The sequence below is a fragment of the Nelumbo lutea genome, chromosome 4 (assembly GCF_056320005.1).
Source record: "Nelumbo lutea isolate HS-2025 chromosome 4, American lotus-T2T, whole genome shotgun sequence".
NCBI lineage: Eukaryota > Viridiplantae > Streptophyta > Magnoliopsida > Proteales > Nelumbonaceae > Nelumbo > Nelumbo lutea.
The window spans coordinates 46902242-46963189 of NC_142687.1; the positions used below are offsets into that span (position 1 = coordinate 46902242).

Sequence of the window (60948 nt, forward strand, 5' to 3'; positions counted from 1 at the left end):
TTTGAGAGCTTCTTCTTGTACCTTTGTTTTGACATGACTGATGTGAAATTGATCTGGCAGCGCATCTTACAAGTCCTATAAAATAGTTATGAAAACTGTAGGTTGTGCAGCCTACTTACAAGTCCTATTATATAGGCTCTGCAGCCTGGGGTGATCCGGTGATGAGAGATGATGACGTTGTTAGGGTTAGCCTGGGGTAGAGTTATAACATTATGATCAGCCTGGCCTGGCCCGGAAATTCCCGGCTTGTGCCTAGGTTTTATGTTCAGGCCCAGGCCCACATCAGGCCCACAAATTTTAGGGCTGGGCTTGGACTTAAGTAGCTGCATAATTTAAAATTACATATTTTGTATATAATGTATACATGTTATTTTAACCAGTGTTTGGTGTGAATGGGCCGAAATGGAACTGAGACAAAAGAACTTTAAAGGGACATTAGAGTTAATGAAGCGTGCCACTGCAGAACCCACAATTGAGGTCAAACGGAGAGGTATGGTGGTAAACTGTTGTTCTTTTTCCTTTGTACGAGTCAAATTCAATACTTATTGGTAGGTAGTACTTGTGTTGTTGCAAGCGTTCTTCGGTTAAATCTGAGTACTCTGTTAGGTTTCCACAAACGCTGTATAACTTGGACGAGAGATACACTCCATTGCTTGTTGCTGAAGTGAAACAACAGCTGCAAGTGGAGGTGTCCATTAGGTTACCAAAACATATTTCAGGTTGCTAAGTGCTCATCCTTACCTACTTCCTCATCTTTGCTATACGTGATTTGAGAAACCATGTGTAGTTGTATTTTCCACTCATAGAAACAAGAATTGGGCCCAATATTGGTTCAGCAACTTCAATAGCATCAGCAAGAGCCTAACATTTGCAGCATCCATCTATAAACAAAAATAAATTAGATCCAAAAAATAATAAGAGCATATCCAAAAACAGTGCTGTACTATTACTTAAATTATAACAAATAGCATTTCTTTTAATTAGAGCTTTCTTTTTCTATAAATATTCATTTTAGATGGATATAAAAACAAGAATGTGTCAACAAGAAATTAGTTGTTTTTGGAGTTGGAGGTTGATGGATATTCACCAATTTGACACTAGAGGTTTTGTCTGTGACTCTGTGTAAAAAAGACAGATTGTCATATGTTAATAGTTAAAATAGAAAAGTCACATGAAGTATTTTAGTGGTAATAACAAAGCTGAGTACCAATCATTTAGTATTTCACTTGCTATTGGAGGTTAGTATATTTTTCTTCTTACTATGTTGTTAAGGCTTAGTTTGGGAAGAGTGCAAATACAAATATGTACAATGCAGAATGGCAGAACAGATAGAGAATTGAGAGAGCTGAGAAAAAAAAAAAGAATGATTGCACAAGTATAAGTAGATCCTAATTTTGTTCATATCGCTCTTTATTTTTTAACCAATGTAAACTCTTAATGCTATTCCACCATTTTTTCTTAAAAAAAAAATGAATTTAGAAAGTTTGTTGTTGAATAGTTTTAACTTGACATCATAGACTGACCCATTTAACTTGACAGTTGAACTACTAACTTGCCACTCAGATGGAAGAAAGGTCTAATTTTCAGGTTTGATTTAAACACATAGGTTTTGCATCGTTAAAATTATTGGAAATAAGTTAATTTGTAGAATGATTCCACTGCCTTTAGACTGTAAAGGAAGAACAAAAAAATGATGCAATCCCACTCCTTCGGAAAATGGATCCTGCCTGAACCCCAAAAAAAACTTTGAGAATAATTACAATATTTTACATTAATGGCTCACAGACTTCCCTCGTAGACTATTATATTCGGAGAGGACTCCCTGAGAAGGCAAGGGATATTTTCGAGGGAATGATGACTGTGGTCACTGTGAGATTGGAGGAGGTTTGTCATAGAATTTGGTTAAAAGAGTTATGGAAGGCTGTTTTTGAAAGTTTTTTAAGCACAATTTGGAAAGAGTGCAAATACAAATATATACAGTACAAATATATACAAAATAATACAAAATACAAGGTTTTACACTCTAATATTTGTATTTGTACTCCTTTCAAACTGAGCCTTATGGGCACATTTCTTCAAGAGAAAAGATTTACAAAATAAGCACTTTTAGTTTGCAATTTGCCTTGTGGGTAGCAGCAAAACTTGGAGGAAGAATATGTTTCTAATAGAAGAGTTGGTTAAACATTCAAAATGGCTCATTGGGAAAGGCAGAATCAGTTTTTGGCTGGATCAGTGGTTGGAGGAGGGTCCTTTGATTGACCATGCTCTCACTTTTGAAGGTCTGGATATTGATAAAGAGGTCTGCGGTGCTGTTAATTCAGAGGGTCAGTGGAATCTTTCAGATGTGGTGGGTTTTCTCCCTCAAAATATAATTCATATTATTAGAACCTCTGAAATTGTGCTTACTAATCGACAAGACAAAGTTGTTTGGATGCTGAATTCAGATGGTAAATTCACGGTGAAATCTGCCTGAGTTTGCGATCATAATTTAAGTTCTCAACAAGTATGGAGCGGTTGGATTTGGAACAAGTATCTACCCAGTACCCACCAAAATTCCTTTCTTTAATTGACGATTAATGTGGAATAGGCTGCCCGGTGAATGAGGGAATTAAAGCTTTGGGGGGTCTAAGTGTGTATAAATCATCTATTTACTTATGGGGTTTTAGCAAGGAAAATCTGGAATTTTTTTGGTAAAGTTTTTGGGGTGGATTTGCTGTCTACGGAGCCCACTAGGGTGAGGTTGCAAAGGATTGTTTCGGAGGTGAAACATTATAACAATCAAAGGAGTTTCCTAGCTTCATCCGCTATTTGCTTCATAACTTGGGAGATTTGGAAGGAGAGAAATCGTCAGAAAATGGAAAATCAGTATTGCTGTTCCTCTCTTGTTATTGGAAGAATTTTTCATTGGCTTCAGGAGATGGACATTCCTCCCTATTTTAAGAATAGGATTAAGGCCTCGCAGAGGTTATCTTTGGAGATTTTGGGTGTTAAGGAAATTGGCATAAAAAATCAGAACATCCGTTTAGTTTCTCCTGTGCCTCCGCAAGTGGGTTACTTTAAGGCTTTGTTCACTTTTCGGTAAATTATTTATTCGGGTAAATGTAGTTATTTGGGTAAATTTTTTCTAAGAAACATTTACCCTGATAAATGCATTTACCCGTGTTCTTTTATTTCTCATGTAAATAAGGTAATGACCATTTTAGCCATAAAAATGTATTATTAAAAAATGTATTTTTGTTCCATTCAAGTGTTGGCAACTTTTCTTTTAGGTGGAAAAGTTATTTATCCACCTAAGAGATGAGTATCACTTATCCAGTTAAGTGATACTCAAGGAAAATAAACTTTATCTAATCCCCATATAAATCTGAAAAAAATAAAAAACATGAGATTCTTGATCAATGAAAACTAAAATCCCATTGACCAACTTTCCCCCATCTCAAAATTTGAAAAAAAAACACCCCCTAAACTTCATACAAATAAGGTGTCTAAGGGAAGAGGGGTAATAAGAGATGGAAGAAATAAGATGATAGCTGCATTTTCTTCTTTTTATGGAATTGAAACTAACTTATTGGCTGAAGCTAAGGCTCTTCTGGAGGGCGTTCTGCTGGCTTTTTCTTTGGGGATTCGGATACTTGATGTGGTTCTGGACTCTCAGGTTCTATGTGATATTATGCTGAATTAGGTTGGGCTTTCCTGGAGTCTTTGGTACTGGCGGCAAAAGATGAACAATTTTTTGAACTAGATGGACTTAAATTTTGAACACTCAGAGAAGTTAATAAGGTGGCTGATAACATGGAAAATCTAGCATGTACAGCCAAATGGATCAGATTTTTGACAATGTGAGTTAGTTATCTCAGGAAACTTAGGTTTGCCTTCATTCTCATGGGATTGGTTTACTTTATATGGTTAGGATAAATTTGATTTTTTTTTTTTTGGGGGGGGGGGGTTTAGAGATCTGTCCTTTATCCTTTTTTCATTTGTTTATAGTATAGATGGGCTGGATCTCTATGTATATAAATTTTATAGGGGGATTAGGTATTTATGTTCTATTTTGAGATCTATTAATAAAACTTTCGTGGCCACCCCTCCACTAGAATAAATTTAGGGGTTTAAAAAACAGACATGCAATGCTCTTTATCCATTAAAAATGGTCATTTACTAAAACTGCAAAACAGTCCCTGCTAAAGTTTCACATAATGAATAAGACCAACCATATGGTTTGCATATTTTGAAAATGCCCCTTTTACCTTGCAACCGCTTTACTTCCCTTAGGGTCGTCTATTTATATTTTCATTTGGGATTTGTTTTTTATTCCAAAAATATCAGTAATAAGTGTCATATCACCCTTTTGAAAACAAAATCGCCCCCCTCCCCCCATTATTTTATTTGAACATAAAGCAAAAATTAATAGGAAAAAAAAAAGTAAAATAGACAATAATAGGAAAATGTTTGTGTCTGTTTTATTTTATTGTTAGTTTCCATTGTCTTCCTTTATTTATTATTTTATGTTATTTTTTATTATTGTCTATTTTTTTAATTTTTTTATTATTTCAATTATTCATTTTCTTTTAATTATTTTGGTTGAACCAATGAGAAGTTCAAAATGTCAATTTTGCACTTCCTTCTAAGAGAACCCACAATACAAAAAGTGATTGCAAAGTAGAGGGGGTATCTTTAGTAATACACAAACAATAGAGTGGGTCTTAGCATGGTTTTAAAAATTGGATCAGACTGGAAAAACCGGGAATTGGTCAGGTGACCGGTTCTGTTTTACCCCAAAACCGTTAATTTGCTCAAAAACATTGAATTGATTAACAAACTGTTGATTCGGGAAGTCGAACCATTCAAACCTTTCAGCGGTTTTAGCCATTTTTATTTTATTTTTGTCAGAACAAGTCATCCGTTCAGTTCGAACAATCGGATTGGTTGACCCAAAAATCAGACCTTGACCGATTCAATGTCCAATTCAGTTTTAAAAACATTGGTTCTTGGAATATGAAACTATAGGGGATGTCATAATAAATGATCCTTTAAAAAACAAAAAAAAGAAGAATACAATGTTTTTTATTATGTGGTTTTGGGACCCTCATAATGCTCCTCATCGAGACACTCCCAAGAACACTAGGATTTTTAAAGGAAAATTATTAATATGTTGACTTCTAAATTTCACTTTTGGGGACAAATAGAGCGATTCATTCAGGTAAACTTACATCATATTATAATCCAAAAGAAGGCATTCAAGAAGCCATCCTATCAATATAATATGAGAAGAAAGCAATACCCCAGATGTGCCAACAAATCTCGCCACTTACGGTCAATATGGTTATGAGTACTAATGGATTCAAAATGCCTCATTAACCCCAAATATCTTTCAAAACAATCAAAAGTCACGAACAACACTAAGGGTGTATGGTTCCAGGATCATAGTATCATTGGTGATCTCTCTCTCGATGATCCATGTTATCTTGTTTTTCCTTGCTCCATTACCTCAATCTTGTATTTCCTTGACTCTCTTTCCTCTCCCTCTTCCCACTACTCCCAAGTTGTCATCTCAGCACTCTCTTTTTTTCGAGTCCGGATCACCTGCCCATGAGAACTCTGCCCACGCCTATCCACAATACACTACCCCCCGTGAATTGGGAACATTTCCCCTGCATAATACTATGCAGAGAATGAGATGTTCTGCATATATGGCTTCGATAAATGTGGGCAGAGTTCTCGTGGGAAGGAGATCCGTACTCCTTTTTTTCATTCTTCTCCCTTCCCATTGGGTTCTCCCTCTGCCCCCATAACTCACTCTCTCACTTTCAATAACAACATGCTAACTTCTCTTCTTAATTAGCTCAATATATGTTTTATCTTCTCCTTCACTTCTATATCTAATTCCCCTCTATTCTCCCCACTTTCCCATAAAAATAGGGCCATAAGTTATTAAGATTTGGTTCTCCCAATCAAACAATATGTATATCTATAAATGTGATTTCAAGCAAAGAGAAGGGAATTTGATTTTTCCTATATATTCACGACATCTTCCATTATTGTTAAACAAACCATTCTTAAATAATAATCTATTGTTATAATCCATTAGTAATGAAAATTATTAAAAATTTCTGGAAAATATTCTACCAAAAATTAAAAAACTTTCCATTATTTAATAATTTTTTTGTTATTAATAAATATTCAAAATTTCAAAATTTAGCGTAATTTACACTAATCATTGTAATTTAATAAATTTTAATTAATTTTTTACAATAATAATTTATTGATAAAAGATATTACTAATTAGCATAATTTTCTAATTTCTATAAAATCAATAATTATAGTTAAAAATTATCAAATAATTTAGGGAAACTTTTTAACTAATAATCCATAATTATTTTTTAAATAAGTAATTAAAAAAATGTAATTAATATATGAAAAAATATTCTCCAAAACTATTTAAATAAATTTAGGAAATTAATTTATCAAAAATTGTTTCATAATTATTTAAATAACTATCCATTATTATTATTTCAATAAATAATTGTTAAATAACTTAGAAAAATTATTAAGTCTATCCACATCGATCTAGACAACTTGGTCGACTTCGACCATACTGGGTTTTACATTAATTAACAACAAATGTTTACTTTCAATTAAAAATAATGTAATTTATCATAATTACATTAATTTACTATAATTACATTTACTTTGTTTAATAGTAAATAATTTAGGCTTCAAAAGTAAATAACTTACATCAATTTATTGTTATTATAAAATATTACAATTTATTATTATTTAATTTACTATTAGTTAATTAGTTATTGAAAATTATTCGAATTGTAGGGATGGTAATTTTCTCTAAAAAATTGGGGTCCCACCCTACCCCACCCCAAACAGGGCAAGTTTTCTTAAATCTTAAATGGAGGTGGGGCAGAGATAGGGTGGGGATAGAAAAAATATTTTTGCCCGAAATCAGGGATGGGGTTTGCATATAATTCCTTGAACCCAATGGTAAATTAGTAAAATATCCATAGATTTAATATTGATTTTTAAAATATCTCTAAGTTTTCCTCATATTCTTATAATCCTAGGATCACATAATTTCATTTATAAAATACCCCCAAATTGTCATAATCCAATTCCTAAAATACCCATAAATTCCCATAATCCTATTTGTAAAATATCCATAAATTAGATTTTTTTAGGTGGTTGCCTCAGAGTGGAGAAAATTTGGGGATTCCCCTAATGGGGAATGGGTGCCTTGCAACCCACCCCCGCCATTAGTATTGGGAGCAAGGGACAATGAGGGATGCCCCATCCCATGCATTGCAGGGCCCCCTGCTAGTGTATTGTCTAATTCTCTATATATCCCTACTTTCAAAATCCTCTACCAATGAGCATCAAACAATAAAAGCTTTGGATTTGAGAAGCTAGCCATTTGGATCTCTATCATGTAGAGGGGAAATACTACTATCTTGAATATGAAAGGTTGCATTACAATTACACTTCAGTGAACCAATAAGGAAAGGTTGCATTGCAATTACACTTCAATGAACCAATAGGTAGGGAGAGGGGTCCCAGACTTGATCAAATGATCTACAGACTCAATACTCAGATGGAAGATCAAATCAGGTGGAAAAGAGATCCTGCCACATATATTGGTATAGCCTAAAGCAAAACCTGGTATGGGTTTATCTCTCCCCCATTGAAAGCTTGACTATTTCTAGATTTCCATAGCTCCGAACAAATCAGAGACAATAAGGCTTGCCATTTCTCCTCTCCATCTGCTAGCCAACACCCTTACTGGAACCAACCACAAATATAGACACTCAAAGAATCCTCTTCCCCATCTGGCCCGCCAAATAGCCTAAGCAAAGGAACTTTGAGGGGGCGTTCTTTTTTCTGATTTTGAGAGGGGGGAAGTTGGTCAATGGGATTTTTGTTCCCATTGACTAAGAATCCCATGTTCTTTTTCCAGATTTATGTGGGGACTAGGGGGAAAGTTGTCAACACTTGAATGGGACAAAAATGCCCCTTTTAATAATGGATTTTTATGATTAAAGTGGTCATTACTTTATTTACATGAGAAGTAAAAGAACATGGGTAAATGCACTTACATGGGTAAATGTTTCCCAGGAAAAATTACCCAAGTAACTGCATTTACCTAGGTAGGTAATTTACCGAAAAGCTAACGAGGCCTGAAGAAGAAGATGAATTATATCTCAAGAAGGGATTCATAGTGACTTAGTGAGGGCAATCAGGGGACTTAATTAGGAATGTGCTTTCCAAAGAGTCTCTAGCCAAAACAATGGCGTTGTGACTTGTGAGAAATTCTCTACATGAAAATTTTAAGTTTTTAAACCTTTGGGTGAATTTTAAGTAGGGATGGCAATTTTCCTGTCCCCGATGGGTAATCGGGCTCCCCTACCTGGTGGGGTCAGGTATGGGGAGTGCTTTGGCGGGGTTGAGGTCGAGGATGGGGTTAACATTGAATTCCCGATCGGGGATGGGGATGGGGGTGGGGAATGCAATTCCCACCCCGCCGCAGCCCCGACCCCCATTAATTTAATATATTATATCATTTATATTATATATTATTTGATTAACAAATAACAATTTCAACTAACAATTAATTAAACATTACACAAATTACAAAAACTCAATAAAGAGTAAAAAAGTAAAAGATTAAAAAGACAAAACTTAAAACTCTCGAGAAATTCTTCTACTACCACTCGATAGACGAAGAAGAAAGAAAAGATGCGGCGGCTGAAAGCCTGAAACTTAAAACTCTCTCTCTCTCTCTCTCTCTCTCTCTCTCTCTCTCTCTCTCTCTCTCTCGGGTGAGGCAATGCCGCAACTTAAAGCCCATAATGGTCCTTTCTCTCAATGCTTTTGATTTCTGATTTTTGAAATCTCAAACAGATTAGAGAGAGAGAGAGAGAGATTTTTGAAATCTCAATCCGAAATCCACCATGTCTGATTTGGATGGTATTCGAACTAAATAAGAATCCAATTTATTGCATTTAAAATAAAGGAAAAGTTAAAATATTAAAATTATGTACTTTTTAAATTATATATAATAAATTTATATAAATATAAAAAGAAAAAATCTATGATGCCAGAAAGACATGATACTAGAATAGCTTTGACTGATCAAAGCCCACCTGTGAATTTGATAAATACCACCTACTTGGTAACACATTTATGATACCATTGATTGGTCACAAGTTTTTTTGGATATCATGTCTTTTCACTACCATAGTCAAAACCATATAAAAATTATTGATTATATATTCTATTGTATTTAATTTCTCAAAAAAAATTCAAATTTTAATGGGATCAAATGGGCTTAAGTAATTCATTTTAATTCTTGTAGGCAAAGCAAACTTGTCATCCACAAGACAGATGGCCTATATGACTTCCAAGTTCCAAGATGATCTACGGTCACACATCTAAGTCTAGGGAAAGAACATGACAAAGCATATATTGCAGATGTATGAGCTGCACGATCACAAGATCTTAGAACAAAAGAAATTGATAAACCAAGGTGATGCAACAAAATACTCCTCCAACTAGAAATGAGCGTAAGAATGCTCAAAGGAGGGTGAGAAGAATCCTCCAAAAAGAGTTTAACAATAATTTTTGGATCACCTTCAAACACAACAATTGAGAGATTAAGGCCATGTTTGGGAGTGCTTATTCAAAATAAGTGTTTATTAGGATTGGAGCCACCACACCATTAAGCAATTATTGGTGTTTGGGAAATAGGTCTGAAATAAGTGCTTATTTTAAAAATAAGGGTTTATTTTTTAGGGGTTTTTACCGTTCAGTCCACATCTGAAATCCTATCTCCACTGTACAGTTGGGGGTAGGTGCCAGTTAGAATTGATGCCAATTCATAGGTGGGTATGGGTGTTATAGGTGGAGGTGTTCATAAATTTGAATTGTTGTAGGTCTATGGCTCAAATCTGAATTCTTAGGTGGAGTGCAGTCTAAAAATCCCTATTTTTTAAACCCAAATTTCCAACTTTTTAAGTGCTTATACATATTCAATTTTTTCTTCCAAAATGATCCATAGTTGAATTTTGTAAAAGTACTTTTGTAATATTGCTACGTAAAAGTACTTTTTATAAAAGTACTTTCATAAAAGTGCTTTCATAAAAGTACTTGTATATAAATACTTCCGTAAAAGTGCTTATAAAAATACTTTCATAAATGTGCTTTTATAAAGGTGTCTTCACAAAAGTGCTTTATAAAAGTGCTTTCAAAAGAAAATAAAAGACAAAATAGTTACAAATGTTTATTTAAGTGTTTAGTGTTTTCCCATTTTTTTATTGCTGCTAATAATATTATAATAATTGGTGGAATTTGACTATCATATTCATACTACAATACTATTTAACTAGGGGTTTGTAAGAAAAACCGAAAAACCAAACCAAATGAAGCTGAACTGTTTCGGTTCAGTACATTTAAAAAACCAAAGGTATTGGTATGGTTTTGATTAACCAATATAGAAAACCGGTAATTAACCAAACCAAACAGTTTATATATATTTCTATATATTTTTTATATTTTCTATATATTATGAATTAATAAATATACATTATATATAAATATATATTTATAATTTAAAATTTCATATTTATATATTTTTCTAGTTTTTTACTATATTTATATATATTTTTATAACATATTACAAATATAAAAAACTGACAATCCAAACTGACGATTAACCAAACCAATCAACTAATTAATTGATCGACTTTGGTTCGATTTCGATTATCAATTTTTAAAAGATCAATAATATCGATTCGATTTTAAAAATAGACCCACAATTTGATTAACCGAACCATGAGCACCCCTACACTTAACAAATCAAATATAATTTGGATATGATGATTTAATTCAATTAATCTTCGAATTCGACCAATTATATATATATATATATATATAATATAATATAAGTAATGTATATATAACATTTAAGTTATATAGATAATTTATATTATTATATAATATTATAATATATTAAAACTTAAAAAAATAATTGATTGAATTCGAATTGAATCAAATATTTAGTCGAATAATATTGATTTTTAATATTCGTAACTTAAATGGCAAAATTTTTAAACAAATTCGAAACGAAGTATATTGTTTGATTTGTTTCGAATTGGATCCTTTTATATATAACTAATCACAGTGGAAATCAATGACAAAACTTTGACGGCAAGGATCCAATTGTGTGTTGCGTGAGCACACCACGTTCCAATGTGAAATCACGGATTATAACGCGCCACGTGGCAATTCAAATACAAAAGAGCATCAAAACCTACGCTGATATCTGTACCAACAAAATCGAACCACGGGCCTATGGCCTGTAACTGTACTTTCAGTACCGAAATTATCCTCGTTGTTGTTCCAACGAAATAGAAAAATAGGAGGCCGTTTCAGTCATTTCGGAAACTTCACAAACCCGGACGGCTGGACCGATCAGCAGTCACAGAACCGCCATTATTAATAATAAAATAGGCTTCCAAGTTCCAACATCTCTGAGTTTCCTTCTCAATCATCTTCCTCTCTGTCAGTTTATTCAGTACTTCTGTTCTGTGTTGGTCCTCATCAGCAGCCATGGCGACCGGTCTCTTCCGCAGAGCTGTTTCTAGGGTTTCGACTCCAGCATCGAAGCTAATTAGGTCCCGAGCGCACGCCTCCGAAGCTCAAGCCCAACAAGTCGAAGCTAAAGCGAAGGATCAATCCAAAATGAAGACTTTCTCCATCTACCGCTGGAACCCAGACAACCCTACCAAGCCTCAGCTCCAGGACTACGAGATCGATCTCAAGGACTGTGGTCCAATGGTCCTCGACGCCCTTATCAAGATCAAGAATGAAATGGATCCGACGCTCACCTTTCGCCGATCATGCCGTGAGGGCATCTGTGGTTCCTGCGCCATGAATATTGACGGCTGCAATGGCCTCGCCTGCCTCACTAAGATCCCGTCTGGAGCTTCGACCACAATTACACCCTTGCCTCACATGTTCGTGATCAAGGACCTCGTCGTCGACATGACCAATTTCTATAACCAGTATAAGAGCATTGAGCCTTGGTTGAAGAGAAAGACCCCACCGCCGGTTCCCGGGAAGGAGATACCTCAGAGCAAGAAGGATCGTGCAAAGCTTGACGGGATGTATGAGTGTATTTTGTGTGCTTGTTGCAGCACTTCTTGCCCGAGTTATTGGTGGAACCCCGAGTCGTATCTCGGACCTGCAGCGCTGCTCCATGCTCACAGGTAAAGTATCTGTTTTCCCCCGGTAGAGTTGAATGTTATGCTAGTGTGCTGTAGTTTATGATTTCTGATAACTTTCTGTTGATTAGTTTCTTAGATTGGTTAAAAGGTTCGATAACTCCTCGCACTCCCTATCCCCAGGAATAAAAAAAGAAGACTGAATTTTTTGCATATTGGTTGTATAGCGTTTCTTTAATTCTAAATTATTTTGCTGAAGATTTAATTGTAGTTTTTTTTTTTCTGGTTTTGGAATATCATTAACTCTGTTACATTGGGATGAGTTTACATGTTCATTTCTCGAAACATCTGCAGAAGTTCGGCTTTTCTTTTTACAGAATTTGGTTTTAAAACCTGATAAGTGCAATCATTGATCCCTATGATCTTCAACTTTTGAGTATACATCTATTTAATTTGGCTCTTCTTTATACATGAAGAAGGTTGCATCACACAGATTTTTTAGGTCATGTAGTTTCCTTGTAATTGCCTTATTTCTTATATATATGATAATTGTTTTTGTTTAAGTTTGCTAATTTTGTTTCTGTTGGATAATCGAGGTGGTATTTGGTGACTTTCTACCAGTATTTTTATGTTGTTCTGGAAACAGAAACAGAAAAAACAATTAGTCGATGCTTCTTGGAATAAGAAAAAAGTTTGTGGTTACCAAATGCCAAAGTTTGAGGAAATCTGTTTGATTCTCTTTTGGTTGCCCTTGTAATTATTATTAACATTGTTTATTTTTTGGCTAATATCATATTTTGTGCATGCTTTTCCTCTGATGGCTTGATGGGGTCATGTTTATTGCAAAGGATCGAATTACAAGATTTTTTGTTTGAGGGGATGTGCCTCTGATGTAGAACAATGATAAATTGAAATCTCTTCAGTTCACTTTAGACAATTTGAACAGCAAGCTAAGTAAATGGAGTACTCACTCCTTCCAGGCGGGTAGGTAGGTTTTGGTTAAATCAAGTCTTCAGGCCTCTCCAAATTACTGTATGTCAATGGTACAATTCCCAATGAAAGTTTGTGATAAGATTGATAACATTCGAAAAATGATTTTGGTGGGCTAAGAAATCTGAGAATAAAAGGAGGTTAAGATGTTGTTCTTGAGGTGCAACTTGTTCTCCTAAATATCAGGGGGGACTGGGTCTAAGGAAGGCAATGGATTAATAGTTGTAATAATATTCACTGCATTTTTTTAATGTGTAACTGGAAACTTTTATTAACTATGAGAAAGAATGATTTACGAAAGAGTGTGTGCTTAGCACTCTACAATATTCCACCTCAACCCAAACATCTAAACCTTAGGGATTAATATCTAGGGATGTTTCTCTAGTATACCTCTTCCCTTTGTGCTCCTTTTTATGGCTAACTTGTCTGTTAATGTGTTTGTCAATCTCCATCAGAATTGAGAGAGGCTGGCCCCCTTTGAGTTCCTTGCTAAGAGTTTACAGGAGAAAGCTTTATCGTATGAGACCAATAGGAGCTGGCAATGGTGGGAAAGCTACTTTTTTTTTTATAGGCAAGAGGAGAACCACTCAAAGCATAGGAGTCCCCTCTTACAAGATAGAGATTGATGAGCCAAGGGGGATTCAAAGGAAAAGAAACAAAAGATCTACTACATCTAGCTTTTTCAGCTAAGTTATATGCTACTATGTCTTCTTTCCTATATATATATATATATTAATTTATACTAACAAAAACAGATATCAGGTTCTTAATGTGATCAGAGAGCTACTCTTGAAACTAGAACAACTAGTCAGGAAGATGCAGTAGATGTGCCTATTCATTAGTGAGGTGAGCAAAGTCAGAAGCAAAGTGAATATAAATGATTTGTCAGGAGGGAAGTACAGATTTGGAAGAAGTTGGGTGCCTTTTATTTGGGTGGTGAAGAAGCAGCAAGGAGAATTTTTGAAAGCCTAGAGGAGGAAGAAAGATTTGCTCTCAACAAACGCTTCCAACAAGCCATTACAGCTGAAAACAGCTCCCTATGAATGATAAGGGAGATGTTCCCAACATGCAGTTGTAGTGGCTTGCAGATCTGAACTCAAAAACAAAGGCCATTTCCCAATGTTGATCCCGGATTTCTGGAGTCTTGGGAGGGGTAGACTGGACATGGAGTTGGGAGAAGTGTTGGGTTGGGGGCCTGAAGACTACTTCAAAGGGGAAAAAGGAATTGGGTATAAGATTGGGAGTAGGACAGTCGGGGGGTGATAACTCAAATCAATGAAAGGTTTTAAGTTGGGATACAAGAGGGTTGATCAGAGGCCAATCATTTGAGAAGGCATTGTATTTGCACGATACAAAAAGTCCCTTCCAAAACCAGATTTAGCTAATCTGGTTTTCCCCAAGCTTCCTCCCAAATGAAAAACGAGACTCTAGGGGGAACTGAAGAGAGAAAAATCCTGTTTACCCGAAAAGGTGAAGAGGTGTAGGATGTAAGTTTGGAAGAAAGACCTGTTGGTAAAGAAGCCATTAGGGGTATGGGACCAGACTAGTTTATTTGAAGTAGAGTGAGATATATAAACCTCTGAAAGCAGGGAGATCAAGGAGACATAAACAATTTAAAAATTATATTTTTAGGATCTTCTGAAGTTAAACTTAAAATTCTAAGACTTTGGTTTTCAAAAAAATAAATAAATAAAAAGGATTGTAGAATAGACAAGTGCCTGTTTGTCTTGGGCTAACCTGAACAGGGATGGAAAAGCTTTGAAAGTTGGGGCTTTCTGTTGGGGGGCTTTCGATGAGAAAATTAACACTTGTGACTAGGGGTGTCCATGAAAAACCAAAAAACTGAACCGCAAAATGCCGTTAACCGAATCGGTCGGTTCGGTTTCGGTTTGGAATTTTTTAAAAACCGAAGGACCGGTTCGATTTTCGGTTAACCTATAAAAAAACTGACGGCTAACCGAACCGACCGGTATATATATTTATATGTATATTTTATAAATATTTTTAATATATGTCACATATTTTCTATGTATTTTATATAAATATATACTTATATTATATTTATAATAATCTATTTACAAATATATTATATATTTAAAAAATATTTATAATATATTATATATCATTTATTATTTATAATATAATATTATACATATATTTATATAATATATTATAAATATAAAAAACTGAAGAACCGAACCGGTCAAAACTGAAACCAGTGGACCGGTTAACCAGTGGTACCGGTTCGGTTTCGGTTTGGCGAAATGAAAAAACCGGTACCACCGGTTCGGTTTACAAAAAAGGGCCATGGTTCGGTTAACCGAACCGTGGACACCCCTACTTGTGGCCTTCTACAGAAGAGGAGACCTTACCGTTTCCTTTCTCCTTCCTGGTGTTTACTTTGCAAAGCTAATGGTGAGACATGCTATCACTTGTTAATCTGCTGGCCTTTTATTTCTCGCAGTTGGGATTGGTTTCTGCCTCTATTTGGTTGCAAGTGGTCGAATCCTCCCAGCATGTCAAATCTATTTGCACCTTCTGTTTTCAGGTGGCCAAAGAAGAGGGGGAGGATTTTGTGGAAATGTACTAGAGCAGCAATACTTTGGACAGTTTGGGAGGAAAGGAATAACTGAACTTTAAAAGAAAAAGGAAAGAGCTCTAGAAGCAATAATAGAGTGTATCATTATTAGAGAGGGGTGGTGGGCACATCTACACAAAAGAATCTAACATGCAAACTCTGGGCTCCCCAACTGAAGGCTTCATCAAACTCAATTTTGATGGCAGAAGTAGGGGGAATCCAGGACCTTCAGGGATTTGAGGCATTTTTATGGATGAGAGAGGGAGTATAGTGGCACTATTTTCAGCTCCTATTGGAGTTGGTGATTCCTTAAGATCAGAGGTCATGGCTGTTACGGGAGGAGTACAAAGAGCAAGAATGATGAATGTAAATAAACTAATTATTGAGGGAGATTCTAAATTGGTGGTGGAGTGGTTGAAGAGCGGGAAAGCAGCACTATGGCAGTATAGAAATGAGCTAAGAAAGTTCTTATGGAAGACTACAGAGATAGAAGTGAGATTTCAGTAGGTTCAAAGGACAGCCAACCGAATGGCTGATGAACTAGCCAAACAAGGGATGGAGAGGGACCAAATCTTTTGGGCACAATTGTAAGGAAGTTCTAGGGGGAGATAAAAACTTGCTATCTCTCTCATTAATGCTTGTAATATGTACTTTTTATCAACATTTATAAAATGCTCACTTATTGATAAAATAAAAGCTTCTTTGAGAGATTTTGGACCTCACCAGAGATCTAATTTGGTTACCGTTTCCTAGATTGAATCTGAAAAAGGGAGAGGAGTCAAAGGTTTGAGCAATACCTTTCCAGGGATTTGCAGCTGAGAAATCAGGAAGAGGCTAGGTTCTGCCCCCCTCTTCCAGTGCTTTGTCAACCATGAAGCTTGGAAATGTAATAAGGGGTTATATAGTGAGGACTATCCTAACATAAACCCACACATATTGTACATAACAGTTCTAAAGAAGTCAATAAAAATTTTCTGTTACCAATAAAAAAAAGATCTCAACAAGAAAGATCTTGAGGTGAATCTGTGGATTTCTTTGGAAAACATGGAAGCAAACTCAGATCTTTAATGTTCTATTTTGATATATATTTTGTTCTTTCTCTTGGATTGCTTCTCTTGCTTTTGATGGCAGGTGAAAACTCTTCACTGGTGCTTGTAATCCTTTTTACTTTAATGGAACCTTGTACTTTGTTATAAAAAAACAAAAAAATAAAAAGAAGAAAAAAAGATTTTGCTGATCTTGGAACCCATATTGCTCCTATTTGTCTTTCCAATTTCCTTATTTTCCTAAATGTATGGGTGTATTGGTAAGGCTCTTTATTGTTGTTTTGGATCCACCCTATACAATCTTGCAGTCACCTTCTATCACCAAATTGTTATAGTGAAGGGAGCAGCCTAGCTGTAATCCCTGATAAAAGCTCTAGCCGTACAGGATCCTACCACTGTCAACCCTACCCTAGAAATGTTCCTCAATGCAGAATGGAGCAAAGTTCTCTGAACCTTTCATCCAGTGGGCCACCTTTATACACATGTTCTATATCAGAGATTCTAGAATTTTTTTGTGTCATTGCATGGTACAACGGTTAAAATACTGGGATGACAAGCTTGAGAACATGGGTTCGAGTCTAAAGTGGGCACTTCGTGCAAAAAATGCTGGATGACTGGATGTTAGGTCCATATCCAGTATGCTTCTCCCAAGACCCTGGATAACCAAGATAAGCATTGGGTAAACCTTTATTTTTTAGGTATTTGTTACTTTGGTTTATCTATTTATGTTTTGACATTTGTTGTAATCTGGTTATTCTGTTAGTAGATTGCAAAGCAAAAATGTTGAAAACTATTTAATGAACTCTGCTAATATTATCCATGAAGACTTCTTGGTGCATGGGTTGTTGATCCAAAATAAAAGAATCTTGGTGCATCATTATTGTTCTTGACAATGATGTTAAAATCTCACTGAATCAACAGAGTAAATACTGAATTTAAATTGGCCCATAAATCTAAGAAATACTATGAATTCGTGATCTCTCTTAATATCTATATCAATTTCAAGAACCAGTAATGTATTTCTTTTTTTTTTGGAATTTCAAATAGTATAACATTCTAATCTAATATTGAATTTGCTCTGGTAGGTATAATATCATGTCACCATCCATCACTCTGCAAGGTGAGGGAGTGAAAGATTCTGAAGGAAACGAGAGGATAGGGGGGGATTATATGGGGAACTGTCCAAAGATTGACATTTTGTTGAAGTTGTAATAGATTAACTCGGCAGGGATTTGGGGAAGAAGAGAAAAGATTTAAGCATGAAAGGAGTGGAGCAAGGGGTTCATGTTGGTTCATGTAATGGCCAGTTGAAGTCAAAATTTAAAGAGACCTAATAATGGTCAGTTGGTTCATGTAATAAAGGTTTTGCTGAAAGAGGGTCTCTTTGTAGCAGGTCCTTGTGACAAATTCAAGAGGAGGTATAGGATGAAGGTAAAGATAGAATTAATATATTGGGGAGGATGAAAGGTTTAACATCAAAGCAGGATCAAGATCCTTTTTATCCTAATGAAATACATCAGGAGGATAAGAACTAGATCAAAATAAGACTGGCTCAGAATCGGAGGAGGAAGGGTTGGAGGTAGGATGATGATGAACAGATTATGGATCAAATAAGAGCAGTTGAGAAGAAAATTTGGTTGGAAGAAGTGGTGGATGTGGAAATTCAAGATAACGAGTCTTTTCTTTCTGGGTGGGGAAGAAGAGTTCACAAGAAACGCTTTCATGGATTTTGAGTAGGGAGGGAAAAATAAGGTTAGTGAAGTTGGAGGTTGAAGTGAAGGGGAAGGAATTAGGGTTGCCTCTTTTAAATGGGATAGATGGTTGATGTTTGGATAGGATTTCTATATTTTCTGGATTGGGTAATGTTGTCACTGGGGTGGATCTATGTGTTGGTGTAAAGGGTTTTGGATGTTGATTAGTTTTGTTGTGTTCTATTTTATTGGGTGATATCTCATCACCTGGTGATGTACTCTTTTTTTATTCAATGAATTTTCTTCTTTATTACCTTCAGAAAAACATTACATGATACTTTTAACATACTCTGATTTAACATTAAGGGTGCTAAGGCAACTATGGGCATTATATAGTAATAGATATATAACTGTAATATTTTATGTCATATGATATTATTAATATATAGTAGATACAAATGCATTGTGAGCTGGTCCTAAGGTGTTGGTCTTGGACCCAGGCCCAAGCCCATAAATTTCTGGGCTGGGCTAGAAATGTTCACCCCTAAGTTGAGGAGATCTCCAGAATTCCTACATAAAAACCTATACAATGCAATCTTTTCCACTATAAGTTGTAATAGTCTGCCAAAGAATTAGCAGATCTTGTCATCCACCTGAATGAGGTATTCTAGCAGGTTGCTGTGGTCTTAGCCTCTCTAATAAAGAAATGAAAGTTCTAAGGAGCCTTTTCACTAAACATACAGCTCAGGACAACCTGAGAATGACCTTCAACCGACCCTCTGCTCCAACCACAAGCGAAGGCTAATTTTAACCCTTGAAGGAGACCTAGCAGTTCTGCCCTTGGCGAATTGCTTCTCATCCATATGGTTCAATTCAACATCATCCTTTGCTTTGGTGTGCAAAAAGGACCAATGATTTGCCAACCCCTTGAATAGAATCAATGGTGAGTAGGAGACACCTATGAGTTCTGCTGTGGAATTCAGTGAGCCTCACCATGTTTAGATCAATCAGAGTGTTTACTTCTTGCACTCCATTGTTAGAAATACATTTGTTCTTATATCTAGTTTAATTTGTATATATTAATGGGATTTCTCAAAAGAACTTAGATCAATCATGAAAAGACCAAATAATGACTGAAAATACTTTATTAACATGGGTACTAGAAGGAAGAATTCAGAGGGGTGTCTTGATCCCCCAACAAAACATTGCAATCAACAGCAGCTCAAGCCATTTTCAGACCACCAGGGATGCATCTATAGACAGACGGCTCTTCTCAAAATATAAAACCCCTGGGCTTTTCTCTATATAGAGCAAAGATGACTCCTTATAGAATAAATTTCATCATCTAGGATGAATTTGATTGGTGCTCTTTGGTTAACTTGACCTTTGGGCATAGGGGGTTCTTAAGTTTTAGAGTTGTGAAACACCCATTGTTTAGAAAGCCGGACCGGATCGGCTGGTTGGATTGGTTGAACTGTGATCTGGGCCCCTGGCCGGGTTGGTCATACCCAGAAAACTGCTATTTATGAAAAACCAGCCAAAACTGGCTGACCAACCAGTTTAACTGGGAAACCAGTGAATCAGTCCTGGTTTTGTGAAACCACCTGGGTCACAACATGAATGGAAACTTCAAAATGGTAATGACAAGATTTGAACCCATGACATTTTATTTGTGTATTGTCTTGTTACCATTAATTCATCTCTTTATTTGCATTTATTTGTGCCTCTTTATTGTAAATATTGCTTTAATACACATGCTTTAAAGAAAATGTGAATTAAGAGACTTGAACCCTGATCTTTCTTTTAAAAACTTAACAACCAGTTGTCTATCCACCACATGCAAGTGTGCTAATATTTTTAAAATTTGGGAAGATGATTTTTTCTTGAAACCTTCCTCTCCCGAAAATGGCACTTGAGTTAACAAGGGAATGAACATAGTTGAACAGTTTAATCCTGGAAGCAACAGCAAAAATATTGTTTTAATTCATGCAATGGCAATATCAACGTCGTATAGTCTTCGCAAAGCTCTTTATATTTTCTGTATTGTGACAACTTCAAGGAAAAGTATAATGTTGGTTCAGTAGAAAGGAAATAATTTAAAATTTATGATTTTTTCTTAAGATCAGACCATGATTTTTTTTTCCTTTTTTTTTGACACCTCAAATGATTGGAAAGGGATGAAATCAGTTTTGCTATGGCTAATTTTCATATTGAACTCATCATGTCTTCCTATCTTTGTCTGTAGTTCCTCCATGTAGACTACTTGTTTCTGTCTCAATACTCTGAATTAATCTTGTATGCATGGTGTCTTTTGATAACATGGTACTTGCTACATCCTGAACAGAAATTTCATATTTCCAATTTTCCATCAAGAAATAGAGAATGGTGTTTCAGCAAACAAGATCAGTCAGATCTATTGGTCTTCCTATACAATTTGTATTTCACAGAGCTCTTAGTTGAGTTTCCATGTGGGTAGCCTTGATATTTCTTTGTTTTTGTTTTGGGGCATACAGGTGGATAAGCGATAGCCGTGATGAATACACAAAGGAGCGCCTGGATGCAATATGTGATGAATTCAAGCTCTATCGCTGCCACACAATATTGAACTGTGCCCGTGCCTGCCCCAAGGGATTGAATCCTGGAAAAGAGATCACAACAATCAAGCAGCTCCAGCTCTCAACTGGAATCTGATTTTGCATAGTATGACTACACTTTGGAAATAATTGCTTATAGACTGATGGTTCTCAGCATCAATGAATCGTAATTTTCTCTGGAATTAATAATTCTATGTACTGGGTGCATATTCTTGCATTATCGTTATTGTACTGTGACATGTTCGAAGCTTAACCTCTTTGTTTCCAATTGGTATTCAACGAACGCTTGGGTCTGTCCTGACCTAGGTCCTAGGAGGTTTTACTTTCTGTCCTGTGCGCTATTGTACAAGTGTTAGCATGTCTGATGTAGGACAAGCCTGCCTATATAATTTCTGTGAATTGAGTACACACGTTACTTGTTCAGCTAAAAGAAACTGCTTAATTTCTGTTGCATTATCGTTATTGCTATGAGGCTTTTGGCTGGCCATACTGTTGGGATGAAAAATCTATAGATGAAAAATTTATATTCTCTGAATGCAGATAAATGCCAAGTCAGTTCTGGGGAGAGGAAAGAGATGCTACGGAGAAGGATATTATTTCTGCATGCTCTTACGTTATTTACTAATATAGTTATATAGGTACAGTTACATACAAACGATGGACATGTATCAGTACATTTTAACACTCCTCCAATACATTCAAACTTGACGTTCCAGTTCCAGGTGGTAATTAGGAGTGCCTTAATTTGCCAGATGTTTTAAGAGCTAAGAATCTTCAATCTGGCATTGTAACCCAAATGGGTTTCATGTGCTCCTGCAGAAGGGGAATGTGTCGAATCAAAGGCAAGTTCTGTAAGCCGATATAATTTCAAAAGCGGTTCGGTTTTGACACCAAAATTTTTGAAAGTGCATTTGGTTGTCAACATGAATGCGATTTTACAAATGTTTGTTTGATAGACAAACAAATAAAATTATTTCATTTCTCATTTGCACTTTGCAGTTCTATCTTCACGTCCCTAGCTGCACAATTTTTGCTTCAATCAACATAATTAGAAATTTATAAGACATGCTATGAGGATGGAATGGTTGAGTCGATGGTGCTTTTTTTACATTTTTTTTTTCAAAACCAGTTCAGGGGGGCTGATTTAAGGCTCCACCCCCTGAACCGGTCAGAACTCTGATACACCCTCTGTAGGGGCATATCAGGGAGTTCCCAAAATGATACGTATTGGCCGATATAGATCGACGCTTTGAACCTTGACCTTATTTTCTCTGAGCTCTTTGGCTTCTATTAGAAAAGTTAATAGCCATTTTAGGGTAAACCCTTCTAATAGGTAAGTGCCGATCTATCATATCGGGATCCCCAATGGTAAGAGAGATTTTCATTTTAAGATAGACAACACCCATTAATTAATTACACCCCTAACATCTTATAAGATGATCCGGGAACATCAGTAATTAAATAGATATCCCAAATTTATGATGCATCCCTACTTATCATATCAGCCCACGCACATTAATGATGAAGAGCCTTTAGATATTTCCTCTTAAATTAATCCTTATCTAATGCACTTATATTAATCACGAGGGAGCAATTTGCAGCTCTAAGTGCAAGTATAGGTCCTACCATGGCAGCTCCTACTTACTTTCTTAGAGTTAAGTTCTAAGTGGTAGGGACACTCATGGTTCAGTTTCTAAATCAAACCGGTAGTACCAACTTTTGGAAAACTGGTAATCGAAACCAAATTGAAGTCGATCAGTCAACTAGTTGATCAATTTAGTTAATCATCGGTTCAGTTCATTGATTGTTTTATTTTCATAATATTACATAGAATATAATAAAGATATAATATATAAAAAATAAAATATACATAAATATATAAATACATATATAATATAATATATAAAAATATGTATAATAGTCGGTTTAGTTAACTGCCAGATTTTACATTGGTTAACCAAAACTGAACCTATTAGTTCGATTAACTTGAATTTTTGGTTCGGTGGTTTGATTTGATTTTTTGGTTTTTTGGTTTTTCATGATTATCCCTACTAAGTGGGTCCCTCGAGTTAAGATTGTCATGGGGTTCTCTTTTAAGAGAGAAAACAGGTGGGGGCCTACAAAAGAGAGGATTGTACAATGATCTAAAAAAATAAGAGGCTTCAGAACACATAATAGGCCAAGCACTTATGGCCCATGTGACAATTTCACATATCTCAACACATAATGTATCATAAATATAAAATAGAACATAAGAGGCTTCGGAAGCCCAAGCCCATTAAGTTTAATATATTACTAACCCACTAATTGGTGGGTTTTAATCGAGAATTAAAGTATTGATATGATACACCTGATATGGGGCATATCATATCCATATCCATGTTTACTAGCATAGGATACACCACAACTCTATGCATATCCTGCCAATCGTGCGTATCAGTATGATACGCCACTATATTTGTGTATATCGCATTGTATCAGTGGATACAATACGATACTCACCAATACAAAGGCATATTGGACACTAATTTGACAGTAGATTCAAACCTTGATTTAAGATTTAATTTTCTCCAAAAATTTAGTAAGATTGAAAACTATAAAATCCATTTATTTTACTTATCTTGAATGATTTATATATTTTATTCTACATATAAATTATATGTTAGAATTGAAAACATATTTATTATTTGAAAAATAGAGTTATTATTTATATAAAAATACTAAATAAATAAATTTCCCAAAAAATTAATAAAAATTGTAAATTATAATTATAAAAACTGAACTAAATAATTTAAGAGTTAATTATTTTCCAAAATTTTAATAAAAACTTAGAATTATAAAAATAATTTATTATATCACCTTATTTGATTTATACATTTATTTTAAAATTATATGTAAAATAAACAATTGTATGTTAAAAATAAAAATATATTTATTATTTAAAAAAATAAAGATTATTTATCTAAAAGTACTAAAAAATTTTCGAAAAAAATAAAAATTGAAAAAAATATATTTATTATTTTAAAAAGTAAAGATTATTTATCTCAAAGTACTAAAAAATTTTCTAAAAAAATAAAAATTGAAAATTATAATAATTTAAACTGAAATAGGGTGATAATTATTGTATGATATGTACATCTTCCAGAGTCCCGGAATTGTTGATTGTAATGTTTCTCTTCATATTACCTATTAAAGTGTGCATTTCTCATGGACTTATACCCCATTCATAGTTAAATTCAGCTTTAGATTTAGTATTATTAACATATTTATGTGATTTGTATGCAGTTCCATTGGTTATCCAAGCATTTTCATATCTTTCGTCCGTATCTATGTGTTTCCAAAACGTATCTATATTTGTATATGTATTTGATACCAATACTTTAATTCTCGGTTTTAACCATTAAAACCTCTCTTGAATATGGGCTCAATTGCTGAAAGCAATTCAGTCTATATCCAAGACTATGCTGATTTGGGCTAGTCTTGCTTTATCCTCAATTTGTTGGGTTTCTAAGCATGGACTGAATTAGTTATTGTGTCGACCCATCAAACCCCTAGATTTCAGACCTTTTTAATCACCATTAAGTGATGGTCATGGGCTGTTAACAGTTCAGCCATGAAACCCTAGAACCAATACAACAACTTGGGCCAATTCTAGGTTGATTCAGCCTAGGGTTTGGTGTGTCAACACATCAAGCAATTAATTTGATATGAATTAAATAATTACAACATAAATCAGCAATTAAACAAGCAAATATTATAATAAATTTTGCAAATAATTGGCTGGAAGTGTGGTGATTAAACTTTAGAGAAATCTTCCATGTTGCATCGAACCAGGTCACCACTATAGCATCAATCCAAGATCTTCATCTTCTAAGTTGGATGCTCCACCAGGTCTTTCAAAATAAAGTGAAAAAAAAACCTAATTCTTATGTTTACAACTGGAAACCTTAACTACAATTTTCTTCTAATAAGAAAGATTAAAACAAAAACAAATGCAACATGAGAAATCAATCATCATATGTATCCGCCCATCTGCTTACAACCTTGAATAATAGAAAAATTGAAACTTTGATGCACCACCACACTCCAGCCATTCCATCATTGAATCATCCACAAAAGTAATTCATAATCACATCAAATTAAACAATTATTCTTCAGATCATATGCCATTGGACTAGAGAGAATCAAATTCTCATAATATTTTTCAAAACTACTTGTGAGGCCCACTTCATGGCTTACTGTTGGAGCTGCCACATATCATTGAGGAGAAAAGGGAGTGATGGGACTCTTGGTATTTTGAACAACTTTGATTTGTAGCGACTCCTATGCCAAGACAAAGGTCATCCGGGTAAGTTAGGGAGGAGAGAGGGAAGGTGTTAAACACTCCTCTCTCCTTATGTAGATGCCAATTCCCTAAGCTCAAAAATAAAAACGAATAGCTGATATGTTAAATGCATGTAGATGAGTAATTGATTGCAAAGATAGGATTCGACAATTCAAGTAGGCAAAAAGAGTGAAAATTCATTAATTAGACAACATGGGTTTATGCAAAAAAGTAGCTCTCTCCTAAGCAAACCAAATTTCATGATGAAACACTAAACACATAAATGCAACTTAGACCCAGTGTTGATAGGCCGAGTCCCAGAAGCATTTTGGACTTCGGTGATTAGGTCTCTTCATAGGCAAACTCCCTTAATGTGCAAGATTATACTAACTTATATTTCTACCATCTTTGTCATTGACAATAACTCACTCCTAGGGTTGAGCATTCTCGGAGTCTGGTAATCTAATCTCTTCATATGCAAACTTCCATAATAAGCAAAAACAAGTGTACCCAATGTGCAATCACTATATTTTTTTTTATCACTATTAGCACCATTAATCCTTATATTTTCTTTCTTTTTTTTTTATTTTTTCTTTTCTTTTATTTTGAGGAATCTAACACCAAATTCAGCAATGGCACATGTTTGAGTCATTGACCTATGGTTCTCTACAAATGCTAAACTTTGCTAAGAGTTCAAAGAGAAAACTATCAAACAATAAGCATCCAATTCAATCATGTCATAGGATTAGATGAAAAACAATTCAAGTTTTCCCTATTCATGACCTAGGCTTCAGGCTGGAGTCCAAAGAGTGGGGCAATACTGAGGTTCCCTGTTCACACCTCTCTTGAAACCAGTCACTACTCAAGAAGGTCCAAGTAGACTTAGATTGGAATAGTTATGAACAGAGTCTGGCTTGGAGCCTGAACTAAGAATATGAAGGATTTAGCTTCACCTAATGCCCTAGAATTGCATACTTTCTGAGAACGATGCATCTGGACTTGAGAATCTCCCTGTGAATCGAAATTCGATGACTAGAGATATCTTTACCAAAAAGTGTCGGTGGGAGGAGCTATGCATAGTGGTTGAGTTCGTTGGGGGGACTAATGGTGGTGCTTCTTGCCTTCAACTTTCTAAGCCCCCTCCCCCTTTTCTTTTTGAAGATGAAGAGAACAAAAAAGGAAAATTAAAACGGAGATCTATAAACATTCAAAATGTCAAAAACCCTCACTCTATACATCAATGCCAGTGAATTAGCATCAATTCCAAGCTACCACCTACCCCAATTGTACTTTGGGCCTACAAATTCTGACCCTGGGCTGAACGTCATTCTCCCAAATTAAAATCAAAAGAAAAAAAAGAAGTGAAAGAGAAAACAAAGGATTAATTGAGATGAAGAGTTCTGCTGATGTGGCAAGGGAAATGTGTCTTGAGACTTGAGAGGGGTGGCTCGATTGTTCACGCTTCTTCCATCGTTCGGGTCACCTCTCCCACCCCCTATATATAGGCTTAGGGTAGGGGTAATTCAAATATTATAGGGGTCCAAGAATTGTAAAAGTAGGGGTATTCTAGTGAGAGGAAAAGTGGAGGATAATTTGGGTATTTTATAATATCATAGGGGTAGAATTATCCAAATAAAAGTGAGAATAGGGGTATTCTGGTAAAGGGAAAGTTTGAAGAGTATTTTGGGTATTTTACAATCTCATAGGGGTAGAATTGTCCAAATAAAAGTGAGAATATGGGTATTCTGGTAAACAGGAAGACTGAGGGACATTTTGGATATTTTAGAAAATTTCAAGGGTATTTTAATTAAAATTTGGGGTAGGGAAGGATGAAATGTTCCAATCTAAGAGTAAACATTTGGACGGCTAGGATTAGATTTGAAGGTGTTATGATGCATTGTTGGCTCTACGGGCAGTCTAGTATGAAGGCCAATGACAATACACAAAATGTCATTTTATTTTATTTTATTTAAATGTTATGGAATGTATTGAGGTTTTTGAGGGTGTCAGATTCGTTGGCAAGGCCCAATTGGTCAAAAGAAACTTGGATGTAAACGGATTCAAGGATCATAGGTTTCGATCAATGAGATGAGCTGAAATTTGACAATACACAAAGTGTTTCGAGGTGAAATTTGATAAAGATTTTTGGGTACCTAGAGTCTTCTGGTGATTTCCGATTAATTAAATAGTGTCAATATAGGATATTTACAGTTTAAGGGGTTGAGGTGTCCAATTTTGGGTGCTGACACTAGTAAAATCGTCTAAAACCCTTCTAGCTGATTTCATGCAAGATTAAAATTGATATGATTATAATTCTAGATCAAAACCATAAAGGTTAAACCTTGGTGGTGCCTAGAACTAGGGGTGATTATTTCAGCTCGGCCCGGCCTGACTGAAAATTCCAGGTTTGGGCCTGGGTTTTGTGTTTAGGCCCGGCCCAGGCCCGGCCCAGGCGTAGTAGACCCACACCAGGCTTGCAAATTTTAGAGCCGGGTTTAGATTTAAACATTAAACCCGATTCGCATATATTTAAATTTACACATTTTATGTATAATGCATACATATGTATATATATTATTTTACATTAGATTATATTTTTTATATATAAATATTATAACATGACATGTATAATTTATATTATATGTTAATATTTTATATTATATAATGTATAAAATAAGTTCATTTGCATGTTATATCCTTTAATATAAAATATTATAAATATGTAATATTTTATATATGGAAGACATTGGACCAAAATCAAGCCTGGGCCTGTGTAGACCTGAGCTAGGGCTTATGTTTCAGGCCCGGAACCCCGAGTCGGGCCAAAGCCAGGCCTAAGCTATAGCCTTTATCATAAATGCAAAGACCGGCATGGGCCCAACCTGGCCCGACCCATGATCACCCCTACCTAGAACCCTTTTAGCCAATTTTAAATCATAAAGGTCAAACCTTGGTAGTAGGAAGCAAGGTTCAAAATATCAATGCACCCGATACACCAGTAGGAGCGTATCAGGCCATATCGGTACCTTTTTTTTTTTTAATCGGTTCAGGGGGTTTAAGGCTCCACCCCTTGAACTGGTCAAAACCCCGATACACCCCCTGTAGGGGCGTATTGGGGAACTCCCAAAACAATACGTATCAGCCGATACAGGCCGATACATGTCGATACTTTAAACCTTGGTAGGAAGCATTAGATTTCAAATTGCTTATTATTCAACCCATATAAAGGAAATCAAGTTTCAAGAGAAACCAATTTTCTTATTGCATCGATCTAGATTGATCGTATCAATTTGAACAAGAGAGGTTTAGCGTTATCTAATACGGAGACCAAATTGCAACTCTCAAAATGGTGACACATTCAAAGAATCAGATCCAAATAAGCCTCCAAGCTGAAGATAATGCAGCCCAAAGTTGGAGATCAATCCTAATCCAAGTAGATGTGTTGATTGTGCACTCTAATGTTGATCGAATTAACTATTATGTGCAACAATTAACCGCTTAAGGAGCTTGAAAGTTTTATAGAAAATTTGAAGGGAGAAAAGAGACTTCAACTTTGTTGAACTATGGTTTTATGTGCAAAACCTTTCTTTTGTCTAAAAAAAGGCTGATCATATCACAATAACCACCCACTAAATTCTTCAAATTGTTCCAACATACCCATACCCATACCCATGTATTTGATCACAAGTGGATTTCACCAATTGACATCAAAAACAACTCAGTCCGATAATTAGTATGGCATCACTATCAAGTTTAAGGGTTAAGTGCAACTTTTCAATTTTTCCCATTTGTAAAGTCCAAAATATAACTGAAAATTATTTTGTTCAGTGTTTCACCAAACACACAATAATTATACCTTAGGGCCAACTCGAACAATTGAGACAAGTTGCTCTACTATTTCATCAATACAAAAGTATTAGTCCAGGTATGATAAACTCCTCAAATTTATCAAATGGTTATTCAGACATACCATAACATACATGAAAACAAAATTTAATTTTATTCAACAATAAACATCAAATAACATCAATTTAATTGGAGTTGGGGGCACATACTCTCTAACATCTTGTTTTTATGAATTAATTAATTCTATTCTTATTAATGATAAAAAGGGTGACATGTAATCCTCACAAGATCACTAGAAACCCAAAACAAAACACCATAAGAGCAATGTCAGGAAATCTGGCGCAGTGTTTTTGGTCTTTTTGGTGCTTTTACTTCTTAGAATAGTATTTTGAAAATCAAAAGTATCCAAACACCTATGATACTTTTTGTACAACTTTTACTTTATAAAACACGAAATTACTTCACACGGTGTAGCCAAATAGTTGTGAATCATGCATCCAGTGGTGCGCATCATAATTACCCCAAATGTTATAACCTAGATTTCTCGACTAGAATAAGAACACGGCATAGTAAACGTATGCAAAGTTTTACTCATTTGGACACATGTAGAACGTAAAGAACAAATCCACAATTTTACAGATACATGGGAATAACGTTATTTAAACTCATGCACTCACATTAGAATGATACTCGAATATCAAGCAATGCCATCAACTGGGAGATAAACTCAGGATGCCCAGGCCAAGCTGCTCCAGTCACCAAATTTCCATCGGTGAAGCATCGGTCTATTGGATTGGGCTCTAACCATGTTGCCCCCGCCAAAACCACATTGAGTTTCACAGCAGGATATGCAGTGCACTTTTTACCCTGCAACAAAGAGACAAATAATCATAGCAACATAATCTGAGAAAACTAGTAATTACACAACTAAAAACTTTTGACCATATGAAATATACTTCATGATATTTAATTAAAATCTACAGAGAATATACTAAACGCCATGCTTCATCGTGACACCATTGATAATGTCTAGGATTTATTTTTCTTGGTCGATTAGACCATCACAGAAATCCAATGTGTATAATCTATAGGACCCTATTGATATTTTATGCGGATAGATTGATTGATTGATTGCCTCTAGGAAAGGAAAGAAATAAGTTAATCAATCTCTTAACCCTCCCCCAAAGAAAAAACAGAAAAATAAAAAACAAAAGAGAAGAAAGGATCTGAATCTTCAAAGCTATGGTGTTTTATTCCAGAAATAAGAAGAGCCAAAATGGAAACAGAACTTCAATCAGATTTCAAAGTTTTCACCTAAATTTGGTCAATGGCTGTGGCTTCAAGCCAGGTTTAATCCTGCTTATCGAAATCAAAACCCTCCATTAACTTACCACTGTGGTATGGAATATAATAAATAATAACCACAACCTAAAAGAGAGTTACAAGTATAAAGCTTTACGTATGACAAGAAATGTATCACAAAAAAGCATGAAGAAAACACAGCAGATGATATTAAGTTAATGGACATATCTGAAAGAACAAATTCAAACCAAGATGGATGTAAGCTACACCACAAATAGCATGTGGATTCAAAAGAAATGGATGCCAAAATGTTTCAATCATGAAAATACTCTCAGCTGTCTAGTGCAAGCATCAGTGCACCTTGACAATCATGATTGCGGAACCCACAATGTCTGAACATCTTAACTTCCTTATAAGGTCAAGGATTTCCAATGACAATTGTTTTCTTGTATCACTTTTGAATGCATCTTCAACCACACATCTGGACCATTATGAGTAGGATCTACCTGAACTGACAAATGATTTACTCCCAAGTAAATGGGAAACTTGAGGCGTTGACTAGAATGAAGAGGCACTAACAGTACATACACATAAAATATGTGGACGTATGACACCAGATGGTTAGAACCACAGAGGACTTTGATCCCAATTACTTTCTGTCATAGGTCTGCCACCCTTGTCTAGAACTTGGTAACTTACCATAATCTATATTTAACTAGAAACTTCTATAGGAGCATGGAAACAATAAGTTATACATCAAGGCAGGCTAAAGTACCTTCAGAACATTCGCAGCAGACAGAATCTGTTGCCCATGGCAAATGGATGCAATTGGCTTTCCCAACTCCATGAAAATTTTCACAATAGACAGTACATCCTCATCTAATGCCAAGTACTCTGGAGCTCGTCCTCCAGGAATCACAAGTGCATCATAACTCAATACATCCAAACCTTTAAAGGTTGCTGTCAGAGTGAAATCATGGCCTGGCTTTTCACTGTAACTCTGGTCACCTTCAAAATCATGAATGGCTGTTGGGCAGATATCACCTGCCTTCTTTTCGGGGCAGACAGCGTCAACATGGCAACCAAGACCTTGAAGAGACTGAAATGGAACCATAACCTCATAATCTTCCATATAGTCCTGCATAACCGAACAGAAATAAACATTTTATATATATCAAATCGTGGAAATAAGTTTAGTAATATGAGCTTGATATAGCTAAATAAATAATAATCTACTAAGTTGATTGACAGCCACCTTGATTATACCTAAGGCTTGTTTTCTCAAAAATAAAATTTCAGTTTCAATCGTGGCCCAAATCAATAAAGGTCAACCCAGTTAACCAAATGGCTTTCTTTGTACATTTTCAAAGCATGATTAATACAGCATCTACTAAAACAAATGAAGATTCATGGAACTACCTGGAATTCACGAAAAACGACCACTAAATAGAATACCAGCATTCATAGTTGTCATGGCATCTAGGTGATTCTAGGAGACAATGAAGCTTAGGTGATAAGAATTTCATAAAATACAACAAAATCTAAGTTTTTCCCAGTTCCCTAGTTTTAGATATCATTCAGCATGCATATTAATTAAAAAATTGCAATTCTCTTTATCATAGTTGTCAAGGCGACACCTAGGTGGGCGCCTAGGCGACAAGGTGCCCTTTGAGGCTCGCCTCGCCCAATCACCTAACAGTTTTCTACTTCCTACTATAAAATACTTTTTTATTCATTCTTTTTTTGAGGTTATAATTATAAAATAGACATTATTAAACTAAAATAATCATTTTGTGTGTTTATATACTAATTTCTTTTTATTATTTTCTTATTTATTAGGGTTTAATCAACACAAATATTGCTAAATGCTGTATTGAACCCTCAAAGACTTAAAAACCAGAACCAATAAGGAAGAACTAAAAATTTTATCTAATCAGAGCATATTTTCCTCTTCCATATATTCTTTTTCTACTTCTTCTTCTTCTACTGCTACTACTACTACTACTACCACCACCACCAATACTTTTTATTTTCTTCTTTTCCTATAACAAAAATAAGTCCCTATATTTTTTGAATTTAATTTTTCTTCTTCTTTTTCTTCTCATGAATAAGTTGATTTTCTCTACTTTAATATGAAATTTATACTTTTCTTATGAAAACCATGAATAATTATTAAAGAATATGGTTATGGTACCTAGGGAACTACCCTAGGATCTATTTTTTAACATAAAAAAATCCATTGCCTAGGCGACGCCTAGGTGCCCACCTAGGCGACTAGGTGCCCCCAGTCGCCTAGCCTTAGCACCTTGAAAACTATGCTCTTTATTAATAACATTAAAATTCCCATCAAAACATGGCAAACCATCATATCCAGGACAATAGTACAAATATATTAATATCAATATTTTTAAAATCAAATAGCTGATAAAAAAATCATATCAAATTAGCAACTAAAGAAGGTTATAATTTTATATGATAAAATTTAAGATAGAAAGTAAAAGAGATAAAGAAAAATGGTGAAGCCGCAGTTTTATTTAATACAAGGGGGAGAGAGAGAGAGAGAGAGAGAGAGAGAGAGAATAGAAAAAAAAAACAAAAAATATAGACCATTTTATACTTCAATTGTTTTTTTTTTCTTTTCTCAAAACCATTGAATCTTTTAAAATTGAATATATATATAAGAATGTATTGAGTTATCAACACACATATTAGTCAGATTTAGCAACATGAAGGACATTATATTAAGGCACCCAGCCAAGGGCACCTAGTTGCCTAGGCAATATAATGACAGCCATCCCTGCATTTCTATCTCAGTTGCTTAGAGAAAAATGAGATCAACTGCTAAATAAACTAGAGGGTGCCATTCCCAATGCCAAAAATCAAACAGCTTTAGCAGACATATAACTTATATGTCCTTTCTATTGACAGTCTTAGTTATCTTTTAACTTTATTCTTATTTTCTGTTTTATTCATTAGTCATGGTGGCAGGGGTATTTCTTTTCTGTTTCAGTCTAGAGTTTTTATATAATGGGATAAGTATATATGTGAATGAAGGGATGGATGCCCAAGTCAGTTCAGTTTTTCTCTAAATTTTCTCATCTTTTATGTACTATCTTTTTTGATTAATAGCTATAATTTTATTCTATTTTTTATTTTTGCAGATTCTTGAGTATATTTTAAAGAAGATTAAGTTGTTCTTGAATTATAAAAACGAGATGGTATAGGAGCAAGAAGGAGAAGACTTTGATAATGATGATGATGATGATCACGATGATGATTGTTGGAAAACGTTGGGTTACTGGTTCAGATCTGAAAATAGAATTGTATATATTCCTAGGATTGTGGAAGGATTGATTTAGAAAGTTTTTTCTTTCTATTTTTTATTCTTTCTATTTTCTTTTCTTTCTATTTTTCTTTCTTTCTATTTATTGCAGCAGCTTACTGTATTAATATGCCCATTGGCAATAGAATGAAACATATCAGTATTCTACCATTCCAAAACATGGTATTAGAGCTCTAGGTTTGTCAACCTTGAGATTTTTTCGGCCTTCATTGCCAGTTTTTTGTGTTTTTATCTTCTGGCCTTCAGTGTTGATCTATAACCAAAAGTGTTCCTTTATTCTCCTTTCCTGCTGGCCTTATTTTTCCTCCATTAACAATGTCCGACATGACTGCAACAAGTGCTCCCGTCCAAACCGATGAAGGAGCAACAAATTCTCATCCTCACACTGGCGATTTGCAGAATATTCAGGCAACATATAGATTGAATGGACAGAATTACTTGAAGTGGTCACAACTAGTGCGTACCTATTTGAAGGGAAAAGGACAGAATTACTTGAAGTGGTCACAACTAGTGCGTACCTATTTGAAGGGAAAAGGAAAAATTAGTCACCTCCTTGGAACAGGACCAAGGTTGGGCGAGCGAAATTTTGATGCTTGGGACGAAGAGGACTCCATGATTATGTCATGGTTGTGGAGTTCAATGACACCCGAGATCAGTGATACTTGTATGTTTCTTTCCTCTGCAAAGGCTATTTGGAATGCTGTCCGACAAACCTATTCCAAAGCCCATGACGCTGCTCGTGTCTATGAGGTCAAAGTGAAGACTGTGGCGGCCAAACAAGGGAGCAGGAGTGTTATAGAGTATGCAAATCTGCAGCAAAATTTATGGCATGAGCTTGATCATTATCGAGTTCTCGAGACGCAGATGTTGTGATCTTGAAGAATTTTATTGAAAGAGATAGGGTGTATGATTTTTTGGTCGGACTGAATGCTGAATTTGATCAGGTCCGAATACAAATTCTTGGCAAAGAAGAAGTGCCTCCATTGAATGAAGTCATAGCCCTTGTCAGAGCTGAGGAAAGCCGCCGTGGAATCATGCTTGAGCCTAAAGATCCCGAAGGCTCAACCATGGTGGCAAGTGGAGAAAGTTACAGTGGTTCAAAGGGTGAGAACAATCACAACTTGGCTCGTGACACAACCACCCGTGACTCTAACAATAACCTCTGGTGCACCTATTGCAAGAAGCCCAGACACACGAAAGATCGATGCTGGAAACTTCATGGAAAACCTCCCACATCCAGCAAGGAATGGGGAAATCGAGGAGTTTCAAAAGGAATTCAACAGGCCCATAATGTCTCCACAACCCCGCAGCAAGAACACTCAAGTCAGGGACCATTTAGTGATGAAGAAATTGAAAGGCCAAGGTGCTTCCTGAAATCCTTGAAAATTTTTCCATGGATTCTTGATTCTGGAGCTACTGACCACATGACACCCTCTTCACTACATTTTCTCACCTATACACCCTGTCCTAGTAATAGAAAAATTTATGTTGCTGATGGTTCTTTCACCACAGTGGCAGGAATTGGAAATATTCAAATTTCTCCATCCCTATTACTTAAAAATGTGCTTCATGTTCCTAAGTTACCTACTAGCCTTATCTCTATACATAAACTCACCCAGGATGTGAACTGCAATGTTGTGTTCTTCCCTTCTTACTGTGTATTTTAGGACCAAGTTTCAGGGAAGAAGATTGGACTTGCTAAGGAAAGAGATGGACTCTACCACCTTGAAGCAACCAGCAAATCATCTCACACTGTTATGCATGTCACACACGAGTCATTCTTATCTACCTCCAATAAAAATTTAATTTGGCGTCATCATTTCCGTTTTGGTCATCCTTCATTTCTTATTTTAAAAACAATGTTTCCTTCCTTGTTTAAAGGAATTGATGTTGAAACCTTTCATTGTGATGTTTGTGAACTTGCTAAGCACAAAAGGGTTTCTTTCCCAATCAGCAATAAAAGATCTTCAACTCCTTTTTATTTGATTCATTCGGATATATGTTGCCCTTCTCAAATTCCCAGCATTACTAGTTCCAGATGGTTCGTCACCTTTATTGATGATTGCATTAGGGTCACATGGATTTTTCTTCTTAAGTCTAAATCTGATGTGGGTACGATTCTTCCCAACTTTCATAACATGGTTCAAACTCAGTTTGGTGTGAGAATTAAAAGGTTTCGATCTGATAATGCTACAGATTATTTTAATCAGAATTTGTCCCCATTTTTTCAGAAAGAAGGCATTGTGCATGAATCCTCCTGTGTTAACACTCCCCAACAGAATGGGGTAGCTGAGAGAAAAAATGGCCATCTTTTGCAAACCACCCGAGCCTTTCTCTTTCAAAATCAGGTGCCAAAACAATATTGGGGGGAAGCTGTCCTTACTGCTGCCTACACCATAAATAGACTACCATCTAAAGTTCTTGACAACCGAAGCCCAATACAAGTCCTTTCTCAATTATACCCTGATTTTTGAGCCTCAAATAATCTCACACCAAGAATTTTTGGTTGTATTGCCTTTGTTCATGTCCATAATAAGGGAAAATTAGACCCACGAGCAATCAAGTGTCTTCTTGGGCTATTCCCCAACTCAGAAAGGTTATAAATGTTATCATCCAGCCACCAGAAAGTTCTACACCTCCATCGATGTCACATTTGAGGAAGGAAAATCTTTTTTCCACTCAACCTTATCTTCAGGGGGAACCCTCATTAATGGAAGATAAGGCCTCGGATCTACTCTCCCTAGATGTTTTACCCTCCTCACAGACATTCAATCGTCAAGAATCACATCCCTCTGAGTCGCATTCCTTTGAGCCCCACATTCCCGAGTCTCAACAAGAGTCGAACAACTTGACCATTGAACCAAATTTGGACATTGTTAACCCCACGAATGATGTGCATGATAATGTGAGATATATGCAGGTTTACTCTAGGAGGAAAAATCCAGATCCTCAACCTATACAAGTCCAAGATTCAACTCCTAACCCTAGAACTGAGGGATGCTTAGATCCTAAACCTACACCTTCACAGTCTGAGTATGAGTATGACCTACCTATTGCACTGAGAAAAAGAACCAGAGAATGTACCAAACGCCCATTGTACCCTTTAGCCAAATATGTATCATTCCAAAGATTCTCTAAATCCCATAAAAGTTTTCTAGCCAGCCTTAACACCATTCCAATTCCTAATACTCTAGCCGAGGCACTTTCTAATTAGGAGTGGAGAAAAGCCATGAGAGTGGAAATGGAGTCATTAGAAAAAAACAACACATGGGAAGTTGCGGACCTACCAAGAAACAAGAAGACGGTAGGTTGTAAATGGGTGTTCACAATTAAGTACAAATCTGATGGGTCATTAGAAAGGTACAAAGCACGTCTGGTAGCCAAGGGATATACACAAACTTATGGGGTAGATTATCAGAAGACTTTTGCCCAGTAGCTAAAATGAATACAATAAGGGTGTTACTGTCGTTGGCTGCTAACTATAATTGGGATTTGCAGCAGTTTGATGTAAAAAATGCATTTCTCCATGGTGATCTAGAAGAGGAGATATACATGGACATTCCACCAGGTTTTGGAGAAGGCATTAAAGGGAACAAAGTTTGTCGGTTAAAGAAAGCACTATACGGTCTCAAACAATCTCCGAGAGCATGGTTTGGAAGGTTTACGAAGGTAATGCTGAGTACAGGTTACAAGCGAAGTCAAGGTGACCACACATTGTTTATCAAACACAACCTCATGGGGAATTACTGCACTATTAGTCTATGTGGATGATATAATCGTTACTGGGAATGATAAAAAGGAGAAGCATTGAAAAACTGCCTTGCCAGAGAATTTGAGATAAAAGACTTGGGGAGACTAAAGTATTTTCTCGAAATTGAAGTTGTACATTCTAAACAAGGCATCTTTATCTCTAAACAAAAGTATGTTGTTGATCTTTTGAGAAAAATAGGAAATATGGCATGTAAACCAGCTTCCACGCCTATAGATTCCAATCATAAACTTGGAGAAGCCCACGAGAATGCAAGTGTAGACAAGGAGATGTTCTAAAGACTAGTTGGAAAACTCATTTATCTTGCACATATACAACCGGATATTGCATATGCTATAAGTGTAATAAGTTAGTTTATGAATAATCCTAAAGAAGTTCATCTGTAGGCTGCTCATCGAATTATGCACTATTTGAAAGCCAATCCAGGAAAAGGAATTTTATTCAGAAGAAATGGAGGACCGACTCTTGAAGCATATACAAATGTCGATTATGCAGGATCTCCAATAGATAGACGGTCCACTTCTGTTTACTGTACCTTCTTAGGAGGAAACTTAGTCACTTGGAGGAGTAAGAAGCAAAATGTAGTGGCTCGGTCAAGTGCAGAGGCAGAATTCAGGGCTATGGCACAAGGAGCGTGTGAATTACTCTGGTTGAAGATAATTTTAGAAGACCTGAAGATTCCACGAGAAGAGCCTATGAAACTATATTGTGACAACAAGTCAGCCATCAATATTGCTCACAATCCTGTTCAACATGACAGGACGAAGCACATCGAAATTGACCGACACTTTATAAAAGAGAAACTGAACAGTAAGTTGATTTGCACTCCCTATGTGTCTACAAAAGGACAACTGGCCGATGTACTTACTAAAGGGCTCAATAGTACAAACTTTTGGAGAATTATAGCCAAGTTGGGAATGGAGGACATCTATTCACCAGCTTGAGGGGGAGTGTTGGAAAACATGGGGTTATTGGTTCAGATCTGAAAATAGAATTGTATATATTCCTAGGATTGTGGAGGGATTGATTTAGAAAGTTTTTTCTTTCTATTTCTTTCTTTCTATTTTTGTACTTTCTATTTTCTCTTCTTTCTATTTTCTTTTCTTTCTATTTTTCTTTCTTTCTATTTATTGCAGCAGCTTACTGTATAAATATGCCCATTGGCAATAGAATGAAACATATCAGTATTCTACCATTCCAAAACAATGATGATAGTATTGGTAATGATGTTGTTAATAGTGACTAAATCTGAAGTTTATTATTGTCAGATCAGAACTGTAGCTTCTTTTGGTGTCTGTTCTTCCTTCTGCTACCAATATAGTATTGTTCTTGGTCAGCTTTCATTTAGTTTTTTTTTTTTTGGTATGTTTGATCTCTGTTAAGACTTGTGAAGCACGACATCGGCCCACTGAGACTCCCAACGGCTAGAACCAGCCCAAGCTTGAGAATTATGTAAGAAGACCACGTCAGTAGTCTGTTATAACAATCCATGTGTGGTGTGCGCTAATGATTATAAATACCGGTATTACAGAAGGAAAGTGTGCATCATTTTTCCTGAGAATTATCTCTTCTTCTCTTCTGTAAGAGGTAGAGCTATCCTTGAAGCAGTTCCTGAGGTGGGCAGTAACCCACCAATTGGTATCAGAGCCAGAAATTGCTGACCACCCGCTCGACTGCCATGGAGGAATGAGTGGATAAACTGGAAACCAATATATGGAAAATAGCCGGGGATATGAAGGAGATGAGGGAAGCCATAACGGCGATATCCTCCCAACCCTTTGCAATTGGAGGCCGCAACAGCGAAGGCAAGAGTTCTAGTCAAGCGAGCTTGAGAAGGAACAAAGGGCTATTGGGGTGACCAATGAATATTGATTTTCCCCTTTTCACATGTGACGATCCTATCTCCTGGATATTGAGAGCCGAACGATATTTTGAATACAATGAGATACCCGAGCATCAATGGGTAGCAATGGCCTCTATCCATATGGAAGGAGAAGCCATACTGTGGTACCAATGGTACCATCGTTCTCACCCCCAATAGACTTGGCCATATTTAACCGAGGCTTTATGCCAGAGGTTTGGGCCCTCAAGCTACGAAAATTTTGATGAAACTATCTCTAAACTTAGGCAGCTCAGCTCTATGTGTGATTATCATCAAGAGTTCGAGCGCTTGGCAGCCAAGGTTTATGGATGGCCTGAAAATGCTCTAGTCAGAAGTTTTGTAGGGGGCCTGTGTAGGACATTAAGATAGAGGTTAAGGCCCTTCACCCCGCTACTGTCGATGCCGCCGCAGGGCTGGCTAGACTTCATGAAGAGCGCTTAAATTGGCTCAAGAAGATAAACAAAAATCCTGACCCACTTTTAAAGACTCCACCCAGCCGCCCGAATCCGAGGAACCCAAAACCCTTTGGTCCAACTATTCCCATGTAGCTGATGGGAACCGACTCAAACAATGTTTTAAAAGCGCAAGGACCAAGTTGTGCCTGAGGCGCAAGGCCAGGTGCGTACCTTTTTAAGCAAGGCGCAAAACTACAAAAAAAAGATAAAAAATTCTAAAAATATTAAACATAATGTTAATGAAAAATATAAACTTAAATTTTAAAAACCTATTATCTAAAATTAAAATACATAAACATAACATGTAAAGCGTATTCAAATAAAAATTTAAAAATAAAAGCAAACATATAAAGCATTTTCAAGCATGTAAAACCCACAATCTCTTTTTTTCCTTAATTACATTGCTTCAAGTAGCTGATGTGATGTAAAACATATCACATTCTTGATTCTATAAGTCGCCTTTGTACCACGCCCCTCGAGGCAAGCCCGAACACATTTATGTTAGGGTTTAAAATTCTTATTTCTCACAAAAAATAATGATTTTATAACTTTCATTGCCTTTTAAAAAGATATTTTAATGCAATGAATGAATGAACAACATTAGAAAATAGGGGGTTCTCAGAGCTTCGATGACTCAAAAAAAAAAAAAGCAAAAAGCGCAAAATTTTAAAAAGGTGCACGCTTGGGCCGAGGTGCAAGGCACATTAGGCGCATGCCTAGGCGCCTAGGGCCTAGGCGAGGCACTGGGCTCAGATGTGATGAGGTGTGTCGAGCCATAGATCTCATGGTTCAAGGGCACTGGTTCAGCGTTGAATTACATCCACTAAACTTTAGAGGGGCCAATGTGGTCCTTGGTGTCCAATGGTTATGCCAACTGGGGCAGGTGGTATTTACTATGGAATTTACTGTTAACGGGAAATAGTGTACCCTTAAGGGTTTGGAACCTAACCAAACCAGGGCGGCTGATTATAACTCTATGGCCAAACAGTGCCAGCTTTTGGAACACCCTCTTGTAATGATGTTGGGCCCTAACCTCAGTGGACCGGCGCTAACAACTAAAGCGGCCTTACAACCCTCACCGGACCAAGAACAGGCCCTGAAGCAACTTTTGGAGGTCTATGAAGATGTGTTTTCCGACCCGGTGAGCCTTCCACCCCCTAGAGCCTAGGATCACCAAATTCCCAATCAACCTAGAGAAGGGCCTGCCAATTGCGCCCCTACAAATATCCAAATTGTCAGAAGGTGGAAATAGAGAAAATAGTGAATGAACTTCTACAACGAGGGCTGATTCAACCCAGTTCGAGCCATACTCATCCCCAGCTCTCCTTGTCAAGAAGAAAGATGGGACATAGAGGTTTTGTGTGGATTATCGTGCCCTGGACCAGATCACCGTCAAGGATCAGTTTCTGATTCCTATTATAGGTGAGTTACTTGATGAGCTCAAGATGGCTATTGTATTTGTTGACAGTTGTTTGTGTATTCAGGTTTAGTACCACAAGGGTACTATTGTAATTCCTGTTCTGTTTATATTGTTCGATTGGACTAGTATAAATAATAATTTCTTTCATTCGCCCCTTAAGTTCTGGAGGGCTTTCAGTCACTTGACTCACCTCTCTTCTCTCTTCTCCTCTCCTCTCCTCTCTTCTCTTGCTCTTGCTCAACATGGTAATAGAGCAAGTTGTCCAGGCCTGAAGGGTGGTGTCAAGCAAACTGTTGTTGCATCCAGTGTTGTCTCCAATCGAACTCCTAATCTGGTGAAATCAGTTCGACCCAGATGTTATAGAGTCTTCATCTTCCAGCCCAGAAGTTGCACCCCTTGTCTGCTAGACTGTAGAGAGACTATTGTTTGAGGTTTGTAGAGGGTGTTCTGTCTTCAAAAAGGCTATCATCTGAAACTAAAAGAAGTACTGGTCATCTTCTGTTCGGCTGCCTATTGTTTGAGGTTCGTAGAAGGAATTTTGGTTTACAGGAGACTATCATCTGAAACTAAAAGAGGTACTATCATCCTTGTCTGTTCGGCTGCCTATTGTTTGATGAACTGTTCGGCTGCCCTACTGTTGTCTGTTCGGCTGTCTATTGTTTGATGAACCGTTCAGCTGCCCTACTGTTAAGTGACTGTATTCCATTACACAGTAACTATATTCAACCTTTTTTTTATTTATATTGTGGACTGTTGATTGTCTGTTCAGCCGACTGATTGTCTGCTCAATATTAATCTTATTGATTGACTGTTCGGCTACCCTGTTGATCTCCTCGACTGGTTAGCTATCAGGCCTACTAATTAGGTCATTCAGACCTGTTCTTGTACTGCAACAGCAGTGTTCAGACTTGTTTCAGTGAAACCATAGGTCAGAAGGACCTGTTTCAGTACTGCAACAACAGTGTTCAATTTTTTGTTTGTTCTCAGTGAAACTATAGGTCAGAAGGACCTGTTCTTGTACTGCAACAACAGTGTTCTTTTTTTTTTTTTTTTGCTCTCAGTGAAACCTGAGGTCAGAAGGACCTATTTCTGCAATAGCCTTATACGACTATACTTTTTTTGGTTGTTGTTTCATTTTTTATTCTAATATCATGGGCAGTGAAGATTCAGCCACATCTGAAGTTTCCTCAATGCTGAATGGAATGAGTGGGGGTGACCTATCATTTCCTATGGCTGTTGTCCCTCTTGATGGTTTAAATTACCTGGAGTGGTCAAGAGGGATCAAATTATACATCACTGCAAGGGGGAAGATAGGTTATATTAATGGGAAGATAAAAGAACCATCCTCTAGGAGCGTTGAATATGATAGATGGAATCAGGAATACAGTATTGTTATGTCTTGGTTCTTGGTTTCCGTGCAACCTCAAATAAGGAAGAATTTCATGTGGGCTGAAACTACAAATGAAATCTGGGAACAAGCAAAGTCTACATATTCAGAATTGTGACACTATGCCAAAATTTATCAACTGCAGGCAGCATCTTCTACTTGTAGACAGGGAGAGAGGTATTTATCGGTTTATTACTCTGACTTAACATCTATCTGGAAGGAGTTGGATCACTACCAGAGTGTGGATTGGAAGTGTGATGAGGATGCTAAGAAGTACAAGCAGCTTGTCTCCCAACAAAGGGTGTTCGCATTCTTATATGGTCTGAATCCTATGTATGAATCTATCAGGGTTCAGATTCTCAGCTCTAAGGATCTCCCATATGTTCAGGAAGTCTATGCTCTTGTACAGTCTGAAGAAAGCAGGAGAAATTTGATGAACAACCCTGGTGGGGATGCTGTTGTGTTGGTTGCAAAAGGGGGTGTCTCTACTAGTGTGGGATCTTCTTCCCAGAAAGGAGATCTCCAGAAAAAAACAGATGACAAGGAAAAATTGTGGTGCACTCATTGCCAGAAACCCCGACACACCAAAGACACCTGTTGGGATCTTCATGGGAAACCAAAATGGGCTCAAGATCTGCCTAAGAAGCAAGGTTCAGAGGTGAATAAGAAGTACGGACATCAAAGTACAAAGAAACATCACATGGCCAACATGGCTACTCGGGAGAATCAGCCCCCCATTTCTACTGTGACTCAGACACATCTCACTAGACCTGACCCGAGGGAGGACATTATGAATTCCTTCCGTGACCATTTAGAGCTCTATGGTAGAGCAATTCGTCAGATGGATGCTCCTCCCTCAACCTCATTTGCATCTATGTCAGGTAACCCTGCCACTGCTTTCCATGTTGCTTCTCACACTCTTGATTCTCCATGGATCATTGATTCTAGAGCATCAAAACATATGATTGGTACGTCCTCTTACTTTCAAACCTATCACCCTCTGGAAGAGACAAGGTGAGACTAGCCGATGGATCATACTCTTCCATAACTGGTCAAGGAACTCTCTCTCTTCCTCTTGGTCTTACCCTTTCTGATGTCCTTCATGTTCCAAAATTTCCCATTAATTTGTTTTCTGTTAGTAGTGTCCTTGAATTGCTCAGTGACTTTTTTCCCTTCTCATTGTGTGATTCAGGATCTGGCCTCGGGGAGGACGATTGGTAGGGGTCGTATGGCTGATGGACTTTACATGCTGGAGAATAAGGCTGGTCTTCATATTATAGAGTCTATGAGTCAGTCTATGAGTCAGTCCTGTAAGAAAAAGGTCTATTTATGGCATTGTCGTCTTGGTCATTTGTCTTTTGAGTCTTTGAAAGTTGTATTCCCATAACTGTTTAAGTCCATGTTTGTTTCTGATTTTTCTTGTCAAATGTGCCAGTTAAGTAAGCATTGTAGAACTCATTTTCTTCAAAGAAATAGTAAATCTGAATCTCCATTTCACATTGTTCATTCTGATGTATGGGACCCTGTTACTTTACCATCTAAGAGTGGCTGCAAGTATTTCATTACCCTCATTGATGATTATTCTAGATATACTTGGATATACCCGATGCGAACCGGGGAAGAAGTACCAAAAATCATTCAAGATTTCCAGCGGATGATCTTCACTCAATTTCAAACTAAAATCCAAATTTTTCAATCAGACAAAGCAAAAGAATTTTTTTATAGTGAGATCACGGAGTTTTTTGCTTCGCATGGTTCCCTTCACCGTAGCTCATGTGCCCGCACACCACAACAAAATGGTGTGGCCGAACGGAAGAACCGACATCTCCTTGAAGTGGCTCGGGGTTTACTTCTTCATATGAATGTTCCCAAACGGTTTTGGCTTGAAGTTGTTCTTTGTTCCACTTACCTTACAAACCGTATGCCCTCTCGTTGGTTAGAGTACAAAGCCCCACATCAACTTCTCTTTCCTAAGGCTCCTCTTCTTTCTATTCCTCCTCGTGTCTTTGGTTGCCGGTGTTTTGTCCAAAATCTGTCTCACTTGTGGGAAATTGGATTCTCGTGCTATCCCTTGTATATTTCTTGATTACTCCTTCACTCAAAAGGGACACTTGATCCTGTTTCTCGTAAATTCTATGTCTCCATGGATGTTTCTTTCTTTGAAGATGAGCCTTTCTATCATGTTTCTCCTCAGGGGGTGTAGGCATGAGGAGAAACTGGTTCAGCTTCCCTCTCTCCCTAACCCTCCGCCTTTTCGTGTTTTTTTTCGTCGTCGCAAAGGCCAACCAAATTCAAGAGCTGTAGAGAATCCGGAAGTTGTTCCTCCAGTGCCACCAGACTCCTCAGGGGAGGATCATACTCACTCAGGTATTTTGGCTCCCAATGATGTCCTTGAATCTATTGAAAATGATTCCTCTACTGCTAATGATCTTGACCGCCCTATTGCTCACAGGAAGGGTGTTAGATTGTGCACCACTAAACATCCCATTTCCAACTTTGTCTCCTATGAGAACATTACACCCTCATTCCATGCTTTCCTTACCTCTATTGACAGTGTCCCTATCCCTAAGAATGTGGCAGAAGCTCTTTCAGTTCCTGAGTGGACAAATGCCATGAGGGAAGAAATTAATGCCCTTCACAAAAATGGCACATGGGAACTTGTCGATCTTCCTAAGGGAAAGGTTTCAGTTGGATGTAAATGGGTGTTCACAATCAAGCATAAGGCTGATGGAACAGTGGAAAGGTATAAAGCTCGCTTAGTGGCAAAGGGATTTACTCAAGTGTATGGAGTTGATTATGCAGAAACTTTTGCCCCCGTTGCCAAGATGAATTCCATTAGAGTCCTTTTCTCTCTTGCGGCTAATCTAGATTGGGTTTTACACCAGCTTGACATCAAGAATGCATTCTTGAATGGTGACCTTGAAGAGGAAGTGTACATGATTCAACCTCCTAGTTTTCTAGCTCAAGGCAATGAATAGAAAGTGTGCAAGTTGAAGAAGTCCCTATACGGGATGAAACAATCACCAAGAGCTTGGTTCAGCAGATTCCATGTGGCAGTTCAGCAGAAAGGATACAGGCAATGTCAATCAGATCACACACTGTTTGTGAAAAGAGAAGATAAAATTGCTGCTCTAATTGTATATGTGGATGACATAATTGTTACTGGTGACTGGGAGGATGAAATTCAGAGATTGAAATTTTTTCTTGCCACTAAGTTTGAAGTGAAAGATCTAGGACCTGCCAGATATTTCCTTGGAATTGAAGTCGCCCGATCAAAGAAGGGTATCTTCATTTCTCAAAGAAAATATGTCCTAGATTTACTTCAGGACACTAGGAAGATGGGGGTGAAGCCAGTTGACTCTCCCATTCACCCCAACCATAAATTAGGTGACAACTGTGGTGAACTTCTCAAGGATGTGAAACAGTTTCAGAGGCTTGTAGGGAGATTGTTATACCTTTCTATGACTCGCCCAGACATTGCATATGTTGTTGGTGTCCTTAGTCAGTTCATGCATGCTCCTAGGTCTTCCCATCTTGAAGCAGCAGAGAGAATCCTCCGATATCTAAAGAAGTATCCGGGTAGTGGTTTGTTATTTCAAAAAAACGGACATTTGAAAGTTTAAGTTTATACAAATGCAGATTGGGCTGGATCCCAAAGTGACAGAAAGTCTACCAGTGGCTACTGCACCTTTATAGGAGGGAACATTGTTACATGGAGGAGTAAAAAGCAAAATGTGGTCGCTAAATCCAGTGCTGAAGCTGAATATCGTGCTATGGCCCACGGGGTTACTAAAGGCATGTGGATAAAGAATTTGTTGGGGGAGTTGGGTTTCCCAGTGGCCAAAACTATAACTCTATTTTGTGATAACAAAGCATTGCTGCCAATCCGGTGCTACATGATAGAACAAAGCACATCGAAGTTGATAAGCATTTTATCAGAGAGAAAGTTATCACAGGCGAAGTGTGTACCCCCTATGTCACTTCTGAGAACCAGCTTGCAGACATCTTTACAAAGGGTTTAAACCTTTCCAGACATCATGATCTTTTGTGTTAAGTTGGGCATGATTGATATCTATGCTCCAACTTGAGGGGCAGTGTTGACAGTTGTTTGTGTATTCAGGTTTAGTACCACAAGGGTACTATTGTAATTTCTCTTCTGTTTATATTGTTCGACTGGACTAGTATAAATAATAATTTCTTTCATTCGCCCCCTAAGTTCTGGAGGGCTTTCAGTCACTCGACTCACCTCTCCTCTCTTCTCCTCTCCTCTCTTCTCTTGCTCTTGCTCAATAGTATTCTCAAAACTGGACTTTAGGTCGAGCCACCATCAGATTAGGGTCCACCCAGCTGACATTCATAAAGCAGCCTTCCGGACCCACAACAGGCATTATGAGTTTTTGGTCATGCCCTTCGGGCTGACCAATTCCCCATCCACATTTAAGTCAGTTCCACCCATTTTTGTGCCAGTTTGCATTGGTTTTCTTTGATGATATCTTGATATATAGTTCTGATTGGACCAGCCACCTTGAGCACTTAGACATCACTTTGGGCCTTCTAAGGAAGCATCAGTTATTTGCCAAGTCCTCAAAATGCATATTCGGCCAGAATCAGGTGCAGTACCTTGGTCATATAGTGTCTCAAGGAGCAGTCACAGCAGACCCAGATAAGGTGACCAGCATGGTAAATTGGCCCAGACCCTCATCAGTCTGCAGCCTTAGGGGATTCCTTGGATTGACAGGTTACTATTGGCGCTTCATTCGCAATTATGGGCTCCTAGCTAGCCCACTTACACAGCTGTTAAAAAAGAATGCATACACTTGGGATGATCAAGCTGGCGCTACCTTCGAGGCACTTAAGAAGGCAGTATCGATGCCCCCCACTCTTGCCCTCCCCGATTTCTCTGAAGAATTTATCGTCGAGTGCGATGCAAGTGGTTCTGGAATTGGGGCTGTGCTAATGCAACAAGGAAGCCCATAGCCTTTTTCGGTAAGGCATTATCAGGCCCGGCATTATCCAAATCCACCTATGAAAAGGAGCTTATGGCCATGGTTCTTTCTGTTCACAAATGGAGCAGCAGATTCACACGCCAGAACAACAGAAGTGGTTATATAAGTTGTTAGGCTTCAATTACAAGCTGGAATACAAACCTGGGCCATCCAATAAGGCTGCCGATACCCTGTTTAGGGCCCATGAATTGAACTCCATAGGCATTTCCAGGCCCATTTACCCTCTCTTGGAACAATTGAAGGCTGCAGCCCAACAAGACCCTCACCTACAGCAGATTCAGACCCAGTGGGCTTCAGATCCTCTTAAGGTTACCAGTTATACAGCCATCGATTCAGAGCTCTTCTATAAGAGCAAAATGGTGCTACCTGCCCAATCTCCTCTGTAACAGGACCTCATACGACTTTTCCATGAGTTTGTCACCAAATACCCCACTTGCCAGCATAAGAAGTATGAAACTCAAGCTCCAGCCAACCTTCTCCAGCCATTGCCTATACCAGATCAGGTATGGGATGATATAACTATGGATTTCATAACCAGCCTACCCCCATCATTTGGAAAGACAGTAATTCTAGTAGTGGTAGACCAGCTTTCCAAATATAGCCACTTTTCGACATTGGCACATCCCTATACAGCAGCCCAGGTTGCCAAGGTGTTTGTCCAAGACGTAACCAAGCTCCATGGCACACCGGGGTCTATTACTACTGACAGGGATCCCGCCTTTATGAGCAGATTCTGGTCTGAATATTTTAGGGTTCAGGGATCTCTCCTACACCACAGCACCAGCTACCATACCCGAACCAATGGACAGTCAAAAGTGGTAAATCGGTGTTTGGAGACTTATTTGAGGTATTTCACAGGAGAAAAGCCAAAGCAGTGGGTCAAGTGGCTATCGTGGGCTGAGTATTGGTACAACACCACTTACCATAGCTCCACCGGAATGACTCCTTTCAAGGCCCTATATGGAAGGGAGCCGCCAACCTTACTACCCTATGAGAAGGGGTCCACTCAGGTAGCCAAAGTAGAGGACCAATTACTAGCTAGGGATGCGACCATTCAATCCCTCAAGCACCACTTGAAAAGAGCAAGGCAGACTATGAAGACCTAATATGACAAAAAACATCGTGACATCTCTTATCAGGTGGGGCACCTAGTGTACCTCAAGCTACAGCCCTACAGACAGACATCAGTAGGCCGCAGAATTTGGCATAAGTTTTCACCTCGATTCTTTGGGCCCTTTCGCATCTTAGAAAGGATTGGAGAAGTTGCTTATCGCCTTGACCTCCCAGCCGCTGCAAGGCTTCATCCTGTATTCCATGTCTCCTTGTTGAAGAAACATCTGGGAAACGGAGCTATCTCTCAGCCTTCAATACCCACCTTCACTGATGAAAGGGAACTGATAGTTCAGCCTCTCAAGATCTTAGAATTCCGTTGGTTTAAGAATAGAAAAAAGATAGTCCAAGAAGCTCTGGTAGTTTGGGACCAACTCCCTACAGAAGATGCCACCTTGGAAAAATTTGAAAGCCTCAAGCAGCAGTTTCCTCACTCCAACCTTGAGGACAAGGTTGATCTCCAGGGGGGAGGAATTGTTAAGACTCGTGAAGCACGGCATCAGCCCACCGAGACTCCAACGGCTTGAACCAGCTCAGCTCGAGCAGCAGTTGAGAAAGCTCCCCCTAATGGCAAGCCTGGACCACCTATCATATTTGTTTATGTAAGAAGGCCACGTCAGTGATCTGTTATAACAACCCATGTGCAACGTGCGCTAATGATTATAAATACTGGTACTACAGAAGGAAAGTGTGTATCATTTTTCCTGAGAATTATCTCTTCTCTTCTATAGGAGGCAGAGCTGCCCTTGAAGCAGTTCCTGAGGTGGGCAGTAACCCACCAATCTCCCACTTGTTGGTCCCATTAGTTTGATCTGTCTATTCTAAATCTCTACCTCCTCTTGGGGTCCCTGTTATCAAATATGATATCTTGCTATAGATGGTACATTGTGCTTTTACTATAAATAGTAATCACTGGAATTACTATAAATAGTAAGTTCATAAATGCTACAAGTAGGGATTCTTTTGTCATTCTTAAATTGCATGATTTTTATGAGATTTTTGGAGAAATTTTTTTATGCCTAGGATCGTGCCCTAGAGATTTTTCTTACAAATTCCATGAAAAATCAGAATATGTTTTTGTCTTGATTGTGATTACTGAAGATTGTTTTCTAGGTAGCAATTTGGCATTGTTTAGCCGTTTGCATATTTTTACGAAGGCAAGAAGTGACAAAGAAAAATTATGTGTATGGAGCAAGTGCCAATCCCTTCTCACTCTTTGTTTTAGCATCAACTTACAAAGGCTATCCCCGCAATGTTTTGGGGAATAACTCCCCATTGAAGAACCAGTTTCCTTTTGTGTATGCTCTCTCTGACCGGAAAAATGAGCCTATATCATCCTTCCTTGTTCCTTTAGACTCGAGTTCTAGTTTTGGGTGGAATTTGGGCCTGAGAAGGGATTTGATCTATGACTACTATAAGAAGCCTAAACACACAAGAGATACTTGCTGGAAGCTTCACCCACATCTTGTGCCGACTAGACTGAAAAATAAGAAGGGAAATGCACAAATGGCAGTTACTGGTGACATTCCGGTCCCTCCTACTACAACTGCTCTGGAGTCTGTTGTAGCTACTGCAGTAAGGGCCGAACTTGAGAGGTGTGGGCAACTTTTGAACCAACGGGATCTAGCCAGTTCCAGTTCAGTAGCAAGCGGACAACAAGGTACAGGTGGCACTAGTGGAGTCCACTCTACTACCTTTGCTCACACAGGTAGTTCACACGTCACTGCAAATTATGTTTCTACTTTAGGTAAAGAGGGACCTCCTTGGATTATAGATTCTAGAGCCTCAGAGCACATGATCCATAGCTCTACTATTTTTTCTTCTTACCAATTTTGTTTTGGGAGAGATAGGGTCTCCATAGCTGATGGATCCCATGTTCCTATTGCTAGGAAAGGATCTGTCAAGATTAGTGATTCTACTTCTTTACCCTCAGTCCTTCATGTTCCTAGATTGAGCACTAACTTGTTATCTGTTAGTAGTTTGATTAAGAACCTGAATTGCTCAGTAATTTTTTCTCTTGGTCCTTGTATTTTGCAGGATCTTAATTCAAAGATGACGATTGGGAGTGGTCGTGAAGTGAATGGGATCTACCTCCTGGATGTTCTTCCTCCTCATCAGAGTCATCATGTCAGCAAGGATAGTGAGTTAGGGTCTGTGGGTCAAATTATGCTTTGGCATAATCGTTTGGGCCATTTACCTTTTTCTTCTTTGAGTCTTTTGTTTCCAAAACTTTTTGAGTCTGTTAGTTTGTCAAGTCTGGAGTGTGAAAGTTGTCAACTTGGAAAGCATTGTAGACATTCATTTAAACCTAGTAATAAAAGGTGCTCTTTTTCTCTTATTTGTGAATGATTTTTCACGATACTCTTGGATTTACCTGATGAGATCCCACGATGAAGTACCATCCTTGGTGAGGCAATTTAATCAGATGGTGCTAACACAGTTTGGAACAAGAATAAAGGTATCCAGATCAGACAATGCTAGGGAATATTTTGAAAAACACCTTGCTTCATATCTGTTAGAATATGGTGTTGTCCATCAGAGCAGTTGTCCCTACAGTCCACAGCAGAATGGTGTTGCGGAAAGGAAGAACAGACACATTGTTGAGATTGCAATAAGCATGATGAGCACATCTACAGTAACAGTTCGGTTTTGGGGTGATGCAGTTCTCACAGCAGTATATCTGATTAATAGGGTGCCCTCTCGTATACTTGGATTCAACACCCCATTCAGTCTCCTTTTTCCTGAGGAAGAGATGTTTCATATTCCTCTAAGGGTGTTTGGGTGTGTCTGCCTTACACATGTCCTTGGTCCTCACCGCTCAAAGCTTGATCCCAAGGCAAAGAAGTGTCTTCCTTGGATATGCAGAAAATCAGAAAGGGTATTGCTGCTATGATCCAGTCTCTGGGAGTCGGTATTTTACCATGGATGTCACTTTTTTTGAATCCACATACTTCTTTTCAAATAATCCTTCTCAGGGGAAGTGTTTTGAGGAAGTGAGTCAGCAGTCTATTCCTCTCCCAATTCCAATTCCTGTGTCTATTCCTGTGCTTGACCATCCTATGTCACCTACCTTATCACCTCCTTTGCGTCCTACTTCTCAACATGACATGACAGAGACTTCACAAGGAGGTTGATTTCACTGCAGTAGAACTCACATCACTTCCTATCGATTCCTTGAAGACTCCAGATTCAGATGACATGGATTCAGGTATTCCTCTTGGTCCCGCTACTATTTCAGTTCCCATTGATTCTACTAACCCTATTACAGATAACCTTGATCTTCCTATTGCTCTCAGAAAAGGGAAGAGAAAGTGTATTGCTCATTGTATTTCACAGTACTTATCCTACAGTGGACTTTCTCCTTCCTACCGTGCTTTTCTTTCCTCTCTTGACTCAGTGTCTACACCCAAGGGTGTTAGTGAGGCTCTCTCCAAACCTAAGTGGAAGACAGCTATGCAGGAAGAGATGGCAGCTTTGATTAAGAACCAAACATGGGACATTGTGGATCTACCAGAAGGCAAGGAGACAGTTTGATGCAGATGGGTTTACATAGTAAAATATAAGGCGGATGGAAGTATAGAAAGGTACAAGGCAAGACTTGTTGCAAAAGGGTACACACAGACCTATGGTGTTGATTACTTAGAGACCTTTGCACCAGTTGCAAAGATGACCTCTGTTCAGATACTTCTTTCTCTTGTTGCCTCATACTCTTGGCCCTTGTTTCAACTTGATGTGAAGAATGCTTTCCTAAATGGGGATTTGCAAGAGGAAGTGTATATGAATCTTCCTGCTGGCTTTTACAGTGATACTGAAAAGGGAAATGTATGCAGGCTTAAGAAGTCACTTTATGGCTTGAGACAATCTCCCAGAGCATGGTTTGACAGATTCTGAAAGGCCTTAATTGCTTTTGGATACACTCGGACTCAATCCGATCATACCTTGTTTGTGAAGTGCAAGGATCTTTGGTGTTAGTCCTAATTGTTTATGTGGATGATATTGTTGCCACGGGGAATGACCTAAGTGAGATTGATTGTCTGAAAAGAAATCTACATAAAGAATTTGAAATTAAGTATCTTGGAGAACTAAGATACTTCCTAGGCATTGAAGTTGCAAGATCAAAACATGGAATTTTTATCTCTCAAAGGAAGTATGTCTTAGATCTTCTTCAAGAGACAGGGAAGCTTGGAACGAAGGCAATCAATACCCCTATTGATCAGAACCATAGAATCAATGCATCAGAAGGTGAACCAGTAAAGGACTTTGGGAGATATCAGAGACTTGTGGGTCGGCTACCATACTTGTGTATGACAAGACCAGACATTTCCTATGCAGTAAGTGTAGTAAGTCAATACATGCATGCTCCACGAGTCCAGCATTGTCAGGCAGTTGACAGGATTCTTGCTTATTTGAAGGGACACCCGGGCAAAGGCATATTGTTTACTGATCATGGGCAATTGAAACTAGAGGCTTATACAGATGCAGATTGGGCAAGATGCCTTGATGATAGGAGATCAACTTCAGGAGTGTGCAGCCTTGTTGGGGGTAACCTTGTCTCGTGGAAGAGTAAGAAACAAACAGTGGTGGCAAGATCAAGTGTTGAAGCTGAATACAGGGCCATGGCACATAGAGTTTCAGAACTTCTCTGAATCTGTTCCCTATTAGAATAAATTGGTGTACAGGCAGAAGAACCTATGATGTTATACTGTGATAACCAGGCAGCAATCAACATTGCCCATAACCCAGTCCAACATGACCGAACTAAGCACATTGAAGTGGATAGACATTTTATCAGAGAGAGTAACTTCTGGAGAAGTTTGTCTTCTATACATTGCTTCTGATCTACAGCTCGCAGATGTTCTCACAAAAGGTGTTGTAAAGAACAAGCTGGAGCATGATCTACGCAAGTTGGGAATGTGTGACATTTACTCCCAACTTGAGGGGGAGTGTTGAGTTGGGTCTAGTTGTTTTTTATTCTTATTTTAAGCTATTTAGTTAGGAAGTTGTTGGGCTTTAGGCCCATTAATTTATGTTTTTAAGTTGTGACTGTTCAGCTACATTAGTAGCCACCCTACTAAGGGCATCCTTGTAATATCTCATCCTTTAAGTTAAGTATAAATATAATGAGGGGTTGGCGGCTAGGGTCAATTCAAGAATCCTGGTTGACTTCCTACTCTTTTCTCCCTCTCTTTTCTTCTCTACTACTGAAATCTTTATCTTCCTCCCCTTTTCCTTTCACAAGAAATTCAACTAAATCTACAATCAGTGATTTCTACTTGTATATATTGTTAGGGTAGAGCAGAGTGGGGACTTCATTCCCTATCCCCGTCCTTGTCCTTGATCAAGTATCAAAATGATTCCCCACCCTTGCCCCCAAGACCCCAACCCCACCAAAGAAGCTCCATCCTCAAGTCGTTTGGGTCAGGGAGGCTAGGTAACCAGCGGGGATGGAGAAAATTGCCATCCCTAGCTAGAAGAGCTAGAGGTAGACTAAAAGGGACATGAATAGAAGTAGTAAGAAATGATTTAAGCACTAATAATTTAATAATGGATATGGCTTTAAATAGTATGGATTGGCGAAATAGGATTCATGTAGCAGACCCCGTATAGTTGGGATAAGGCATGGATGATGATGATGACTAATAGCTAAAGTAAGTTATACAATAAGATTAGTTGCAAGTTGGAAATCAAAAAACATTGGAACTTGTAGATGCATAGTGCACCATAGTCAGGGGTTTTTTCCTTCATGTCCCATTTTGAATTTTTCAATTTGCTATTTATTAAAGAAACAGATTTTCTGGGACAGGCTTCTACAACCATGGCTTGTTTCTCTCATTTATGTTTTTATTTTAACCTTGTTTGTGGTAATACAGACACACAATACAAGACTCTCATAGACTATATACTTCCTATTAGAACTCCTCTTATAATAGAATTTATCTTTTCATTTGTTGCTATACTTAACAATAACAGATGCCCATATCAACTAAAGAGTAAAGAACCTCTAGCCAAAAAGCACTATTAACCAGATGAGAAGGAAAAAAAGCAGTTTTTGAATCTAGAATTTTTCTTTTTCTTAGAAGGTAACTGAGAATACTAAAATTAATGAAAAAAGGATTTACACAATGATATACAGAAATTACAATGTGGCCCAACCCTGGAAGGGGGTAGGGATAGACAGGCATGTATGATACTATGATTGAAATTAGTGTATTAAATTTGCCCCGATTTCAACAATTTAGGTAATTATGGCACAAATTGTCTTCCAATGCAAAGGCATATTATGAAGCATGGTATCTCTATTGTTTTCCTTTTGAATATTTAGTCATTTACTTATTGATTTATGCATTATTGAAGTACCAGGTAATAAGTTCCAAGTAGGAATCCAGTAAAGGCCATTGCCCATGGTTTTTTACCATTACACCAAGGAATGGCTCCTAGTTACAATCTAGTATCCAAATGATAAATCACAGGTTCAGCAACAGATGTTAAGACCATGAGCTCATGATTCCAAAGTCTTCCAGATTTGGTACCTCAAGCTTCAAATGTAATATAATTAGAAACTTACCCCACAAAGAAACAGTATCCGTTTAGCTGCTGAACCAGTTATTGTGCCTCCTAGTGCCTTCACAAAATGCTGGATAAACTCAGGATGCCCCGTGTATGTTGTTCCTGTTATGAGGTTACCATCGACAACACATGCTGCCATGGTCTGAGGTTCTACCCAATGAGAACCAGCAGCAACCAGTGCAGACTTCACAGGAGGATATGCTGTGACCTTCCGGCCTTTCACCAAGCCTGCAGCTGCCAAGATCAATTGTCCATGGCAAATGGAAGCAATTGGCTTTCCACAGTCAGAGAAATGACTCACTAAATTCAGAACAGCTTCATCCATTGCAAGATATTCTGGAGCCCGTCCCCCTGGGATAAGCAACCCATCGTACTCGTTTACTTGAATCTCATCAAACGATGCATTAAGTGTGAAATTGTGACCTCGTGACTCGGAATAGGTCTGCCACAGTAATATAGAATGAAAATATAGCATAAATTGAAACAGTGACAAGAAGCAAATACAAGTAAAAACACATCCACCCCATTTGCACTGGACTGGACGGATACATTTATGCTAAGAAACTACAACTCTACAAGGTGAGCATTTGGTGTGCATAAAAAAGTCCAATTCATGGAAGATAATCCCAATGCCTTTAAGATGAACCACCATCATGGAACTTAAATGGAATGTCTCTACACAACAGGTAGCATGGTTGCTATAATCCTATCCATAGGCTTTATACAGACCATTCGTTTTGCATACAATGCAATGTTTACAAGTTACTATCCACCATACTGTCTTCCATACAATTTACCATCTTCTGAGAATTTTCTTCTTCCAAATGACCATTTAACATAAACCCATCCAAGTTCATACAAAATGGGTATCTAAATAATCTAAAAACAATAAATAAATAAATAGAGCGGAAATTGAATAATTCGAGAATACCTGATGGCCAGAACTCTGATGAACAGCAGTACGGCATATATCACCAGCTTTCTTTCCAGGGCAAACAGTATCAACAGATATACCATATGCCTGCAATGCTTGAAATGGAACCATCACCTAGAAAAGAAGCAACAAATTAAATTATGAGATTGAAGATCCAAAATCGGAGAACAAACAGGAAAAAAAAGAGAGAGAGAGAGAGAGAGAGAGAGAGAGAGAGAGAGAATCTAATGATGTATCTCGGAAATCCAATTCTGAATATTCTCTTTCTACTTATTAACCTCGTAATCTTCCATATAATCGCCACCGATTATCAGAACTTTCTTCTGAGACATTGCGTTCGCCATTTTTCTTTCAGAGAGAGAGAGAGAGAGAGAGAGAGAGAGAGAAGAAGTGAGCAGGTGGACTGGCGGAGTGGAGTAGACTCTAGAGAGATTTATGAACAGAAATAGGGTCCTGAAAATTTTAAAAAGAATTATCTATGAGAAAATATGATAAAGTACGTCAGAAGACTACAAATATAATTTGCAGAACAATGTAACAATCATTTGATGGACCCAATTTATGTATCATCTATCGATTTCGCTACCTAGAGTTGTATCGTGTCCTATCATATATTTTCAAAATATGCATAAGCTGGAAGCGTTGATAAGAGAGTTGACACTCGCTCCCCCACATGGCCACATCCTAGCGTGCATTGGGAGAAGATGTTTCCACGTGGCGACATCATGCTTCAGTTCAAAAACCTCTCCTAGTATTTTTTACAATCATAAAAACCTTCCTCATAATTTCACTTTAAGAATTTTTAAGCAATTCGACCTTCTGTCACTGATCCAGTGATCAATACAAAAGAAAAGGAACTGATAAATTTACAAAACTACCCCTCGTTAATCATCAGGGCAAATTTGCTTCTCCCTCTCCCGCTCTCAACCGGTTGGTTCTTTGTTAAGTTGAAGTTTCGAAAAGATCATGATCTCATTTTGTTTTTCCATGGCTTTGATTTGTTGTAGAAGGAGAACAAGAGTGAAGGCAAGAAGGTTGATGAAAAGAAGGCCGACGGAGGGAAGAAAGGATGATGGTTCGATTACCGTTGTCTTGAAGATTGATATGCGCTGTGAAGGTTGCACCAAGAAGTCAAAGAAGAAAGGGATTATAAGAATTGTAGAAGGGCTGAAGTTCATGAACGACAATGGTGTCTCATATAGATACTCAAACACATAGAGGATCCCTATCCGATAAGCAGGGGAAATTCTGGTATTTTGAAATACTTTAATGACGTCCTGATGATTAATCAAGGGCAAATTCGTACTTGTATAGATTTTCCATATGTGTTATGATGGAAGAGAGATTTTTGCTGAGTTTTAAAGGTTGAAGGGAGGTTTTTGTTAAAAGTGAAACTATAGGATATGTTTTTATGATTGTCAAAAATGAAAGGGGCAACACTAAGACAGGGGTAGCACATTGATGGATGGCTAACTACTTGATGAGTTAACCGATTTGTTGCTTGATTAGCTTCACAACACAATAAACATGATCATACTTGATATTATGAGGACGTCCCCAAACATCACATAAGCAAATGAGAGCTAGGTCCCATGGAAGTTCATTAAAAGATAAAAGATCAATCACTACTGTACTACTTGATGACTTAACCAATTTGTCGAAAAATGACTTTACCGGAACTGCCGCTAAAAGAATTGTCACTACATGTTCTAACGGCAGTTTTCGCGGCTGCCAGTATAAATTTTAAGTTGCCACTAAAAGTTGTTTTAGCGGCAGCCACGATTGCCGCTAATACTAATTCAGCTGCCACTACTAAAGCTAATTCAGCTGCCGCTATAAGTTTGGCAGGTGCCTTTTTAGTCATGACTGCTGCTAAAAGTATACTTTTTTTTCAAATAACCTTTTTTTTCTACTTTTCTTCAAATTACTTATTTTCTCTATATTCATTTAAACCGAAATAAAATACGAAAATTAAAAAAAAAAAAAAAAAAAAACATCAATTACAATAAAATTTAAAAAACCATTCTTCATTCAAAATAGTTGAATCATAAATACATCTTAATTTCAATTTGTAAAATTCTTGGTTTATACAAGAATTCAGTAGGGTTTGAACCAAGCTCTCTTCATCCACCCCTCGTGTTTCCAACCACTTATACTGATTGTACCATCTAACTCACTCATGGAGCTCTTGTGGCAGCAACCTATGCTGCTTCCACTACTCTGAATCAAAGACCCAAATTCCACTTCTAAACATATATGTACAGTGTTGCATTCTTTGCCCTCCAACTCTTCCCAAGTTTTAGTGACAGGAAGCTCTACAATATACAAACTACCACTTGATAAGCACACAGCCAAAAGCCTTTTGGAGTTTTGGGGGAAAAAGACCATATCTTGAACAACAGCAAAGAATTTCAGGTTGAATAAATTCAAGGGAGGTGGCATTAAAGATGAAGCAAGAGGTGATATTAGTATGTTGGAATTATCTATTACCAAAGGTGTTGAATTCTCCATCACAGCTGTTGAATTCTCCAGTAAAAAGATTGATCAGACCATAACATAAACAAAGAAGAAATACTAGTTAAAATAGCCAAGACAGGAAGAAGCCATCCCAAAGTTGTTTACATGTGTAACCAGACAAACATAAGTAACCAACCTGTAGACCTTTCCTGGACTGTCTGCAGAAATCCTAATGGTCATGGTCATTCAAAACAACAATATATATATATGTTAAATCAGTTCATGTATTGGATTTTTCTTAATGTTAGTCTAATTGTCTTATAAGCACATGTTCCATTATAAATATTGAACTATTTTGTATTTAAAAAAAGAACTCCCTCTGTATAACAATCATATTCCAGGTGTACTATATGTTAAATCAGTTAATAGTTTTTCTGGATTTGTCCTATCATGGCCACGACTAACCGTGCAACTTCATCACAACTTAAAGACATTGATACAAAATGAACATTCAAGTCAGAAGGAATTTAATTTCATGTATTTGAGCTTTTAAGCATACACTTATAATGTAAGGGGCTTTTTCTTGTGCCTTGAGTCCCTTGAGTCTATGTTAGGAAAGAGCATCAAGTAGTTGGACCAAGCTTTTTCTTGTGCCTTGCACTTTTAAACACTGCAGTATAGTGACCTCCAATGCATTTTTTTGCATCTCAAACCTAACCATGCCCAAACATTTTCGTTAATTAAACCTGGATTTTAATTTATGTGTAAGTTATATGGTATCTACTCTAGGTCAGTTTCAGTCCAAGCATTCAATGAAGAAGCTAAAATATTACTTGTAATGCAACTTTTTCAATTTATTAACCCTTTCAGATTTTTCTTTTTTCTTTTACCATTAATAACCTCAAGCATTGCAGCAAAATAATAGTTCTTAATTAGTCTCTCAAACAATAATTAGTCTCTGCAAGAAAATCTTTTCCAATTTATTTTGGGCAAAGTTTCAGAATTTTGGCATATAAATTTTGGAAAATTTAACAAGTGAGCTTCTCTTTTATCTTATAGATGTTTTAAACAAATGCATATTAGAGATATCTTTTTTTGAGATTTGGTACAAACCATTATTATTGTCTTCAAATTATTTTTGCTATAGAAAACAAATTTATTTATTTTTTATCGGTGACAGAGAATTCATTGAATTAGATATGAAAAGTGTACCACTACTATCCAATGACCATGGGAGAGCTGAATGGAGCAAACTAGTCATTGACTGAACACATTCACACAGTAAACTAATATAAAAAGTATGTTTAACTAAGATAGTTAAAATTTCCATTCAAATTTTCCAAATTCAGTAGAAACCATATAGGTTCATAAAACATTTAAAAAATGTGTTTTATCCACTAAGATACCAAAAAGCTGGTCTTTTAATCTTGTTTCGGACTTTGGTGTAATGATATAATAGAAATTTGGTTCATTAAAACCATGGAGGCAAGCCAGTAGGTTATCCTTGTCCAAAATAAAAACCATTAGGTTACCAATCTAGTTAGAGGATAGACTAATTGAAACTGCAAAATTGAATTGGGTCTACTATTTGGTTAAAACACACTGTAAGCAACAGGATTCTAGAACTACCTAGGGATCACCTTGAATATGACAAAAGTTCTCCAATCAGGTCATGTAAGGAGATTCCCTGCATGATCTGCCATGTAGAGGGATGATTTGGACAATTTGTGCTCTGTCCACCAAATAGGAGACCTAGATTGGTTGCATGTTAAATTCCTGGTCCACATCAGCCCTATACCCCACCTTTTATGTTTCAATTTGATATTAAACTTGGAAAAAAAATGTTTATCCTTATCACCTGGCAAGGGTTTATGGGCATTGCCCAAAAATGTATGGAGACACTTTGGGCCCCAAACCACTTTTCCGCATGAAAGGGCATGCATTCATTCAAGAATGTCTAGATGATTTAGAGCACCTATACAAAGTGTATGATGCACTTAGAATGGAGAAGAATGTGTTCAAT

At 37.4% G+C, this 60948-nt stretch overlaps 2 protein-coding genes across 4 annotated transcripts; one reads left to right on the forward strand and one right to left on the reverse strand.

Annotated features, from left to right (window-relative positions):
- Positions 1–11426: 11426 nt before the first annotated feature.
- Positions 11427–21557, forward strand: LOC148855591 (succinate dehydrogenase [ubiquinone] iron-sulfur subunit 2, mitochondrial-like). Of its 2 annotated transcripts, none has more exons than XM_088982934.1 (2): positions 11427–12269; positions 21043–21557. In XM_088982934.1, the coding sequence occupies exons 1-2, from the start codon at positions 11611–11613 to the stop codon at positions 21218–21220; spliced, it is 837 nt and encodes a 278-aa protein (XP_088839060.1). In that variant the 5' UTR covers positions 11427–11610; the 3' UTR covers positions 21221–21557. The 2 variants fall into 2 exon arrangements, with proteins under 2 accessions (XP_088839060.1, XP_088839061.1); XM_088982935.1 differs by having other exon boundaries at positions 11522–12269; positions 17924–21376.
- An 8303-nt stretch (positions 21558–29860) lies between these two features.
- DJ1D (Class I glutamine amidotransferase-like superfamily protein) lies at positions 29861–57286 on the reverse strand. Of its 2 annotated transcripts, XM_088985740.1 has the most exons (6): positions 57055–57286; positions 56747–56921; positions 56466–56582; positions 55533–55976; positions 31371–31733; positions 29861–30160 (listed from the first exon to the last, which is right to left on the reverse strand). In XM_088985740.1, exons 1-6 carry the CDS (start codon positions 57141–57143, stop codon positions 29972–29974), a joined length of 1377 nt encoding a protein of 458 aa, XP_088841866.1. In that variant the 5' UTR covers positions 57144–57286; the 3' UTR covers positions 29861–29971. The 2 variants fall into 2 exon arrangements, with proteins under 2 accessions (XP_088841866.1, XP_088841864.1); XM_088985738.1 differs by lacking the exon at positions 57055–57286 and having other exon boundaries at positions 56747–57015.
- Between the last annotated feature and the right edge of the window lie 3662 nt (positions 57287–60948).

Coding starts and splice junctions, on each gene's coding strand:
- LOC148855591 (XM_088982934.1), top strand. CDS start 11,611: ATGGCGACCGGTCTCTTCCGCAGAGCTGTTTCTAGGGTTTCGACTCCA. Junction 12,270..21,042: donor GCGCTGCTCCATGCTCACAG/GTAAAGTATCTG, acceptor TGGGGCATACAG/GTGGATAAGCGATAGCCGTG.
- DJ1D (XM_088985740.1), bottom strand. CDS start 57,143: ATGTGGGGGAGCGAGTGTCAACTCTCTTATCAACGCTTCCAGCTTATG. Junction 56,922..57,054: donor AGGACACGATACAACTCTAG/GTAGCGAAATCG, acceptor TAAAATTTTCAG/GACCCTATTTCTGTTCATAA. Junction 30,161..31,370: donor CTGCTGCGAATGTTCTGAAG/GTACTTTAGCCT, acceptor TCTTTGTTGCAG/GGTAAAAAGTGCACTGCATA.